Source organism: Ammospiza caudacuta, chromosome 2 (assembly GCF_027887145.1).
Source record: "Ammospiza caudacuta isolate bAmmCau1 chromosome 2, bAmmCau1.pri, whole genome shotgun sequence".
Taxonomy (NCBI): Eukaryota; Metazoa; Chordata; class Aves; order Passeriformes; family Passerellidae; genus Ammospiza; species Ammospiza caudacuta.
The window spans coordinates 107,368,361-107,429,308 of NC_080594.1; the positions used below are offsets into that span (position 1 = coordinate 107,368,361).

The 60,948-nt window shown below is 41.5% G+C and overlaps 2 protein-coding genes across 7 annotated transcripts; one reads left to right on the forward strand and one right to left on the reverse strand.

Annotated features, from left to right (window-relative positions):
- Positions 1-25,555: 25,555 nt before the first annotated feature.
- On the forward strand, positions 25,556-33,590 carry PRDX4 (peroxiredoxin 4). 2 transcript variants are annotated; one of them, XM_058825348.1, is made up of 7 exons: positions 25,556-25,862; positions 27,585-27,702; positions 28,660-28,776; positions 29,321-29,443; positions 30,056-30,186; positions 31,897-31,931; positions 33,467-33,590. In XM_058825348.1, exons 1-7 carry the CDS (start codon positions 25,571-25,573, stop codon positions 33,515-33,517), a joined length of 867 nt encoding a protein of 288 aa, XP_058681331.1. In that variant the 5' UTR covers positions 25,556-25,570; the 3' UTR covers positions 33,518-33,590. The 2 variants fall into 2 exon arrangements, with proteins under 2 accessions (XP_058681331.1, XP_058681332.1); XM_058825349.1 differs by lacking the exon at positions 33,467-33,590 and adding an exon at positions 33,107-33,172.
- A 3,623-nt stretch (positions 33,591-37,213) lies between these two features.
- On the reverse strand, positions 37,214-60,571 carry ACOT9 (acyl-CoA thioesterase 9). Of its 5 annotated transcripts, XM_058800614.1 has the most exons (16): positions 60,216-60,571; positions 58,625-58,716; positions 57,051-57,077; positions 54,140-54,185; positions 50,387-50,557; positions 50,257-50,294; positions 48,134-48,217; positions 47,455-47,558; positions 46,595-46,668; positions 44,514-44,581; positions 43,449-43,560; positions 42,323-42,413; positions 41,461-41,546; positions 40,599-40,686; positions 40,261-40,411; positions 37,214-40,002 (listed from the first exon to the last, which is right to left on the reverse strand). In XM_058800614.1, the coding sequence occupies exons 1-16, from the start codon at positions 60,227-60,229 to the stop codon at positions 39,944-39,946; spliced, it is 1,305 nt and encodes a 434-aa protein (XP_058656597.1). In that variant the 5' UTR covers positions 60,230-60,571; the 3' UTR covers positions 37,214-39,943. The 5 variants fall into 5 exon arrangements, with proteins under 5 accessions (XP_058656597.1, XP_058656598.1, XP_058656601.1 ...); XM_058800615.1 differs by lacking the exon at positions 57,051-57,077; XM_058800618.1 differs by lacking the exons at positions 54,140-54,185; positions 57,051-57,077.
- Positions 60,572-60,948: the final 377 nt, after the last annotated feature.

Below are 60,948 nucleotides of genomic sequence, written 5' to 3' on the forward strand. Positions count from 1 at the left end.
TTGGTCATTTTTACCTGCCAGTATAATTACAAAATATCACCACAATGCACAAGAGAATCCTGAGGTCTATAGTTATAAATGAGCTTTAGAGTTAATTTTATGCTTCTGTTTTCCCTCCAATATTTACAACATATTTGCATTTCTGATCCATCTTATGCTGCTATGTTTTACAGTGTTTTGCAGATGGTCTTGCAATTCTCAGCATGCAATCATAGGAATTAAATATTTATGGTTGTGCATAACTTCAGTTCTCTCTGCAGCCTTCAGAGCTCCCTGTAGAAGTCAGCATTTGTCAGCTTGGAGCCTGCACTGGCACCAGCAGTGATTGTGCTGGCACTGCCTCGTGCTACAGCAAAGACTCTCTCTAGCCCCAGCTCATCCATAATTTCAGTGCATTTCATCCCCTCCTCTTCACAGAAAAAAGTTATCAAAGTCAAAACTGTTGCCCTACTTTTCCAGCCTGAGGAAGGCATGGTGTGAGAGCTGAGATTTTCCTTTGGTTTCCGTGCCTCTCGTGCACACCTTGGAGTGGGAGGTTTGACTCCGTGTGGGACGTTTGTTACTCGTGTCTCCAATCAGACCAGGAGCTCAGACCTCCCTGCCCCTGGCAATAGCTCACGCAAAACACACAAGGAGGAGATGCACAAACTTTCTCCAGGGCCCTTGAGCCTGGCAGTGAGGGACTGCAGGAGCTCAGGGACAGCTGCTCTTCTTCCACCCAGAGCCACAACAGGACAGGACCAGGGGAGCATCCAAGCTCCCAGCAGAACCAAACCTGCAGCTCACACACACAATAGTTGACACAAGCCTTTGCCTCCTGCTGTCCTGTGTCCTACTCCTTCCTGGGTCTGGGGCTCCTCCTTAAAACCAGTTCTGGGGCTGTTCACAAACTTTAAAATTCTTTTCTAACTAGTAGACCTGCCCTGTTAGTGGCAGGTCATCCCATGCATTTATTCTAGAAATTTCAAAATTAAGTAAGAATCACAAATTAAAAGCACTGCTAGTGTCTGTTACAAATGTCTGGACTTTTTAGTTCTTTCTCTGTTCCCTTATCTGACCATCTGTGCTGCTTTGAGAACAGGAACTTGAGTTATTATCTCCACTGTACACAATGAAATGGACCCTGGTAAATCTGCAGGTCCCTCCCCACAACTTTTGCCCTCTGCTATAAATGAAATTATTTAATGGAGTTACTTTAATTATAATATGGTACTTTTACATTAGGCCTAATTTCCTTTCAATAGAGCCTCAAAAGAAGGAGCTCATTTAAAGTGTTCTAAAGCACCTGTCCTTCCTTATTGCCTGAACTTTTCTAATATGAATTCTTGTAAAATGGAGCACAACATGAATTATGTGCATCTGTATTCACTCATAAGCCTGTAAAAATTTGCATCCACTCCCTTCCTGCTTTTTCTCCTTGTTGTTTTCTTCTCAACACAATCTGTTAGAGAACTGGTAAATCTTTTACATCAGTACATGTTGCTATTTTCAACCTTGAATGTAACCACCTAAAGAAAAAAATAAAGTCCAGAAAGTAAAATATTCCTTTGCTATACCTACACTTTTTTACTGTTCCTAAATATAATTTCCATTTTTATCTGGCAGACGCTAGGAAGAGAGAGTAATGACTTCTCTTAAAAAATGAGAAAAGCTTAAAAACTTCTGAAACAAGATTTATGTCTGCAAAGGGGTACTCACTCAAAATGCCCTGTGTCTCAGTGTGAGCAGAGTTACATGCCTTCCATTTGAACATCATCTCTGAAGTGCCCTGACTGAAAGAACAGTCTGTAACTTGGACATTCATTAAATACAAGTGAGGAAATCCTTTTCACAATGCCGTATATAGACACAGAAAATTATCCCTTTTGCATAACTGCATATGAGAATTCAAATTTTTTACATGTGTTTGGATACATATGCGTGCATTTATATTGATATATAAATAATATAAATATGTTATTAATTACTCCCAATAATAATACTGCTGCATATTCTGCTGGTAAATGACTTCAGAAATCTCCCAAGGGATGTTCTCATTGCAACAACATTGCTCCAGCACTGTTAGGATATGACAAGTGGAGTGGACAATTGCTACTGTCAACTCACTCCTCATGTGGAGATTTACTGACAAGCTACTAGTCCAGCTACTACTACTTTACTACTTGCCTCTGGTAGCTTTGCATGACAGACCTCTACCTACAGCTGCACCAGCTCTCTACACAAAAATGTAACTAAAGTCTTCATGTGAAGGCTCACGGCACTAAAGCTAAGATCTGAAAGTATTTTATGCAAATATTAAATATTTTAATGAAATATAGCTGTGTAATAAATGGACTGGTTCAGTAAGTGCTTGATGTAATCATGTACATGTGGCAGTGTCTATCTGGAGAGCTCTGTCAGTCTAAAATTAACTTGAGTTTGAAAAAAAGATTGCAAAATGAAAACAGATAATTAAAGGCAAATGCAAAAAAGTAGTAACTTCTTAACTTTTAGTTTCTATCACTATGACCACAAACTAGCAGCACAATGCAATCACTGATCCTACTTTTGAAATCACTTAGATGTTACTCACAGCCTGCTGATGTAGTAGATGAAGGCAAAAGAAGGTGAAGAATAATTAAGCAACTCAAAATACATTGCTGCTATTCATACACACAACAAAAAGAACAAAAAGAAATCACATTAGCAAGAAGAACCCATGGAGGAGACCGAGTGCTTTTCCTGAAAAATTGTCCAAACTTCTTCCTTTAAGTAATACTTGGGAGCACGTTGGGTTTTAGGGCCAATTGTTCTCACATATTGAAATTGTGGGAACGTTGACTTTCTTCATTAAGTCAGAGCTATGATCCATAAGACTGACAATAAAAATATTCATGGTACTCTGTCCAATTTTCAGCTATTATCATCCTCTGCAAGCAAAGCTGCAGGAAGCAAAAAATTGAGTAACTCATTGAAAAACAGACCAAACTGCTTTTCTCTTACAAACTAAAATGTCCATCTTTGGGAACACACTGGCAAATTTAACTAAAAAATATTATCTGTCCATGATCTGCTCAGCATATTACCTACTTCATATATTATCATTTACTTGAAGTAAATTAACTTAAGCATTTCTAGTTATCTATTTATGCCAATTTTATTGCCAATTATGTATTTATTGAGCATCACTGGGCTTGTAACCAAAAAATCCTAATTTAGTTTGAGAGTCACAACTCTTTTTAAAAACTTTTCCAAGTCTGTCCTGTACTTATAGAAGAACAAGATTGTTCTTCTACAACTTTGCTACAATCATGTAGCATTGTTGATTTGACATAACTATTGGTGACCAGGCCAAGCGCTCATCTGCAGGTGGCTCATGACATTTCACCTCTGGCCTCCTCTGCCCTGCAGCTCCAATTGCTCCTCCAACTGGGCCAAGACCAGCATTTCTCACAAAACTGGAGCAAACCTCCCCGCTGTGGGCCACAGAGGTCTCCAGGATCACTGCAACACACTGAGTGCTCCTCTCAGTTTGGAATCACAGAACCAGTTAGACTGGAGAACACCTCTAAGGTCATCAGCCATCAGGGCTCCTTCTGCAACAAGTCCAGACTTTTGGCCTGGGGAAACAAAACTCACTCACAGATTTTGGTAGAGTTGCAGTGAGGGACACCCTAAACCACAAATCCTAAAAATTTGGGAGAATGTTAAGGAAGTATTTGGGAGAATATTAAGGAAGTATCACTCGTTCCTTAGTGTACTTCCTCTTATCTTCCTCTCTCACTTGAGTACCTGCAGCTCAACAAGAGGCAGAATAACTGGTTTGAAATGTATTTTTTTGCTTATGTTCATTAGGAATTACTGGCCAAAATCTGATCTCCAGAATTCAGAAAAAGAATGAGGTGACATAAGTTTCCCTCTTTCTTTTTTTCTTTTTGATATTCCAAGGAATGCAAACAACTCACTGGTTTTAGGAAATCAATGAAGACTGTCATGTCCCTGCAAGTAAATGAATGACATTTAGACTTTCCACTACACAAGTTTGAATATCTGATTGATTTTATGCTGGAGAATTTAGTTTAGGCAAGCAGTACTGCTAAAGTCTCATGCATCAAAACAAGACAGACTTTCATTTGACATCTCCTGAAAAACAGAGTGAAACTGTCCAAACTCCTCAAGTACCCTTGGATTGCTTGACCTTGTAGGGGAACTACTTGTTTCACCCAGGGAAGTGCAGCATGGAGTGAGACTGTGGCCTCCACTCTGCTATACCCTTCTATATGAAAGATAAAAATTATCTCAGGAATGAAAGCACAGATTAAAAAACAAGTCCAAGATGTTCTCACAACAAGGGTGTTGGTAGCACAGCACTAGTTAAAGCTTACAAATTGTGCCAGCAGAAAAAAAAGTAGTACAGAGACACTTCAGCTAGAAAACTTCCTCGGGAAATAAGGATGGCAGTGGCTGAAAAATTTGTTCAGACCTTGTGCACATTAGAGCAAAACCTTCCCCAGCCATGTCAGTGACTTCAGGTCATTGAGAAGTACAGCTTCCTTCCCAATAACAAACTGAAGGGCTCACTCAGCTGACCAGTCTACAGTCAAATATCACTATCTGATTTAATTCTGAATTTTAAGATTAATTCTTTTTTTCTGTCATTTGACTGGATTTTCTCACCTTCCTTATTAAGGAGAAAGTTGGACTTGAGTTTTATATTATGACAGCACCCTTCTTTGAGACTGTGTGCTGATAAACAAGGCTCTGCAACTTCCATAACCATTTTTTTCTTTTAGGCACTAACCAAGGCAATAACAATTTTATCTGAAGAGCATAAATACATTTGAGGTGACCAACAAAGAGAAAACAGCTTTTTATTACCTGAAATATTCTACAAAGTTGTCAACAAAAGAAGGGTGGATTGACTGAAATGCACATCAGTCAATAAAGCAACAATCATCATTTCAAATCACTCAGGGAAAAATACATTTATCTGTGGCTGCTTTTATGAGTGGAAATTAATTCAGACAAATTTCAGAGAGGAATAAATGGCTTTTTGTCAGAACGACCATGGCCAAATTGCTATTACTTTCTGATTTCTAGCACTATGTCAAATCCCAGAATCTCACATGACATGTGAGTGCAGAGTCCCCTCAAACAAAGACCAAGGAGAGGATGCAGCGACAGCCAGCCCCTTCCAGAGCTGGATGAGGGCTACTCTGATTTGGGTGAAAAAAGAAGATGCTGCAGGGTGAATGTGCCAGCTCAAGCCCAAGGCAAGGTGTGATGTTGCCTTTCAAAAGAATGGCAAGTGGCAGGTCAGTTTTAGCAAACAAGGGAGCCACAAGCATTACATCTCAGGAGAGCACAGGTTATGATGGCCAGATCAATACTAGATAAATAACAGTGCACCCCACACAGCCTGCTGCCTTAAATCAGTGCTGCCAAACTATGCCTTCTGAAGGAGAGCTAAAAATGACATTGAAGGTTTTCATGTGGCTTTTACTTCAGAGTGAATCCATTCAGCCTGGGGAGCCATAAAGATCCTCTCAGAGAATCTGCTCTTATCCAGCAGCAGCATTCCTGCTTCACCAGGGCTGAGGACACTTCTAATGCATCTGACCAGCAGGGTCACTCAGGCATCCCTTCCTACAGAACAAAACCCTAATTTGATGAGTATGCAGAGCATAACACAAAAGAAAATCATGACAGCTTTAGACTCTGTGCCCTGCTCATGTCCCCAGACAATTCCACTTCTGCTTTCAGTGACTAGTTCCCAAACTTTTCTGAAAAATGAGTCATTACCTATCCACCCATGATTCTTTTGGCAGAAGGGAAAAAGGCTTGTGCAATATCCATCACTCTGAGGGACAGCAGCAACAACTGAAAACAGCTATTACCAACAGGGTGCTGCTCACAGAGAGCAAGGGAGCAGTGCACAAATCCTTGTGCCAGGCTCTGCCAGGCCACAGCAGCTGCAGAGCACCACCCAGAAACCCCCTCCTCCAACAGAGGGCCAGGGCCGGCTCCCCAGGACCCCCCATGCCAGGTTTTTCCATGCTGAGAGAAGCTGGGCCACCCTGAGTGAGTGCCAGCCAGAGGCAGATCTGCCCAGAGCACTGCAGCCCCACTGCTGCACACAAAGGCTCCTGGAGAATGCCTGAGGCCTCCAGTTCCCCCAATGCCATTACTAACAACTGCCCCACACAGCAAAAAAATTATATTTATGCACTTTTCCTCAACATTTGAAGGAACAGTCTCCTAAACACCACCTTTCCTTTGGAACTCTGAGTTTACCCAGGTAGCCTCTCACTCTGTGCCTACCTCACCCTGCCTGACCCCACTTCTCACACCTCCATTCCCTCCCCCTTTTGTTTTCTCTATCATCAATGTGCTTCTGCTTAGAATCATTTTTAAATTAAGTTTTCATGTTAGCTCTTTATTAAGTATCTTGATCTAAGTTTGTTCTGTTTGTTGTTCTCATTGAAAAATAAGTGAATGGCATTTAGCAGGTCAATTCCAACCCAAGCCATTCTATGATTCTGTGGCTCTTTATTTGCAATTTCTTGTGCAGAGTATAATCTGTGCTGCATCTTCCTGTCATATCATGCTGATAGAGGCCCTAACAGCTAATTAAAATTTTTATATTTTTTCTTTTCTCTGTTTTCTCAGACACAAAGTTCTGGGTTTTTTAGTAGCACCTAATTTTTATGGAAGACATCTCTTCCAGATAGGCATTCTGGAAGCAGCAGTAATAATTTCTGACCTATTATGGGCAAATCAGCAGTATTAAGTGATCTTCAAAGCACTTCTGTAGTTGGTACAAAATGTATATAAGCTGCTCCGTTGGCAAAATTATCTACCTTCTGGTGCCATTACACAGAACAGCCTAATATGCATAATTACAGTAATTATGCAGAGTACAGCACAAACAAAAACAAAATTATATGCTGCTTCACACTGGCACTCTTTCAGACAGAAATTCATTTTCACATTTACAGTATTGCAAATATGGACAACATTATTACAGCAGAATTTGAACATAATTATGCATACCAACTCCACATTAAATTGGTGTTTCCCATGTTCAGTAAGTTGTAGGTAGCTGTTGTGATGTCTTTTTGATAGTACACTAAACCACCCAAACTTTAACAACATGTAAGTCCATCTCTGCTTTTCTTTCAACAGTATCACTGAAAGTATCTGTAACCACCTGCTGCCTCCAGGCTGACTGACTCTGCTTTACACAGCACACAGAACTAGTAGGAATTGCCAGCCATCAAAAATAGACCTAAAATCACATCTTCAGGTTATTCTAAAAAGAAAGATCCTTCCCTGTTTAGAATTTAAAATATACTTTTTAAGTTTCCCCACAAAAAAAAAAAAAAAAAAAAAAAAAAAAAAAAAAAGAGAGAGAGAGAGAGGGAGAGAGAGAGGGAAAATATTTTAAGCAGAATGGACTGTTTCATTTCAGTTATTCAGTTATTATGTTTCATTTCAATTATTTTTAAGCAAAATGAAAACTTGGAGCCCAAGGTCTGAGTCTTCCTACACTGCAGTAACAATGTGCATGAGCACAGCTCTTTCCAAAACACACATCCTCTATATCCTATGATAAAATTTCAAGCTGCTGTTATTTTATGCATTTGGTTACATAAAAGGAGAATCCCTGTTGGGACACAAGACTGCTGTGACATTGGTGGGAAGTGTCCCAGAGCTTTTCCTCTTGTCAGCCCCAGCAGCTGGGCAAGGCCCTGGGGTCAGAACAAGAGGGAGATGAGTGAGTATGTAAGTGTTGAGGGTACCTGGAAAGGACTCACCAGGCACCAGAGATAAGACCCTGCTGTGACTGAAAGAGCATCCAGAACCCATCTAGAGAGCAGAAAGTGCTTGCAGTGCTGGGGTGTGACTGCAGGCAGGGAATTGCTGCTGCCACAGAAAACCTGCACTTGGAAACTTAGTAGCTGGAAGAAGAATAATGAGTGGCCCAGTTTAAAGCTTCCAAGAGAAGAAGGTTGATGCCCGTGGCAGTTTTGGAAGTCTTTCTCACCTGTTTGGACACCAGCTTTTTCAAAATTGTTTCATCTATCCAGGCTTTTGATACTTGGGAGAGGGAAAATGGAGGAAGAAGGATCATGGCAAGCAAGCTGCTGAGGAAAGCAAAACTGAATAATTTGTTAAAGGACTGAATTAGTAGAACAGTTTTCCACATTGTCACATTATGATGACCTCCCTCAGCTCAGAGTGGATACACTGAGACCTTAAAACCAAAACCAAGGCCCGGAAATGCAAAGATTCATGTGAGAGGAAAGCCAAGAAGCCCTGCTGTGGGTCAGCGGGGACAGGGATGCTCAGACTGATAAAGCATGGGAGAGACAATCAGCCAGGCTCCTTCAGCCACTGCCCAGTCCTGAAAGCCCCAGGGCTGAAGAACCATCTGAGCAGAAAAGCACTGTTTCCTTCCAGATGTTCCTCTGAGTGAAAGCCAAAATGCTGTCATTTCTTAAGGAAACAAGGCTCTTCATGTCTGCATCCAGGACTGTTTGTCTTTTGTTGTGTCTCTTCCCTAACCTTTTGTGAACCCATTGGACAATTTAGATCTAATAAGACAAGCCAGAAGTCTTACAGTCATTAAGTTCCTACACATTTCCTGAAAATAGCATGTGGGTGGAAGAGAAAGAGCTCATTAATGCTGCCTGTGGGGGAAAGGCTGGTGAACAAACTCCCACCTTTTTAGAAACCAGATTGCACACAAGGGACAGAAAGCAAGTGGTTATGAAAATCCCAAGTTTGGGAAAAGCTTGAGGTCTGCAGAGGACCCAAACAAAAAGATCAAAACCACAGAACCACACAAACCTTCCTTCTTCATGTATTTTGACACTCAGTTTTACCACTGGGGATAGTCCAATCTATTTTAGTTTCAGGACCTGAAAAGAGAAGGGGACCAGATTTGTGTTTGGAGTCTAAGTGTGCACATCTGTGAGCCCATGTAAGCTTCATGCAGGAAGGAAACACTCCAGAAATAACCTGAAGCTGTCATGTATCTGTAACTGCCCTGGGACTGGGGAATTGCCATTTGTAATTGCTGATTGTAGGAACCAACTGATAAAACTGATGGAGCCCTGGTTGTCAAGTGGGCTGCCCTGCACAGCAGACAAGAAAGGAAAAGAAGGGATTTGGTTACCACAAAATAACTCAAAACTAGGGTGAAAGCTTTCTAATCAAAGCTGTGGTTCATGTATTAGCTGAATTTTCTGCTTCCATGTGAAGATGTATCCAGCTGAACAAATCAGTTTTGACTCTTTGATAAAATTATCTATTTAATCACATTTCAATCAATTAGCTGCCAGCTTCTTCACTGTTAATATGGGGGTACTTTTTGTATAGGTATTTTAGCACGCAACATTCTGTGTGGTCTCTGGATTTCCACCAAGTGCAAGGGCTCAGGCCTTCACTTTTCTTGGCAGAAAATATCCTACAATTTTCCTAAAGTTGAAGGCTTAATTCTCATTCCTACAGCACTCTGACTATATAATAATCTTCAATCTTCAAGTTGTCACTAAGGAGCTATGGCAATTACTTGAAGACAATGACCTAAAGCAGCTTCTCAAACATCTACTTTTTTATCTTATATTCTTTCAATCTTAATAATCACAGAAACAAGATATAAAAAGACTGAAATATTTTAAATAAGGCAGAAGATATTTTTATTTAATTTCTTTAATCAAAAGATTTTCCAAATGTGACAATTTAAAAGAAACATTACCACTGCAAATACTTGAAAAATAAAATGCATTACATGGAATTATTTCAGCTTCTGACATTTTATTTCCATATATGAAATAATTTATTTCATATTATATTATTCATATTTATTTCATTATATATTTTTCATATTTACTTCAATAAAACTCCCATTTATTTTATGGGAGTTTTCATTTTGCTTTATCCTATGATGCTTTTAGAATGAATTAACTTTATTCCCAGATCAAACCACCTCCCTAATAAGTTCATTTATCCTTTTGGATGCAGCACTGAAGCACACACACCCAAGCCAGTCACAAATGAAGACTGCTCTGAGTGGAACTCATGTCCAAAGCCCAACTTCTCACAGTTTGCAGGTTGATAAATCTGGAAACACAGACACCTCCCATGAGGTAAGTTGTCTGAAAATTGCATGGGACTTTGGTTTTGCAAAAGGACAAAAAGCAAAGCAACACAAGGAGCTGGGTTTGGTTCATGAGAGAGAAACCCTTTCAGGAGCCTTGTTCCCCTGCAGGGCCCCTGGGCTCTGCTCTCTGCACCAGGTGCACCAGCAGCCGCTCATTAAAAATGTATTCTAGGTTCACAAAGTCATAGATTGGGTGAGTTTGGAAGGCAGATCATCCAGTCCTGACCGGTGCTCAGAGCAGAGTCAAAAAAAGACAGTTTCTCAGGGCTGTGTCCAGTCAGGGTTTGCACATCTCCAAGGGGTTTTGCCTCGGGCACTTTTTCCTTGACGTTCAACAACAGAAGAATTGGTGCACTATACAACCTGTATCTGCAAATTGGATAAAAGCAACCATCTCTCCCTAAAACATCACAGCTCTTATTAGATCAGAATGGTCTTTTCTACTACTGCTGCTAGTGCTACCATAAAATTTCAATTTTCTTTTTTGGACTTTAAGAGTAGGTTTTACGGATTTTTCACAAGTAATTAAAATCTCCTGTCTCTTACCTATGCATATTTGAACAGATTGCCTCATATATTCTCTAAAACTATTATTAATCACATTTATTACCTGAAGATTTAAGCCTTCACTTGAGAGGTCCATATAGAGAGTAAGGAGGTACTTTTGGAGAAGAATATTTCTGAGCTGTGTACTTCTTCCATTAATCAAGGCACCAAAGGAAGGATCTCCACCAATACAGCTGCACCAGTTCTCAGCAGGCAACAATCTCCCTTTAGCGTCTGTAAAGCATTTGTTATTTAATAATACCAGCTAATTAAATAATCAGAGAAGCACATGTCTATGGAGAATCAGCGAAGTATATGCCTATGAAGACTGTTCAGTCCCAGGCACAAGTGTGAGAACGTGGTTTTTTTTCTTCTAATTAGCATTGAAGCTAAATTCTTTCTTAGCTCTTCACCTTACTGCTCATTTGAATTTCTCGGAAGCGTTCATTTTGACTCAAAGAAAAGCTGTGATTCAAATCCTTGCAGCTTTGCTGATGCTCAGATTAGATCTTCTCGTGGAGCAAAGTGTTCCCTAGGACAGCTCTGCTTAGCAGGATGCAGGGTTCAGTATTTGTGTGAATCAATCCAGACCATTTCAGGGTCACTTTTAGCAAAGGAAAGCCTGCCTGTTAAGACCAGATAAGAGTGAGGTCATTGATTTATTTTTCCCTCATTATCTGGCAAGGTTTCAGTTGAAGCCTAAACTCATTATCTCTGTGGAAATACAAACACAACTTGGTCCCTTGAAGCCAGTTAATTTAGTTTGAAAACAGTTAGGGAGTTACCTTCTGAATTCAATTAGCTAATAACTCCTGATAGGTAAAGGTCACAGAAGAGCAAGGCACTGTGCTGGTTCAAGTTAAATGCAATTCTGGGCAATATCAGAGCAGCACTTTTCCCCTTCTTACTGAGTCATGGCTGCAGCTTCTGGCCACCATCTCCAAATTCTCTGTCAATAAGAGAGACAAATTTATGCCAGAAGGGATCACCTTCAGGGATGAGAACAGCAGCAGTACCTTTGAGCCACAGCTCCTTCAGTGTCTTCCCTTTATATTGGAAATAAATCAGCAGGGGAAGACATTGCCCCTTTCAACCACACTGAATAAAACCCCTCTACTCACCCATGTTAATCAAAATAATCTGTACATTAAAATCCAAATCCCTCTCTGCAGCAAGATGCAGTCAAATGCAGGATTCACTTTCTATTCCCAGCTGTAGAGATGGCTCCTGCAAGGACTGATGCTGTAGGAGAGCCTGTGTTCCTGAAAGAGATGTGACACTTGAGGATCCCTCATAGACCGCCAGCTGCAGGAGGCTGCTTCAGGCTGGGCTGGGAAAACATTTCCAGCTTCACATCCAAGTTAGAAAATAATGCAATGATAGAAACCCTGACAGGCTTGATCACAGTATAATAACTGCTGGTGTTACTGCCATAATGGAGGGGAAGTGAATGGTGGAAGGGCGGCACAGTTTAATTGTTCTCGCAAGGAAACACCGGGCTCTGAACCACCGCAGGCAATCACCAGCTACAAGCAGTTCCCTCCTAGAGAAACAATTTTTCATTTTATAATGTGAAAGCAAATTTCTTGCCAGTATTACCTCAGGTCATTAGCTATATTGTAATTCTTGTGTTTTTCCAAACTGATTTCCCCCTTAATTTGATTTTGAGCAGCTGATTAAATTTACCCTCCTTGAAGAAACAGACATTCAATTTAACTCTAGTTCGACATTCTCCTGGTATCAAAATGCAGTTCTCATGGTCACACTTCTTGCTACAGAGTAATTTTGTCACTGATTTAAAGGGGCATTCTTTAATGTAACTAATGATGATATGTTGGCTTCTCCTGCACATTCATGTTATGTGCAAGCTCAGAAGGCAGAACAATAAACTGTACAATGCAAAAGGTACTCTTCAGACAACTAGAAATCATTGAATAACAGGATGAAGGAAAACCCAGTGCAGAACTGGTATTCATTTTATTTACTTATCCCACAAGGAACCAAATTCCATACCAGAGCACAGGTGCCTCTGGTTCATTACTGTAGTCCCCAGGGCTCTCACCTTCTCAGGTGGCTGCATCCATGAGACCTTCCAAACACATTTTCTTTCAAGACTCCAAGTGGACATCCAGGCTGGGTCTAAATTATTTAAGCAGGGATCAAACCTTGGGGTGATGTAGGTCTCTGAGCTGTTTTATGTGTAAAACATAAAAAAACCCCCATTAAACAGAAACATTATGCAGAAGAATTCTACTGGATCAGATCAAAGGTCCACTTAGCCCAGTATTCCACCTCTAACAGGAACCAGCAGCAGATACCAAGGCAAACCATTTTAAAAGGGGTAACCATGCAGTCATTTTCTCCACTCTTTCCTCCCCACATGCAGAGCCTGCCACACAGGCAGCTCCTCAGCCACAGACTTCATCTCCTTGCCTATTAGTCCCTGATTTTCTTTCCCTGTTAGTTTGCCTCATTTGTTTTTAGCCCATCTAACCTCCTGACACCCAGCAGATACTGTAAGACTGGGTCCAGTTTAATCACACACCACAAGGACCAAGTTTGCTGTTGTTTGCTTAAGCCACTACCCAGTAATTCCACCTGATGTCCCTTGTTCTTGTTCTGGGAAAAACGCAAACAATCATTTGCTGCTTATTTTCTCGGTGCCACTCATGATTTTAAACGCCGCTATCGCATGCCTTTCCACCTTCCCTTTCCCCAGCTAAAGAGTCTATCTAATCAATCTCAATTCAGGAGCTGCTCTTTCTTTGTGAAAACACTTGTCAGGTTTCTCTGTCCCCTTTCAACATGGGCATGCCTTTTCCTAGACGTGGAGACCAGAACAGCACACAGTAATCAAGAGGTGAATAGACAGCAAAATAATTATTTTGTTTGCTGTGTCTTCCCTAGCAATTTCTGACAATCCATTTGCTTTTGAGCCTTGCTCTGCCCTCAGCCAACGTTTCTTAGAATTACTGACAGCTAATTTGAGCTCTGTTCCCTGAGTCACAATAGGTAGTTTAAAGCCCATTTCAGCACTGTACAGTCAGGTTTATTTTTTCCCATGTGTGTTATCTTGTGGTTACTGGCACCAAATGCAGGCTGCCATTTTACTGCAATGCCACTCACCAGGTTTTTTAAAGTAGATTTTTATTTCTCCTACCCTGAATAACTCCATCAAAGAAGCATCCAGCACTATTTAGGACATTTTCCAGACCACTTATGAATATGCCAGACATCACAGAACTCAGTGCAGATCCCTGTGGTATTCCACTTGTTATCTCCCACTGAAATACCTGCCTGTTTATTCCTACTCCTCACATCATTTCCAGCAGGGAACTTTCCTTTCATCTTGCTACTGTTTTGCTTCTTTAGGATCTTTCAACTGAGGAGCTTATCAAAAGCTTTAGGAAAATCTGAACACGCTGTACCAAGCAAATCACCCTAATCCACACTCATGTCAGTGCTTCAGACAAAGAGCAGTGGATTTCTCTCAGACACGATTTCTCTTGACAAAAGCCACATTGACATGTTTCCAAAGTCCTTTTTAAACAGAGGTGACAAATTGCTATTTTCCCTTTCTGTGGTGCAGTAGATATGTGGGGCAGAGGTGCAGGGGTTCCTGCTCTGCTGCTGAAAGTTGGCTGAGTCTGAGTGTGCAGCGGTTGCAATGACTTCTGGTCATCTCCAGCCCTAACCATGCAAACAAGGCCCTGCCTGCCCTTCTGAAGGATGCCAAGCACTGCTTCTCCAGGGATTCCCCTTTAGTGCCCTCAGCACAGCCACTCGTGCTGCTTCACAGCAGCAGAACCCTCTCACTGTGACTCTTTCTGCACTCACATTCCTGCTTTTTCCTGCAGCTGCTCAGTTCTGTGAATTAACTCCATACCTTTAGTGCCCAGAACACCCCCGCAGAAGAACCCTTCCCTCAGCAGCCAGACCTCTCCTGCAGCCAGGCTGCACCTTCCTTGTGAACTCAGCCCTTTCTGGAGCTCACAGAATCTGGGATCTGGGATCTGCTGTCACAGGGAGAGGCCCCTGCCTTTCTCCCCACGTTCAGCCATCCCTGAAGAACATGACATGACAGAGCTATTTTTTAAGAAGGTTTAACCAAACTCCAAATTAAAATTCACGTGGGTTGCCCAGTGAGGAAAATTTTGAAGCCACAGAACTATGCTGGTGCTTCCTTTTACAATCAGAGATTAATCATCTTAATGTTATGGCTACTCATGTAAAGCCTAAGGCATTAATTAAATTAATGTAAGTGACAGAGTTTCCCTAATAGCATTCAGCTATTTGACAACATATCTGGTAGTTATTTCAAATTGTTGTGGTTATTCCAAATAAAATTTAACTATGCAAACACACTTGGTTTCTAATTTTACCTGGTTTTATGTTAATAGGCTTATTCTTATCCTATTCTTATCCCTTTTCACACTTTTCATTTAATGCCTTGGAAAATATAAGCGTGCACATTTCAGTGGCAACTTAGCTTTTCAGAACATATCACAAGTTCTTAGAGATGTATATGTAAAATCAGTAAAAAATCCACCAGGATCTTAAGCACTGCTTTGCATGTATGAGGTGCTATCTGTAAAAGAATTCAATCAGAAAATTCATTACAAAATGTGAGAAATGGCCCAGGACCTTCAGTAGTGTATGCTGAAATTTATGAAGTGGTGTTAAGGGAAAATTGTTTCCAGAAGGCATCAGCTAAGATAGCAAAGATAAAGATTTCCAAATAAGGAATTGGAAAACAGACACACACAGTGATGCCCAAAATATGCCTTTTTAATTCCAGGTACCGATGCTCTAGTTATCAGGTAGATCTGTATTCACTTACGTGAAGCGAGGCCAGGGATTAAAAATGTTCCTGTCCCTGAAAACAGATATTATGAAGTATGTTAATAGCAATGGAGTATTCTCAACTGAGGAGGTGAGGGTTTTCAGTGGAAAAAAAATACTTGAGTTTTTTCACTGACACACTTAGGTGTCTGTGTGCATACAGAGGCCATGTGAGCTCATGGAGCATTTTAAAAACACAGGCCCTGAGTTTCTCAGTCTTTTTAACACTGAAAGGTGAAACAGCTAAGGTGGCACTACTTTCCTGCTGTGAAACACCTTCAAATGTTTCCTTTCACATGAAATGTCTTTTGAACTGGACCACTTAAACCCTGGGGCTACAGTAAGCACCACTAGGCAGTAAATGGTATAATTTACTGCAACATTTGTGTACAAAATAGCTCTCTCCACAGCACCCCAGAAGCCAGAAGGACACATGCACAATGAATATTTCAGGACTCATAAAGAAAGGAAAATTCAGAAACCATAGGTCCCAAACCCAACCACATTGGGACATTCACTGCACAGAAACTGAGCTTGAATGAACAGTTTCCAACTAATTAAAACCTAACAACCATAGCAATGCTTCCAGCTCTGCTTGCTTCACTGAACGTTTAATTTTTTCCACTAACTTTCATTTCATATATTTTAGCAATATTTGTGTCTCTTGATGCATTGCTGATGCTCAGATTCAGTTCAGCTTTCCCAAGTCTTTATTCCACACTAATTTCCTCAGGTGCCTGAGTCAAACTTTCAGAGATTATGTTCCCCCAAATCCAAGCCTGGTCCAGCAGTTTTGGGATATTTAATGAGGGCAGCAGCATCCTCTGGGCTGAGTGGGAGCAGGGTAATGCCAGACTCCTCCCGGTGATGCCTGTAACTAACCAGGCTCTGAAAACAGCCCTGACCGTGCTGCCTCTCTCAGCAGGTTTTCTGCTGGGGAGGGCAGGCTGGAAGGAGCTACTGCCCTGTCCTTCAGCCAGGAGAAGCCTGCAGGAACAGCAGGGCAGCTGTTCAGACCCCACACTCTGCCGTTACACAAACCTCATGTAAGAACCACAACCAAACATGACCCATGGCAAAAGGCTCCTCCTCACTCTGCTTTCAGCCACCCAAAGGCTGGGCACAGTTGTTCAGGAACATCACAGTATTTGCTAGTTTCCCCAAAATCTTTTCTTTAAATGTCTCACAAGTACAGGCAAGCTCATCTTTCATTTAAAACAAGGCCTCCATGGAAACCCAGACATGTGAATCCTACATGCACACCAGGAACCAGACAGGTCCAAAGATCTCCAAGCCTCTTACTGCTACTGCTTTCCATCTTCCAACCTCTCAGCATCTGGGTTTAGCAACACTGCACAAAAGCTCAAGGCATAGGACTCCCCATTTCTTCCTTCCCGGCTTGAGGCTGCTATCTGGCTCACTGTGGGGAGTGAGGAAAGAGGGAACATTTTGGCTGGTGTGCTGGGGAGAATCACTGCTGCCCAGCAGAGCTCATGCTCTTCCATTGTGGAAGCACTGCTGCCACCAACAGCAGGCTTCACACCACAAATGTTCAGGCAAAAAGCAAAACCTTCACAGCTTCTGAAAAACAGACAGCCCCTGTAGCTCCAAAAAGACAGACTTCTGTTTTCTTTGAGTGGGTGCAGAAGGATTTAGTACATTTACTGACCAGGCCATACATTCTGTCAACTGGAGCCTTCTGCCTGCTCTTTATTTGCAATTTTTCAAAGAAAGCCCTCTGCGAGGCAGGACATACTGGTGACAGTCTGTCCCTCCCTCCACAACAACAGCCCTGCAGCAGCTCTCCTCCTTTATCAGGAGCACCCAGGAGAAGCGAGATGGGAATGCACCAAAGCACAAAGTGGCTTCAGTGGGATTATAATGAACTCCTGACCCTTAACAAACAATTGGGTAAATACAAACAGTGGATGCTGTGTGACTCAAGTACCTCCAGGCAGCAGGCACAGCAAGAGGTGACTCTCACGGTGTGCTGCTGCTGCCTGGGGAAGGGCAGAGCTCACAGCTCATGGCCCAGCCAAGCCCTCCAGTATCAATGCCAACTTGCCACAACAGCTTCTAGATGGCTTTCTAGTAAGTAAACTGAACAAATGGATAACAAAATTAAATTAACAAAGAGATTATGTCAGGTATTTTTAATGAGGCATTTTTTAAATGAATTATTTCTTGCTAAACACTAGGAGGCTTCAGTCTGTTGGTAATGTGGCTCCTCACCAGGACAAAAAGCATCATGTCAGGCCTCTAAGAAATGGCAGCAAATGTTGCAAACAACCTTGAAGAGTGCTTTCCTACAGGATGATCAGGAGATACAGAATCTGACTTCTTTGGTTGATTTTTTCTTTTAATGCTGCTTGTTTCATTTCCATTAAAAATACTATCTGGCAGAAAACTTATCTCAGAAATCAACACCCAGGTCCAAGAGAGGAACTCTGCTCCATGAACTATTCTGTGTTATCAGCTTTCTTAACTGGCAACTTTATTCACTCAATAGTTGCTCACAGCAACTATTTCAAAGCGTAGGCTTGAGGAATAATCCCTTGCAACAGCTATTTGTGCAGAAGGTCAACACATCATTTTATGTATCTCAGCAACATTTATCACTTCAAAATCTTAAAAAGTTTTTAAATCTTTTTTAAAATAGGGGGAATTATTCGGCAGCACCTCCCACACAGTGAATGACACAAATTTTGACAAGACAGCAGCAGTTGTAGAGTGGTTCAGATAAACCCATCCCTGTGTCCAGGGCCAAGCTTTGGGTCATGCCTGGAGTGGCACAGGGAGCATTAATTGTGCTCATGCAGAAGTGTTATTTTATTTTCAGATTACACCCATTCCCCTTTTCATCACTTTAGACTCCATACTGAGGAAAACAGTCAGAATGTACTGGTTCTCATTCTTGTCTTATGATTTAAGTGTGCAAGTTGCACACTGTGCTTTATTTTAGGCTTCAAGAGCATCTGAAAAAAGAAAAGCAGCTGCGCCCAAATGTAGCAAGTATCAGTATTTTCTAAATATTTTTGTCACAGACATCTTTTATGAAAAATCCTTTCCTTAGGATTTTTCCTCCTGAGAAGCTGAGAGGCCTCAGGAACAAAATGTAAACATCGATTATCTGCTGCTGTGGAATGCAACAGGTGCATCTGTGATTGGTCTCATGTGGTTGTTTCTAATTAATGGCCAATCACAGTCAGCTGGCTCGGACAGAGAGTCCGAGCCACAAGCCTCTGTTATAATTATTTCTTTTTCTATTCTTAGCTAGCCTTCTGATGAAATCCTTTCTTCTATTCTTTTAGTATAGTTTTAATGTAATATATATCATAAAATAATAAATCAAGCCTTCTGAAACATGGAGTCAGATCCTTGAGTCTTCCCTCATCCTGGGACCCCTGTAAACACAGTCACACATTTTTGTCTATATTTTGATTCTGTAATGGTGAATATGATTGTAGGATATAAACATACAAATATATAATATACTTCAAGTGTACTACCTATAGTACCTATAACATCTTGAAATCCCTATGCTTGCACTTAAGAATTTGTAAATTTACAAACTTCTCCAAGCTTCTAAGAATGATGCATTTCTTAAAAATAAGTAAACATGCAATAATAAATAAACCTCATATCTATGTACCACGGGCTTTTTTTCCTATAATCCTGGGAAAACAACAGCTCTACATTTCAAGTTTAGTTGTGGTTGATCAAATATTTACTCTTGAACAGAGGCATGGCTTCCCAAGGCTACTTGGAAAGTTGGCAAATCAAAGCAGAGAAAGAGCTTTGAGTCTAACAGGAGCTATTTTAGTATTGATGCAAGGTAATTTACAGTTTACTACACAGCTTATATGTTAAATTAGACTATTGGATTTATCTGAAGGAGACTTAAGTCATATACCTATGGTCCAAGGAACACAAATATTGGGTTCATTTCACTTCCAATTACCAAGACATTTTGCTTTGTAAGGAAGGTCCTTGCATTAGACCAAGCAGGCAAGCTGAAATAGCTGAACCTCTGAAATATTTGCAGAATTGAACTGTGATAGGTGAGGATGTTACTGTAAAAAAGGTAAAGCCTTCATTTATTTACAGCAATTCTAAATGGAGCACAGAGATTTCTGAAAGAGCAGAGAAGAACCAGGGCCTGTGCACTCCACTTCAATTAAAGTAGAGATGATAGTTTCTTGGACTGCTTCCCAATCTCCCATAAACTGTGCATAGCTAGCAAAAAAGAAAACAGAAACAAAAATCAAGTATTGATTTCAGTATTCCATAGTGAGCAGTTTAAAACTCACTTACTCTTACACATCTTCACCTCTTTCATCAGAACTTTTATGGGGTTTTTTTTATTTTTTCTACCTATTTAAGAGATTTCAGTAGCATCACCAGCATCTTCACTCTCAGAGTTTATTTCATAAACTTTTTACTGAAAAATTATATAAGGTTTTTATTGAAAAAAACATAAAACTTTTTACTGAAAAATTATGTAAGTTGTAAAAAGTTCACAGGAACTAGGCTTGTTTGTGAGGACTGAATATAGATTTCAATTTGCATTTCCTACACCTGTGGACCTTGTATCTTAAAGAAGAAAATACCAGATCCCAGATTTTAGGGATTTTCGGACTCTTGGAGAATAGATGACTTCAGTTCCTTCCATCGGTATAGCAAGCATTGTACTGCCATCTAGTGAGCAATGTAAAAGCAACTGACACACCAAAGTGCATAAACATCTCTCATTGCAAGCCATTTTTCTCTTTCATAAGTACAAATAGAAGAGAATAGCAAATTTAGGTATGGAACACTGCTGTAAAATAGCTAATGGAAAAAGCTTTGCAAGATAAAAGTGAAAAGGCACAGGCAGGCCAGCACAACAAGAGGAGTTGGGAGTTCTTTATGTCCATGTTATCCCACCATGCTGGGAACGCAGCCCTCTCTCCTACACAGATCAAGGGATCACCCGTGCTTCAGACAGTAGGGTCAACTTTTTGACAATAGCTAAATATTCAGTTTTCCTTCACTGCCCAAATGCAAGGCATGTAGCACACCTACCAGCTTGAACAAGGCTTCAGTGGCTACCCACAGAAGAGGCATCCCCCAGGTGCCACCAATAAACATCAGCAACATGTGTCCCCATTCTGGTTTAAAAGAATAGGAAATCAGGTTGCCACAGGGCTTCTCTCCATCCATGAGGCTGTGGTTCAGACACCTGTGAGGACAACACACAGCTTTGCTTTGTCTGAACAGAAAGGTGACAAATTTTCCACCTTTTCCCAAAGGCTGACTGAGCTCAAGGCTTGGAGCAGAGTGCTCTAGGCTCAGTTCAGATGTGAGAAGGCAGAACCAAGGCTGGGAGCCCGAGGGCAGGAGCCTGTGAATGTCTCTGGTGGAGATCACAGCCCTTGACACAGTGGGGCCACTGCTCTGAGGGTGAAGGCCTGTCTTGGTCAGCACCACAAACAAATCCAGCAAGGTGACTCTGGCTAGCAAGCTCCTGGCTGTGATGGCCTCAGGGCACAGCAGCAGCTCCAGACATCCAGCACTGGCTTTCCAGAGCAATTCCTCAAGTGTCCTTCACAGCTCACTGACTTGCAGAGCACAGCAGATGTCTAACAGGTGCTGTCAGCACTGACTTTCTCTGTCCTCATCAGTACAGCTGGCCAAAAATTGTGCTAGTGCACAGAGATGTTTTGGGCATTTCTTCGAATACAGACTTGTTAAAGGAAGAAGAAATGAGATAGAGCATAAACACACTTGCAGCCCACCCCCAGGTGACAGCCAAAGGAAAACTGACGAGGGTCCCACAGGGACTACATGATTTGTCAACTCAAGAAGGTGGTTTCACAATGTTTGTTTTTATTCACCAACTTGCAGATTCTGTCAGCACTTAGAGAGGCAGAAGGAAGCTTGGAACAGAGGTGCTTTAGGAACCATACTCCCCCCTCACCCAGGGACCAGCAGCACCAACCACCCTTTGTCACCAGGCTCAGTCAAACACATCAGTAACCTGCTCTGCCCTGCTACTATCCCACAGCCCTGCAGGATTTTGACACCAATGACACAGGAAGCAGAGCTGGCTGGAGGAGAAAGAAATGAAGAAGAACTTTTCTATGGCAGGTGTGTTTGCAGAGGAAAAAAACATATTCATCTCTAAACACTAATGCATTCCCCCAAGGTAGGCTGCAGGAATAAACACATCCATGATGCTTCTATAGTACAAAGAGGTAGATTTTACAAAGTATATGTTTATGTTTACTCAGTTATCCTGCTTCTAGTAGCTGACAACACAAGCAGCAGTCAGAAGCCAGCAGGATGCAGCTCCTGTTAAAGCAAATGGCATCACCCAACACTTCTCAGCTTGATACACATTTTCTTCAAGGCCCCTTTGCAGCCAGCACACACAGCTGACCCCAGCAGTCAGGCCTTAGCAAGAGCCAAAGAGAAGAAGTCATCTCTAATTGTTCATTTTAATTATGATCATTCTGTTCCAATACCTCTTACAAAACAGATGTTTTCTACCCTCCTCTCTCCAAAGTTTCCTATGCTGTAGATTTTTTGTCATGCATGATGAGCAATGCAATATATTTGTTAACATGTCCCTGTAAACCATGAGGAGGATAAAACCAACTGCTAGTTTCACCAGCACAATATTGAACATCTGCTCCATCTGTTCCAGGAAATGGTGACGGGTATCTTGCTACAATATATTACACTAATTTTTCCAAGATATTTTATGTTTGGTCATTTAAATTGCAGTGCGGTATTTTATTACCACACAAAACCTCCACAACCACTTCTAAACTGCTTCAGTACCCTAAATCACTCCCTGCTTACATAGCTTCAGTGCCACCATGGCAATGACATCCTGCCACCATCCTGCCCTTTGCCAAAGCTGAACCTTCCTCATGGGCCTGGACAGGGCATGACAGGAGGAACAGTGCCTGAGTGCAGTGGGGGAAAGGAAGGATTGAGGAGATTTCCCTTTACACCTGCTGAGCCCTCCCAGCTTCAGCAGAGCTGTGTAACAGGGCGAAGGTAGCAGTGTTTCTCTTATCACATTTTAACAGCATCACTTAATATCACCAATTCAAACACAACAATCAGCATTCAGTCAAGTATTTAATCACTGGGAAAAGAAAGAATGCTGCCCATCTTCTTCATTTAGACTCTGAAGAGTGATATGTATTTGGATTTCATAATGGATTCCATTTATGAATTTTTTCATTTTTTAATCACTTGCAGAAGTCTTGAGAGTACAGCATCAGCCGGAAAGTCTTTCTTATTGCTCTTTTGAACTCCATTCCATGCCTATATACACTTAATCACATATGAAACTCAAATTAGTGCTATTAAACTAACATCATATTCTGCAGATAAAACCCTTTTCTTTCCTTCAGCATTTTCTCAATTCATCAGAGGCCTGCTTTTTTTCTATTTTTACTGCATTGATTTTACTGATTTTCTCTCTCATTTACAGATACATGGGAATATCTTTCAACTGAAGGATGTTAACGCTATGCAAAGTGCATACCTTGCAAATGCTTTTTTTTTTCAACCTGAGTGTCTCTACCTTTCAAATCACTGCCATTTCCCACAGATCAAAACACCAGCAGAAAGAAAAGAGCAGGGCCAACCAAAATAACTTTCTCTGTGAACTCTTGATATTAAATTCAGTGCTACTAGAGTTAGACCATGTAAGACAGTAATCTATCAACACATTTTAGCAAGCTTAAATGTAAAGCTTGTGTGATTCTGAGATCAGTGGGAATACACAGATTATTTAAGTGCTTTTTTCCACCACAGCCAGAGTGCTTAACATGAGCAAACAGATTTTCTTCATGCTCTTTTTAATGACATGACCTTGATAGGGGAGGGTGTCAAACTCAAACAGCAGCACTGAAAATAACAGGTTTTATCCTGCTTTCAACACTTGGGGAGGTATAAACAGAGAATGGCCACCACCAACTCCCTGTGAAAGAAACAGGACAAGGGGATCTCGTGTGCCATCAAGTCCATTTCCCCTTTAGGCAGACATTTAATACAATTTTCTTATAATTCCATACATGCTGATCAAGCCTGGTAAATATGGAGGTGTTTTGCTCCTGTACTCATAAGAGGGCTGTCCCAGAGCCTTACACTGCTGACCCTCAGTAATCTTCAATCCCTTCATTCAGGTGGGCCCAAGGAAGATTATTACTCTGGCAGTAAGTATATGGTGGCATGACCCTAACTTGTAGAACCTAGACTGGAACTTAAAGGCAAATACCAGAAGAGATGGGAAGAAAAGGAGACCTTTCTGGAGAGAAGTCCAAGCTTTGGGAGAAAGGAACACTAACATCATAGGTTAAGAAGTCCAAGCATGCCTGCAAGATCTTGTTTCTACCACCCTGTGAATTTAATTTTGTGAAGATTCTTTCTAAAGAGTGAAATCTGTTACAGGAAACCAGAAAAATATTAGGATATTTTCAAGACACAATGTATAATCACAGGTGCCTTGCTAATTCTTTTCTTCTTTTAAGAGCCTCTATTCTTTGAAAATGGCCCTCAGCATATTCTTTTGCCTCTGCTCTTTACAAGCCTGTTCTGTATCATTTGAGGGGAAAAAACAAGTAAAGAGAAATTGTACTGTCCATTGTGGCACAGGTACCACAGCATCCTGAACCATTTATCACAAATGCAGAGACAGGCTGCAATGCAGACATTCCTGACATTGTCAGTCTGGAGAGCTGTTACTGGACCACCAGTTGTCCCAGAGGATGGATGGCATCCACACTGCTCCAAGCACAAAAGGTCAACACTTTCAATAAGGGACAACTCCAGCTCTAAGTCTTACCAACTGCTTGTCAAAGACTACTTACTGTCTTCAAAACCTTGTTATTAAATGCACTGTGGAATTACAGTCTATCTATGCTTATCTGTGACATATGTAATTGTTTTGTGATATGAACCACAATTCACTCAGCACTGGGGAAAATGACCTCTCACAAGGCAAACTTTAACCAAGGCATCTGGGTCACAGAGATGATCACAGTGCTGGAGCATCTCTTCTGCAAACCTTGAGGTTGCTCAGCCTGGAGAAGACTCCAGGGAGACCTCAGAGCAGCCTTCCAGTACCTAAAGCAGGCTTATAAGAAAGATGGGGACAGACTTTTTGGCAGGGCCTGTTGTGATAGGATAAGGAATAATGGTTTCGAATTAAAAAACACTGTCACAGGTTGACCAGAGGTGGATGTCCCAACCCTGGAAACATTCAAGGTCAGGCTGGACAGGACTCTGAGCAACCTGATCTAGCTGAAAATGACCCTGCCATTGGAGGGGCATTAGAATAGATTATCTTTAAAGGTCTCTTCCGTGAAATAAGGCACTTATTATTTCATTTCTGCCTAGCCACACTCTTACACAGTCACCACGTGCACTACACGGTGCCCATTCACGAGTTGCTGCCCAGCTGGCACCAATTCAAGGTTTTGGGCCTGAGGCAGTACCCTTTTCTGCATTTCCTGAATTCATGCGGCCAGAATGCACAATCTGCATTCGGCACAGCTGGCTATGACCGCGAGTGGTGCCTTGCCCACAGAACCCGCGCTGCCACAGATAAGCGATGATAGCAGATGGGGAACCTCTCACAATCAGTTTCCTTCTGCAATCACTCGGATACGTGCCCGTTCTCTCAGCACACACACGCGTTCTTTCCCGTTTCTCTACACACGTACATCGTTCCCCGTTTCCCCCGAGGCGGGAGGATGAGCCCGCAGCCCCGCCGGATCTGTCCGCGCTCAGCGCCCGCCCCAGGGCTGGGCAGGGCCCGGGGCGGCTCTGCTGGGATGGGGCTCCCGTGGCAGGATGGGGTTCCTGTGCCGGGATGGAGTTCCCGTGCCGAACCCGGGGTGGCCGTGAACTGCCCCGGGGTGGCCGTGCTGTGCCCCGGGTAGCTGTGCAGAGCTCCGGGCCGGCACAGCCCCAGCCCCGCGGGCCCCCTCCCTGAGCCCCGGCCCGGCCCGGCCATGCGGCGGGAGTGTGGCCATGTGCGGGCCAAGCTCCTCCCCGCCGCCGCCGCCCCTCGCCGCGCCGCGGGGACGTGCAGTGGCTCGGCGGGCCATGGAGGCGGGCGGCGGGGCCGGGGCCCGGTGCCCCGCGCTGCTGCTGCTCCTGCTGGCGGCGGCGCTGGGAGGCGAGGCGGAGGCGGAGGAGCCGCGGCCGGCGCGGCAGCGCGGGGACGAGCAGTGCCATTACTACGCGGGCGGGCAGGTGTACCCGGGGGAGGCGGCCCGGCTGCCCGTCTCCGACCACTCGCTGCACCTCAGCCAGGCCAAGAGTAGGTGCCGGGCGCGGCGGGGCTGCGGGGAGCGCCGGGGCTGGGGCGGGGATGTGCCCGCAGTGCGCTCGGGGCGGCGGCGGCAGCGCCACGTCAGGCGGAGCGCGGGGGCTCCCGGGCCCTTCCCGTCCCCAGCCCGCTCTAGCTGCGGCCTCCGGGCGGCCTCGGAGGGCAGGGGAGAGGGGAGAATGGAGAACGGGGAGCGCGGAGCGGCTCCTTCCAGAGCTGCATCCCCATCGTGGTCACCGCCGCCGTCTCAGGGGCGTCCAGCGAAGTCCGCGGTTCCAGAAATGGCGAACGAGTTGAGGGGAGCGCTTCGGGGGATCCACAGGAATGTTCTGTGCTCACACTGCGATCTGAAACAATGAACGAGCGCCCCTCGTAACGCGCTGCCTTCGGCACTGCCTTTGTGCCTGTGCTCTGATGCGTTTTCCGTGCTTTAGGTGACAGGCGTGGGGACAAACACCGCAAATGACATCGCTGGGAGATGTTCAGGGACACTGCTCAAAGTCCCGTCCTGCAGGACACAGAGTACAGAGAGACCACACAGATATTATCTGCAATTTGAAATCCTTTCCCATTACTGAACTAGGGCATATGTTCTGTTTTAAACATTTGCAAGCAGATGCTCCCCAAAAAAAGGGAAAAGCAGCCAAGATATTTGTAACCGATAATGTTTGGGTTGTTCTCCCTTTGCAATGTAAGTTATTACAGACTGATGTTTATAACTGCAAAAACAGCTACCTTAATTTAGAAAGGGGTCAAGATATGCAGTATTTTGTTTAATATCTTTTCCTTCTCCCTCCTAAGCTGAAGGTCGTTGTTATACATCCTTGCTAACCATATTCTGCAGCGGGGGGTCAGCCTAAGAAAGGAGAACCACCAAACAATTCAGGCACCATCTAGATAATATTTAGGATTCCATATATTTTTCTCTGAAGCTTTTCCCTAATTTGCTGGAGCTGTATGTCAGTGTCCTTGACATGGCAAGTGTATTCAGACCACCTTGAAATCCAGCATACCCTATCCTTTGCCTCAGAATTTACAGTGGTATGAAAATAGAACCTGGCAGATTAATTTTTAATATTTTAAATTCAAGGTTAATCCTGTCTGATAGGAATAGTAAATCTATTTCATGCTTTTCAGCTGGATTTTTTTTAAAACACAGCTATCTTCAAGTTAAAATTTGCTTAGGAGTTGTAATTTAAGAAACATATGCTACATTTTTAGGCATTTGTCTTTAACCATGTTATAGCATGTATTTTTTGTGGGCCAGAATTCCAGACAGGTTTCCATGGTTAAAAAGTAGCAAAGTGGTGAGTTTGAACTATCTTGTGCTTGTGGTTCCCAACAGCTATTTTTAACAGAACAGTGAGAGTACCTGCAGTATTAAAGAGCTTTCTCCTTCAGTCTAGCAGGTGCCCTGAGCTGGCAGTGCACACAGGGTTTGTTCAGTCAGCCCAGATAAGGTTTGTGTGGCCTTGATTATCAGTGATCAACAGGGCTCATGTGTGAGCACAAGTTAGTCAAATTATTTACTTTGTGTACTAAAGCCTTCATTTCTTCATCATTCTGTACCCCCCTGTTTAGAAAGCAGTTTCATCTTGGAACTGTGCTGCAGGTTGTTTTTTAAGCAAAAGGAAGAACAGCTGTCCTTGGGCAGCTTGGTTTGAACACAGGTGTTATATTCTGACTTCTAATTCAACATTCTTTGCATTTCAGTCTCCAAGCCAGCACCTTACTGGGAGGGAACAGCAGTCATTAATGGAGAGTTTAAAGAGCTGAAGCTAACAGATTATGAAGGAAAATATCTTGTCTTCTTCTTCTATCCTCTTGACTTGTAAGTAAGAGCACTGCAAGCATACCACTGAGTGCAGCTACACTAGATTCATAATTCATTCATTCTTCTCTTTTTTTGAGGTCTTGTATTTTTTGTTTGGTAAGAATTTAGGAGAGAAGAAACGAGTGACAGAAGAAGATATATCTTTGCATTTGTTTTCTCATTTCGTTGGTAAAAATGCAACAGTCTTTGTCCTAGTAACTGTGTCCACTAATTTGTGTCTCCACATAAAACAAACAACTTTGTAGTTACCCAGTTAGGCAGAGTCTGTGTTCTGTTTCATGCTGTAAATCAGTGCTGCAAGTAGAAGAGAGCATCCTTTCTAGAGTGTATATGATATATCCAAGAGGTGGCATTTTCCCTTTAAGCTCATCCCATAACATCCTATGAACACTTGGCGTTAACCTCCTTTATTTAGAATGCAGTAACTTCACTGATTGAGTGAAAACATCTCTGCTTTTTAAAGGACAATCCCATTCTTTTCCACAAAATTAAGATAAAAGGACAGAGATGCATGACTACTTTTAATAGTATATCATCATTAGCTTTACTACTTTAGTTCTTCTGTAATAGAAAAAATTGAAGACAAATTGGTTAAAAGTTGTAGATTTGCACAGTAACAACAAATTACAGAATGATCCTCTGAAAAAAATTGGCTTATAGTGCTTAAATTCAGCCACATTTATAAAAGTCTAAAAGAAAGTAACTGTACAAGCTCTGAATCCAGATTGTAAAACAACCATAGATTTATAGTCTTCAGAAATAATCCATTTGTAACAAAGCTGGAGTCTGAGGGTAGAGGATTTGTCAGGCAGCAATTTGGTTAAATACTTGAAAGAGCAATAAACGTAAGCAAAAGCTGAAATAATTTATGATAAATACACAATTTTAAGTTATGCAGAGAATTTACTGGCTTTCTCATAAAATTCTAACTTTATCTTGTCTTCAATCTTCTAGTACATTTGTCTGTCCAACTGAGATAATTGCCTTCAGTGACCGAATTGAAGAATTCAGAGCAATAAATACTGAAGTAGTAGCATGTTCTGTGGACTCAAAATTCACTCACTTAGCCTGGTATGTATCTTTCTCTTGTCTTTCACTAAACATTATTCATAGTTCCAACTTAGCAAAAGAACAGTACTCCTCAGATTTTTAGCCTGTGGAGGTAAATCATAATGTGTGAAAGTGAGATGCTGTTGACACAAATATTTAAAGTAAATTTTAATCCTAGTGTGTGAAAGTACCTTTATTTTTTAAGCTTGTTTAATGTGTATTGCAATATGTTGTGTCTCAGTCAAAAAAATACTATTAATACAAAAAAAAGTATTAGGGAAACTGTCAGTAAAGGCTTCACTTGTCCCAGTTCATGAGCAGGTTGGCAGAAAGCAAATGCAACTAATAAGAAAAAGGTCATCATTAACAGATGTGGCCAAAACTGCAAAAGATCTACTGAGCATTTTGTTCAGGCCACAAATACTGTTCTTCCCCTTTGTGTGCAGAACAGAAAAAATGTCACTTGCACTAAATCCTTCTGTCCATACTGATGTAGTTTGTGATTTCTGACTTGTGTAGGGAATATAAATATGAGAAATACATCTCTATTTCCTTTCCTTCAAAGGATTAATACTCCTCGTAAACAAGGAGGACTTGGACCAATGAAGATTCCCCTTCTTTCTGACCTGACACACCAGATTTCAAAGGATTATGGAGTGTATCTGGAAGATCAAGGACATACACTCAGGTATTTCACTGGGTTGCAGTTTGGTTGGGTTTTTGCTGGGGTAATACTTCCTGCTTTATATTTAAAGAAGCATTTGAAATTTTTCGTTAAGAGCAGCTTTTACTTGGGGATTCGTGGAGAGTAGCAAATATTGAAGAACACAAAAAATGTAGTCATAATGAGTCAGAAGAGGGATCAAGGTTAATATCCTGTTTAAAAGCAGGCATCAGTAGATACCTGGGGCAGGGCAAATGTGCAGGATTCCTCAGAACTGCAGTTGCTCAGGGACCTCCCAAGTGCACGTGGAGTCAAGACTAAGGTTACCTGAAGAGATACATTTGCCTAAAACTGAATAGTTTTTTTGAGATGCCCTAGCGTCTGCAGCATGCCCTGGCAGGGCCTGTCAGAGCTTAGTTCTATGTCAGTTCTGCAAAGAAGTTTGGGGGTTTTTTTGTTTTAACTGGAGCTCAGCTCAAGTCCTTCTTTACCCAGGTAAAGAATATTAAGTTACTGGTGGTGAGTGTTACATGGTGTTTGCAAAGATCAAATTCTTCCCATCCAGCAGACATAAAATAATGCATGAAAACACCACTATTATTAATTCTGTTTCCTAACACAATTTTTTACCCACAGGGGCCTTTTCATTATTGACAATAAGAGAATCCTTCGACAGATCACAATGAATGACCTTCCTGTTGGGAGATCAGTGGATGAAACACTTCGTTTAGTGCAAGCATTCCAGTACACAGACAAACATGGAGAAGGTGCTCTTTTAACTACTGCCATATTGAAGATTGCTTTACTTAGCCTGGAAGCTGTATTAGCTTTTTGGAGGAAAGAGGCTCAGTAGCATTAAGGACTGGCCTCATACAGGCACTGAAGTGGTTTGATTGCCCTGCTGGATTCTGTGGTCCCAAGTCCTTAGGTTGTTTCTAGAATAGTAATTTACATTTTGCTTCACATCCATGAGAATGAGAGCATAAAGCATTCTTCTAGTCTGAATTTTGGCATGATGCACCATGTGTCACAAGCATAAATTTGTACAAAATATGAGGCTGTGAAGAATGAGGCCAAATATTTCAGTACATTTTTGCATACTAAAATAATGGAGATGCAGGCCATCCTTTTCCTGTGACGTTCAGTGAGGATACCAATAACTAATTGACAAGTAATTGAGAATGTGATAACTAATTGAGAGTGTTTCATGTCAAGATACATGGTGATACTGTGGAAATTATAGCACCATTACTTTGTGTGTAAGTGCTGTGTGATCATCTTTCCCCAACAAAGAAATTTTACTATCTCCAGATCATCATGAGGCACTTGGTGCCATGATCTAGTTGAGGTGTTAGAACATGGGTTGGACTCGATGATCTTAAAGGTCTCTTCCAACCTAGAAATTCTGTGATTCTGTGATTACTTTGTATCAAGAATTCTTATTCCTCCAGTTCAAGCACAGGGTGAACTTTTTGACATTTCTTGACATAACTTATTTGAAGATTTGTTTAGATATGAATACACATTTAGCAACTTAACTTCCAGTTCAACTCAATGTCTCCAAGCATTTGAAAGTACTTTTTTATGAAAGTACAAGTCATTATTCTGCTGTGCTGTACAGACTTGAAAAAATAGATGTTGATACTTAGGCTATGCAGATCTGACTAAGGAAATTCCCCCACATTTAGTGCAAAGCCAGCTTACAGAATGTTGATTTGCAGTGTTTCCAAAATACCACTTTTTTTCCCAGCTTTTACATGTATTGAGGAGTTGAGGACAGCCTCTGTAGACACCTCATTGATTTCTTTGCACAGCATAACAGTTCTCCACAATTCCTACTAGCATGTGGGGCATTTTGTCTGCCAGCCTGTCTTAAAGCAGTGTAATATGACATAACTGCTTGGGCTGAAGCCTCAGAGGGAGAGCTCTGAATAGATGAGAGCTTTACTCCAGAATATGCAGCTGTTCAGGTGATCCCAGGGCTCCCAGCCACACTGGTAAGCACATGCTCAATCCCTTTGCTCCTAAGCAAGGTTACAAATAAAATTGTGTCTTGTGAAATCTTTGAACTCATCTCTTTGCTAAAAAATGCTCCTAGTTTTGATTTTAAAGAAAGAAATGTAGGTCTCTATGTAGTCACCTGAATTTTGTTGCAAAACTTCTGTTTTACTAGAATAGGTGTTCATTCTCAGATACTGCATTGCCTGTACTTGTGTAGAAGGACACAAAAATTAAACTAAGGCACAGGCATCCATCCAGAGATCTGCAGTTTTCAGGTAACTGAGTGGTGGGTGGTGTCAGGTGTAAACTGCTCAGTCACCATCCCATGTGTAAAGAAAACTGCACATTTAATAGTTTCAGATATTGACATGTGACACTTCATGGTGTTTTACTTGAAGGTCAGAAAGAGAATATTAAGGACACAAAAGTCTGTGTGTGTAAAAATTCTTGAGCTAACTTTGTCTTTTTTTTTTCAGTTTGCCCTGCTGGTTGGAAACCTGGCAGTGAAACAGTAAGTCACTGTTTATATTAACATGCATGTAGTACTAACAAGCACTCAGTTACCATTTCTACTAGAGCCAAATCCAAAATCTCAGCAACTTCCAGTGAGAAGGTATGAGTAATGTCACATTATTAAACTTACACCATTTGGATTACTATTGATTTCATTAGGGGATTGTTTCCCTCACACTAGACATCTCCCAGTTGTTTCAAACTCCTGGTGTGTGAGCAAAATTCACTGGACCAGCAGTGAGTTTGAGATCAAGAACTTTTCCTCTTAACACCTGATGAGGGAAAGTTCAAAACTCTTGAGTTTGTTGTATCTTCTTAGTTATTTGTCCATATAAATTCTTGGTGGTTCTTACTGCACATCCTGGACACTACCTAAAAAAAGAAGTTCCCAGGCTGCTGTGGTGTGTGCCAGAGCCAGTGCCACTGTCAGCACTCCAGCAGGGAGCAGTGCTTTGCTGTGCAATTCCCCTCCCTTCTTTGCTACTCCTGGGCTCCATGGGACTGGAGGCAGAGGAGCCAGAGTTCACATAAACACTCACTGAACTTGTTTGTGTTCCCTGGCCCAGAGCAAGCCTCAGCAGAATAATGAAACTTTCATCAGAGGTCTGAGCTGCCTCACTCAGATGAGATCACTGGCACTTACTTGAGCATGTGGCTTCCTTCTGAACCATCTGGTGATGACAGAGCACTGTTGTTAAAGAGCTGGCTCAACAAAAACCAGATCCCAGCAGCCTCTAAGCAGAGTTAGTGAGCGTTGTACTTGATTACTTGATGTTAAACCATGTTTCTTTGCTGGATAGGAAAGTTTCCTAGGATGACTTGAGGCTGGGTGTCAATTTTTTCAAGCTAGCAGAGGAGTATCATAATGGGGGAAGCTGGATATTTAAGACTGTAAAATGAAAGAGGGTGGGCTGGCCCAACATTTGTATTTTGGCACTGAAAAGTTCTACCCTCTATAACTAGGATCACCCACATAACATGACATGGATATATTTTCTAACAGTCTGACAATGCTGATGCTAACAGCTCCAACACTGCCAATTTATTAATGTAAAACAGTGCTGAAGCATTCTCCATCTCCTGTATGCAAAAGATGCAGACAATAGCAGAGTAGTTGAAAAAGCCTTTCTCAAAGATGTAGTCATGCCTTCTAAATGTGTTTGATTTAATTAGATCAAACCAGAGGAAGCCATGAGAGTGTGGTGGCCAAGGGAAGAACTGTAAGTAAATTCTGAGCCTCTAGATTACAGATACTAATTTACCAAAATATCTTGCTTTTGGGGCAAGCTGTCAAAATTCTTCCTTTAGTAGGCTGCACTCTCTCATGCCTCAGTTGGTTGAATCTCTCTGCTACTGCTGTTAGACATGAACAGTAATCTAGCACCAAATCAACTGATAAATTACTCTTCAGTGTTGCAAGTGAGTTGGCAGTAGCATCTTACTGTGAAATACTGTGCTTTTCTGGCTTTACAGTTTGCTATGTTTTCATGGCTTTGGTTTTTGACTAACATTTTCATTTTCTTTCTTGCACAGATAATTCCAGATCCAGCTGGAAAACTGAAGTATTTTGATAAACTAAACTGAGGCTCACTTCTGTTGAATTCAATAGGTCATATTCAACTTGATTTTTGCCAATAAAATTTCATTAATTTTGGTACTTTTGTGAGTTTGATGAATATGTAACAGCAGTAAAACATTAAAGGGCTCATTGTTTAAACAGAAGTCTAACCTGTGTGAAGCACAGGTATCTCATTAGTTATCAGAGAATATTCTTATGAAATACATGTTTTCTCTTTAGGTTTTATTTAAATTCTCGGTCTTGCCCAAATCCACTTTGCATCTTGGGCTTAGATTTATTACTTTTGCTATTAATGGATTATTTAATATCTGTAAAAATCTTGTGTGTTTGGTCACATTCTAGAAACTACAGCTAGAAAAGAGCCACTTGGTTATGGTACATTAGTCTGTAGTCCAGTGGCAATAGCTCCTAACTTAAAAGCCAGGAATAAGTTACAGTTGCTGAATTAAATTTCCAGTCTGTGTAAAGCTTGAAAACATTTTTCAGCTACTAAGAACATACCCTACACTATATAAATCAGTACATCTGCACTGAACAAAACACACCTCTACCAGTTCATGTGATTCAAGGGCTGAACCAGTAAATTTTTCTATGCTTAAATTTTGTAGTGTATTTGCTGATGAGATTGATTCTGTTTCACATTTTCTGAGTTTTGGCCCTGTCCCTGTACTTTTAACAGGATGTGGGGGACAGTGTCCTGTGCCAATCTACTCCTTAACTGTGGCTCCTAGTTTTAAGGGAGTAGTTGTAGTCTTCCCTGAGATAAGTACTGATGTGTGATCATCAGAAACTCTTGTGGCTGATGAACAAGAATTTCTTCTTTCAAGTGAAAAGAACATATCCATGTAAGACATACTTGTGTGCACTTGAGAACCCTTTCCTGAGAATGTCATCTAGCTCCTTCCCACCTCTTCCTGTTTTTGACACATTATTCTAAATTCTGTGCAACTGGAAAAACAGCAACAGAAATGTGTGACCCTTTGCACCAGGGTCATCCTTGAAAAGTCAACAGGCACCTTCCATCTCCAATCTGCACCACTACTTTATTACTCTTGGTTGGATCCCACCTGCCTGAGAACTCACTTCCCTTCCCTCACCAGACCATACAATTCCCTGCCCTATACACAGACTCTTCACTGCAGTTCTGCAGAACCAGGCCAGGTTTGCATTTGCCCTGTGAAGTTACAGGATTTTGTGGACTTGGGTGAGTACTGAGCAGCTCTCCCAGTTGGTCACTGCAGACACAGCAGGAACAGCTGCTTCCATCACTTCAGTTCTGATACAAATAACACCCATGCAATGCCATGGGCAGAGGGAACCACAGCAGGGCAAGCAGAGCTTCCCTGAGCCTCAGCCTCCCTGTTCCTGTGAGGTCTGGGGAAGGGAGTCCCTCATCCCATCCAGAGGGTAACAGAGGCAGAACAGGATCAATACCAAACCCCAAAGGCTCCTGGCTGTGCTGCTCCAGCCTGTGATAGCAAAGACCAGAGGGCAGCATGTAGAGAGAGGTGCTTTCTCACATGACTAGGATGTAAATCACATTGAATTTTACTCTGGATTCTGTTTACATCAACCCTGAAGCACCAAGAACACCATACAGAATGTTCAAATAACTCCAAGCCACTGCAGCATGAGAAATGCAGGCCTAGCTATCCCATGAATATTCAGCAGCAGCCCAAGGCACAAAATGAACACAGTGCTTGTGCCCCCTTTAGAGCTGGTGCCCTGGTGCTGAGAGGCCTTGCCCCTCTCCAGCCAGGTGGCTCAGTCACACCTAATGCTGTCCCAGCTGCAGGAACCTCTGGCACTGAGCCAGCCAGTGACACTGATAAAGACAGAGATGAGTTATCAGCCACGTGTTGAACATGCTCCACCCAGCTCATGGCTCCTTGCAGAGCCCAGTGAGCAGAGTTACAGCAACACAGCCACAGGGTGTATCTCTGTAGCAGTCACCACCAGCACATGTCAAAAGCTGTACATAGCCTGAGTCAAGAACAGAAAATTGTGCTGAGAACACTTAGTGACTGAAGAAAACTGGGGCCATCTGCAATGCTTTGACCATTGCAAGTTTAGGTCACAGCAGTGTAGCTGAGTAAACTTTCAAGGTTTTTATAAATGCACATTTACAGTTTAAACATGTGGTAAGGGATGGCATAGGGTTGTTTTTTGGTTTTTTTAATGCAGTTCATTGGGGATAAAAAGTATTAGGGAACTAGGGAAGTAGTCCTTAAGCAAAGATTTGAGTTGCCATATGACTGTACATATTTGAAATTAACAAATGACAGAGCACTCTGTCATTTGTACTTCCAGTACTCCAAGTGATGTTTCAAATAGTGCAAAACTTAAATTTCATACATCTCTGCTTTCCCAAACCCCAGGATATATTCAGGGGCCTCTCTTGGAAGTGCATAAAATGCAGATGCCATTGTGAGCTTGTCTTCTACAGAAAAAGCAAAAATGCTCCTGCAAGGCAAGTAATGACTAATAATGAGAGACAGTCTTCAACTTCTTCTGCCTATTTTGGGCAAACATCCCACACCTTTCTACTGCCCCCTCAGCTGTTAAGCTATGTATGGTGGTGAGGTCTGCAGATGAAAGCCACCTCTCCAAGCAGGGTGGATCTAGCTGAGACCTGGAAGTATTCCAGAAGTATTGAAGAAGCATCAATTCAGATAATAATAATGCTACAGATTTTTGATGTTATTTGCTGATGTAGCACTCTGCAACTTTCCTGGGTTATGCCCATCCCTTGCCCACAGAAACCTCTCCCTCTGCAAACTCAAGTATATCCAAAAAATAACCACCACATTGCTGGGAGCCTGTACTGGTATTAGGTTACAGTGGGACTCAATGTTTATCTTACAGGTATTTTCCAACCTGTCAATGCCCAGCAGTGCCTCCAGCCTCCTGGACAGGAGCCCTGCAGGGCTGAGGATCTCTGCTGGCAGAGAAGTGCTCCAGTGTATTTTCTGAGCAGCTCTGGTCATCCAACTACATCTTCCACAAAAGGAATCCCCAGTTTCTCCTTCATGAAAGCTGAGTATTTGCCCTTTTACTTTCCTGTTGGCTTGTGCCTAGCCCGTGCGGAAATGATCTCTCCCATGCCTAGTTAGGAATGTATTCAGAGCAGGATCAGCAACCAAACCACTGTCACCAAAGGCTGGACTGGACATGAAGTAAAACTAATTGAGCATGCAGTGAGTTTAGAGCAGGTTTCTGAACTAAAACTGTTGCTCTGTGGCCCACATTGCACCAGCTCCTGCAAACTTTTTCCAGAGTGCTGTACAATGGCTACAAAATCTGACAGGAATGGTCCCTATTTGAAAAAGGGCTACCAGCAGCTGTTACATGAAGTTTGAGTGATTTTAGTACTTTTTTAACCACAGAAAAATAAAAACATTTGAAACAAGGCATTCCTTTGGGCCCTGAGTTCAGCCAATCCCACAGAAATCTCCTTTTATATCACTACTAAGTGAAAGGGTAAGGGGAGGCAATCCTGCTCCTCCTCACTGTATTCCAAGAAACAATGGGCACAGACATTTGCTTCCTGCTACAGAGCCATAGTCAATTAATTATATAGTTAAGCTTACTATAAATAAAAATATTTTCTAGCAATTCCTTTAGGATTCTGTGGTAATGGTTAGTCACCTACAGGCTGGATAAAAGTTGCAACATAAACCCAACATGAATTACTATGTTGAAATATTTTAATTCCAAACGTGAGATCAGAGAACATATTTCTCCCATACACACGAAGGCACAAAGCAGCAAGCATACCCTTGAACAAAGATACCAGAGAGGGTGACAGCTTGGAGTCACCATCTCAAGGTAAAAAATACATGAGTACATATATATAGCAATAAACAGAAAGCATTTATCTTTTACATATGTGCATATACACACACACACACATTTTCTGCATGGCTTCATATACATTCTGAAACTACTGTCATTGTGGTATGTGATTAAGTTATCATGAAATTTGAGAACACATCAACTCTTCTACACATCTTCATTTGTGGCATTCATTTTCTTCACTGCATCCAGAGGTTCTGATGTCACACCTTCCTCCATACTCTATTACCTCTCCTTCTCTCCAACCCCTTCCCAAAGGCTGAATTTAGAAATTATGATAAATTTATCTTTAAATGCAGCTGAAAAGTCAGTTGAGGATGAATTTGGTATCCCCTTAACTTATGTGTGTTATAAAAAAGTGATCCAGGTAGGATCACTGGGTCAGTGATAAAAACCTGCAGGTACTCAGGAGTAGAACATAGTTCTGAAATAAATAGGAAGGCAGGAAATGAAAGGATCTATTTTTTAACAGTAGACATTGATCCCTGCAACAAGGGGGAAGAAGGTGAGATACAATTTCAGTTCTTTATTTATGTGGTCAGTCTAACAGAGTCAGTTTTAAAAAGGAAAAACCCAGCAAATACAATTTATCTGACAGCATCATAACCATGAAAGATTTTAATGTCATAGAGCTGAGTCAGCACTGGAGTGTGGCTGAAGAGAGAAACTCTATGGAAGGAAGCAAGAGTTTACCATCAGAGCAATGCAGGAATCTGTTTTGGATCAGGCCACACCCCTGTACCTACTCTGGAAAACAATCTAACTCACCCAATGCAGCAGCTGAATCTTAAGAAGGAAAGGCTGATGTGTAGCATGCTGATTATTACAATGTTCAATTACAATTCCTCACAGGAATAGCAAAGAGCTGCTAGGGGTCATGAACTTCATGCCATCCTAGCACCAAAGGAAATGCTCCTAATTGTGACTGTCTCAGGCTTTCTTACTCAGAAAGAAAAGCTCAACATGATAGTTAATTTTATCAATGTGGTTCATGCATGTGGGCTGATTGACATAATTACTATTTGCTGCATCCTCTTCAAAAGATTTTAAACCTCACAGGGAAGCCAGAATCCATTCTTGTGTACTGTAAGACATCACATTTCTGTTTAACCCCTGAGCCCAACTCCTCTTTGGGTGTCCTGATCAGTTAGGATATCAATCTTGATGAGAAAGTACAGAAAACCAGTTTCATGCTTGTGACATACTCATTGCTAAAAGCTGACATCTCCCATCCACTCAGCTTCCTTATTTCAAGAACTTGGGCTTTATTTGCCAGAAATTATTAAATGTTATTAAAACTTTCTCCATTACATCAGAAACACTTCAGTACCAAGTGCTCTGTTCCTGTTATGTATTTGCCATAGTTATGACCACCATGGTGTCCCCTCTGTATTGGGGAAGTTCTCTGTCCTTCACAGGTAAACTGGAAAACTTTTAGAGCTGTGCAATATTCATACTGCACTTCAGTCCAAGGGAACAGATAAATAATCCATCTGAGGAGGAGACTGTCCTCTAGCTGTACCACCCTTCAGTGGGATAAAGATCTCATCATTCAGCAGCTGACCTGGGAGCTGCTCAACACAGGCTCTCAGGAGCCCTAACTGCAGCACCAAACATCACCATTACCATTTGGGCAGCATTTTATCTTTTTTGTTCCCAGTCCTTAACAAACAAAAATGTTCTGTTCTACAATGCCATTTCCCAGTCCCACCAGTCAGACCTCTAGTCTCCAAGCCATGAGAAATAATTCACTAAGGAAGTCACAGTTCCTTAGAAACTTACCAGACATTATAGACATTATAATGTCTATAATAGACATTATAATGCCTAACTGTGACATTAGAACAAACAAACAAACAAAAAATTAGAAGAGGCTGGCAAGAACACAGAGTGCCAAAAATACCATCTAGCCACCTCATTTCATTGCAAAAATCAGTTTCCTCCCAAGGGAACATGAAAACCATCCAAACAGAAACTGCAATAACTTGTAAAATCCCCAGTGATGGGAAACACCTGCCTTCCATTGTGCACACACTACTGATTTCTGCCCCTCTGTTGCTGCTTAGATGCATGTGTCCTTGCTCAAAAAGGAATTATGACCCTTAACCTAATTTACACAAGAATGGAGGTCAAATTGCTTCACCTGTATGTATCTACTTATTGCACACCTTTTTCTGACAGAACTCCTATTCTTAATCAGGGAAACACAAAGGAGAGCTACTAAGGGAAAGGCAGCAGATGGTGACAAGACAGCCAAGATTGCAATGAGATCTCTCAAAGTAGACAAAGAGAGCCTATCCAAAGCCTAAGACTGCATCTTTTCAGCCTCTTTTCCTAGCATTTGCATGTAACATATTTCAACAAATTCTAGTAGTAAAGAATAAAAAATCCAAATATATGCAAATACATGAAGACTACTGAAAAGGCAGGTTTTGGTGTGGAGTTGGGGTTTGGTTGGTTTGGTTTTGGGTGGTTGTTGGTTTTTTCTTTGAGTATTACAAGCACCTGTCCATTAGGCACCTCTAGTGTCAGCTCTTGCCAAGGCAGCAGGCTGCTGCTGCAGCACCCAGTGCCTGTCAGATGTCTTTCATGACTGCAGTAAAATGGCGCTTCCCATCTAAATACAACATGGACTCTGAAATAAAGGGGAGAACAGAGAGAAGCACATTAGTACATTAGTATCAATACTGGGCAACTACAACTAAACAGACTGGCAAAAGGAAGAAGTAATCCACACTGTCATCAAAGCATAAAACCTATGTGGTTTGCCATGAAATCCTGTTGAATTATTTAAATGCCACTAGTTCATCTATTAAAATAACCAGTGTTCCAAGAGAAACAAAGTCATCTTTTCCACAACATTATGATGACAATATATTAATGGGATACTTGCCTCCATATGTCTTAGGTACAACTTGTGGGACCTCATTTTCTGATATAAATGTAAAATGGAAAATATTGGTAGTATGGTGCTCCTTGGTATTTGCATTGTAAACTTCACTGTGTACTCGAATTTGGATGTAGTTTTTTTCTGTGTAACAGACCTACACAGTTAAAACAAGGGTTAGAGATTGTAATTTATCACCAGTGCTGAAAACTGTAACAGATTTCATTACATCATTTAACAAGAAAAGTCACACACTCTCATAACACATTGTGTATTATCAGTGAATAACACTGGTGACAGCAAAGACAAGATCTGCTCCTTTTCAAAAAGAAATAAACTCCTACCTGTCCAGAAAGCAGTAATAAGGATCCAACTTCTACTGGCTTCTGAAACATGATATCATCAACAGATACAATAAAGGGTCTGGAACCCCTGAGGAAACAAAAGAGAGATTTCTTCTCTAAAATAAAAGGCATGTTTGCAAAAATTTAAAGTATCTACTTGTCAACATTTTAATGAAGGTTACTGGAGAATAAATCTCTTCTTAGGAGAGGTTACAGGAAGTGTAAGGAGTTATGTCATCACTGGAGGAAATCTCTCACACCAATGAAGTCCGCACTTTCTAAAGATACATTATTGCACCATTATTGTATCTTATGACTTACACTTGCTGGATAATCTTCAAGCCATCATTGCTCAGGCGTAAGTTTTTCAAGCACTGACACAAACCACTTAAATTGATATCAGGCTTTGCATACCCCATTAAACTTATATAGACCTTTGCTGGGTGATGACTTCAGTCACACTTCCTAAGCTCAAGCAGTTAACAGAAGAAGTTTAGAACCCACTCCTGTTGTCTACTGAATGCAAAGATGTAATATTTATTTAATAGAATAAATATGTTATATGGTTATAAAGTCTATCTCAATAGCTTGGTAAGATAAAAGAAAACAGAAAATTGATGTATTTTTTATCTTGATAAGTAATGCTTAAAACCCAAGCTCCAAGAAGAAAGATGCCAATCTCTTTGTAAATATGATAGATGCTCCAAGTAAAGCAGCACTGCACACTAATAGTGCACAATTCCACCAGACACCTAAGTTTTTCCAGCTCAGACTGTCATTAGGTTGGTTAGCTTGGGTTCCCAACCCCTGTGTATGAGCAAAATGCTCTGGATTATATAAATGCTGCAGGTCCACAACTCACCCATAGCTGCAAGCAGTTGCCCATCCCAGTTCAAATGCCTTTCTCATGAGAAAACCCCCAAAGATCCTATTGAAGATGTTCCGTTCCTGCACAAAGAAACAAAGACCAAATGCTTTTCAAAGCCTTGTGTTGAGGTCTGCACTTCAGTTCACAGTATTTAACAGAAGTCCCAACACCTGAATATATAAAAAGCACTGCTGAAATATGTATGTAAAATTCAAAATGCCCAAGGAAACTTTACTTATTAGGAGCTCATCTGACTAATGTGGCAGCATAGGATAACAATTCAAAATTGTATCAGCAACCAAAGGCCAAACTTTTTGCAAACACTTTGCAAAGGAACTTCTTGACACAGAATGAACAGTCTGGTAAGAAAACAATGTCATTAAAAAATCGTCCATTTTGCAGTGGTAATCCAAACAAACAACAAAAAACTGGCAAAAGAAACTAGGCTCTAAATTCCAAGGACCACAGAAACCAAACAAAATAATGGTTTGATTAATTTTAGGCAAAAATTCATAGTCGTAGAATGGTTTGGGTTGGAAGGGACCTTAAAGACATCTAGTTCCAACCTCCTTGCCATAAGCAGGGACACCTTGCACTAGACCAGGTTGCTCAGAGCCTCACCCAGTCTGGCTCTGAACGTTTCCAGAGGTGGGGCATCCACAAATTCTCCAGGCAACCTGTTCCAGAGCCTTACCACAATCACAGTAAAAATTTCTTCCTAATACCTGTTCTGAACCTCTCCTCTTTCAGTTTAAAGCCATTACTCCTTGTTCTTTCACTGTGTCCCTGTACAAATTCTCTCTCAAAGTTACTTCTTAAGTAACTTTCTGTAATGCATTAATACTTTCCAAAATACCTCAGGATGGCAAATCTCCAGGCCTTTTAGCTTTGCATCTTCCATCCACACTGAACTGGGTGGTAGTTTACGACTCCGGAAACTCACTGTCCTTTGGAAGAGACAATAAACTTTACAGTCCACAGAATTAGCAGAATTCAGCATGCCAAAAAAGCAGAAACAGCAAATGCAGACACATACTAAAAAAAGCCACAAAAATATAGAACACCTAAATAAACCCAAAACGGAAATGGTATCACTAAACACTGCTCCAGCCGACCTTGAAGCCTTATCTAAAGCTGTCCTTTGATTTGTTACTGCAACAAACTTATGCTCCTGATCTTTCAAAAACTTCTGCTACTGTGCAAGTTTATGTGAATGAAGAGGCTTGAGAAAGGTACATGAAAGAAAAGATGAATCACAACCACAAAGTGCACTATTTGTCAGAAAAGCCTTGCTCTGTTTTTTAAGTCATAATAGGAAATAAAAGCACACAGTGAGCTAATGGAATAATTCAACATCAAACACACAGTTTTTGAAGTTTTCAAACCCAGACAGAAGTACAACCACTAATTTTAAGAGAAAGCAGGTCTGCCTTTGGTAAACAGCTCTAAAATAACCATTCTATAGACTAGTAAGTTAAAGAAATGATAAATTATTGTAAATACAACACTGCACTAATGTAATAAACATTGTTCTCTCACTGTTGGCATGAGATGACTTCATACCAATCTCAAGTATAAGAAAAGCATGCTAACAGCTCCCTCAAATAATGTTGTCAGGCACTGTTAAAACACATTACAAGGTTATTTGGTTAAAAGGTGACCAGTTCCTGCCCTCACAGTTTTTTTAATTAGATATCATGGCAGATTGTGCAAATCATGAGTGCAAAACCATTCAATTCTCTTATCTGCTTAAACATTATTAACATTTTTCCTCAAAATTATTCCTAACAGCTTGTTTAGAACAACAGAAGACTGGTCTTAGAGCTGTAGATGTCATATTAAAGTTTGTACCTGCATTTCAAATAAACTGCCACAGAATTTAAATGTGCATTTATCCCACTCTACTCTGTTATGAATGCCCACTCAAAAGGCAATTTTGTCTTTCACAAGATGTCAGTTCTCTTTCACCCTCCCCTTCTTGCCTTGTGTCCAGTGTGTTAAGGAATATGTCATGCACAATGTTTCTTTCTTCTGCAGTGGGAGCCATTTTCAGTAAGGAAGCAGTGCTGAATTCAATCCTCTTCAACTTGTTCACTGAATATTTAAAAACAAAAACCATAGTATTAAAGGTCAAAGAGAAAAACAAATAATGGCTCTGAAGATTTTAACCTGAAATCAACCATCTTTCCATTTATTTTTCCTTTTCCCCCATAAGTTAAAAGCTGTAACTTCATGGTGCCATAGATCCAAAGAGAAATTTGGCTCCAAAGAGAATTTTGACTGCAGTGAAATAAAAATAAAGCAGAAGTTCACTAGTACCCACCAATGTGATGAAGAACTTCTACACATATTTTATGACACCCACACACTGTTCCAACAGATAACTTGAGTACTGCCCTCAAAGTACAGAACATATTTCTCAAGAAACCCTACAGAACAATCAGCTTCAGGTTTTGCCAATGGTACAAAATGAAAGTTTATGACAGAACTCATTACCATAGGCTGCAGTGATTGAAATTTCAGCTTAAAAGATTTTCTGTCCAGTTTATTCAGTCTTCAGTGTTTTTCTAATTCTCCACTTAAAACCCCACCTTGAAACAAATGAGGATGGAGCTACATGCTCCTTCCCCTGCTCTCCCTTTTTTTTTTTCCTTGAGTTTCTTTCCAAAAGGAACATGAGGACTCAGACAGGTGAGGAGCTGTGATGTCCTGCAGTCCCACCATGGGATAATCAGCTGGCCAGAGTATTAGGAGCCCCTGTGCTGCACTCAGATCCAAAGCAGGGGGAGCATCTTGCCAAGGGAGAAGTACAAGAGGGTGTGCAGAGCACATCAGGAGTGTCTGTCAGTTTAGCCAAAGAGTTTCCAAGCATGTGGTAGCAGGCTTTTCAACTCTCTTACTCTACTGACAAAATGAGACAGAACCAAAATCTGATTTTAAACAAATTGGGAATATTTCTAAGTAGCAGAACTCCTGAACTTTGCTTCCTCCCAGCTATTAAGTTGAAACTGAGGCAGATGTGCATACTACCAGGAAATATGACATACATTCCCCTTGCTTGAAGATTTCTTCCTCCTCAGGGCTCTCAGGAATGAGTGGATTAACAAATGCTGGCCTATGGACAGGAAGTTTTTTTTAAGTTACAAATTTTACAAGAATTTGTCCCATAAATACATTGTAACAGTCTTCCATTTCTGCTTACATACACAGTACAAGATGTAATTACATACTTCAGGTTATATGACAAAAATAAATATGGCTGCCAACACAATATGCCATTAGCTTTAACTCTGAAGAGGCAGTTAAATGATCCAACCACTACCTAGTGCAATCAGGAAAGAGAAAGTGACACATCTATGCTTCTTAAGAAGCTAACATTGTACTCATAAATTATAATGAAAATTGTTCAAGAATAAAGCTGTTCAGAAACTCAGCAAATGAAACCTGATGATTTAGCATAGTCTAAACCAATGACTGGTACCATTCCTCCCGGAATAGAAGAAGCACAGTGCTGTAGCCAGCAAATGTTTTTATAATCTACATGCTCCCTTGACAGCCTTATCAACAGCCAAAAGCTGTTTACCACGTGGACCACTTATCAAAGGTTATGTCATACCTTGAGCACAACATTTCTATGTTCATTCTACTGCAAAAATAAGTTCACTTTAACCTAATTATATAACATTTAATTTTTTGCACAAGTAGAGACAAACACTTATTTTCAAGAACTGTTCTTCCCCACAGTTTCTAATTGTTATATTTTAACATTCAACATTTATACAAATGCACACACACACAGAGACCTGCTGAACAATTCACCTCTACCCCCAGCCTTTACTTGGGCTGGCAACAAGAGGCAGAGAGGTGCTTTTTTCTTAAAACAAACTGATCCTTCCTGGTTTGCTAAACCTCTGGATTTTGGACATCCACCAGCTCCTTCTCCATCACAGAGCTCATTTCCCCTCAGCTCAGCACACATCTACATCAGCTCTCCTGGCCAAGCCCCAAGCTGCTGAGATAAAGTTTCCCAAAGCCACACAACACAGTTTCTCTGGGGCTACAGCCAAACTGACATATCCTGTACCTCTCTGAAGGGTTTTGACCTCACATAAACACCCTCCTTATATGGACAGAATGCTTCCACAACACAGCTGGCCTGTGGCCAGCCAGCTTGTACAACTGCCAAGGAACTTTGCATCTATCTGCACAAGTCCATGTAGGCTTGTCCTCAGTCAATCTGCTACTGTGTAATTACATCAGGTTTGATGTCATTATTTTGAAAAATTAGCCTTTAAAATGGGAACCACAATATCATTTGTTTTCTTAATGTATAGTATATTCACTATATATATATTTTCTTCAAATCTGAAGAAAAAACCCCTAGAAACTACTTCTAATGTTATCAGGACCACACAATTATATCAAGTAAAACCCCTTCATTAAACACATCTTTGTTAAATACAAGCAATTATTTAAGCTAATTAGAAAAAGAGAAATGTTTATTATACTTGGGTATGCTATATAAGAAAGAGGTAAGAATTACAGCCAATTTTTCTGATACTGGAGTCATAAACCTAAAGGGCAACTGAGAAGCCTTTTATTCTAATAGCTAAGGAATTATAAAGTAAAACCAGAAAAAAAAACCAAAATAAATGTCTGGGGTTTTTTAATGTTCTGTAGGAATACTTACCAGTTTCATTTTAGTTACACAAGCAAGTTTTAAACTGAATTGTTCTGATGTCACCTATTAAGTATCTATTGGGGAATTAATGGTATTAATCACTCAAAGACTATTTAACCACTGAAACTCAATCATTAATTCAAACAACTACTAGAATGCAGGTGGGTTTCTAGCATTCACCCCTGTGTTCATTCAGACCAGTCACTTAAACACAGAAAAATCTGGTTTAAAAAAAAGGGTCAGATCCCAAGACTACCAGCAATTCCAGGTATCATGACTGCTAAAGTCTGAAGTTTGTCACAGGAAAGTTAACACCTGCCAGCAGAAAGCATCAACTGTGTGGTTTATTTACCACCTACATTATAAGGCTTCTACACATACAGAGCAAGCAGCCATGTTTGCCATTTTCAGCACAAGTCAGGAAAGTTTTCCCATCCTACAAGTTACCGTTTGTTCTCTGGGTCCCGGGCCACCATGACAAAGGTTGCATCTAACACAGGGCTGTAATCCCCATCATGTTGCTAAAAGAGACAGGGAAAATACATTACTGAACTGTACAATTGGAAATGTGCTTAGCAAGCAATTTAGTTGACATAAACTATTCAATCATACTGTTAATTCTGCTTGCTTTCACATTCTGTCATTCCTTCCAACACCTCTCACAATAGCTCAAAGAAAAGGAAAAATTAAAACTTGAATTTCAAGAATTCTGCAATGTAAACATTTACCAGGGAATGCTTATTAAAAACTTTGAGCAGGGAGGGGAGGAAATCAACTCAGCCATTGTAAAAGGACCCATTTAACCTTTACTCTGAGAAATGCCATAGCTTTTTTTTATATATACCACTAATTGCCACTAATGCCAGCACTGTAAGGAGCTCAGAACAAAAAGGTGTAACATTAGCTTCTACATCAGAGACTTAAGGACAACAACTGAATTTTAAAAATGTACCTGTTTACCAGAATTATCATAGAATCACAGAATTATTTGGGTTTGAAGGAACCTTAAAGACATCCTGTTCCAATCCCCCTGCCATGGGCAGGGACACCTTCCAAGATCAGGTGGCTCAAAGTCCCATGCAACCCAGCCTTGAACACTTCCAGTGTGGGGCATCTCTACTTCTCTGGGCAACCTGTTCCAGTACCTCACTGTCCTCACAGTAAATAATTTCTTCCCACTATCTCATCTAAACCCACTCTCTCAGCCTGAAGCCATCCCCCCTTGTCCCGTCACTTTATGCTCCTGTAAATTCCCCCTGGAGCACCTCATGCCCATTGTAAGATGGAGAGAAGTGACAGGAACCAACCTGCAGCATGTGCATCCTCACTTCCATGGAGGTCTTCCCAACCCAAGAAACATTGCCTGTGAATTTGATGTCACAGTCTGGACGTATAATCTTCTGGCACAAATCTACAAGACAAACATTAGGGGTTACTGGAGACAGATCACTCACAATTAATACTAGACAGGCCAGATTTCCTAGGACCTTTATGTGATCTGAAAGTGGCAACACACACAAAGACAGCCCAGAAAAGACAGTTGTTGCAAGGGTCCACACTGCTTGTCTGCAGTTTCTGGCTCTGCAGACTTTAGAAGCCAGAACAGGAGTAGGCAGAGGTGGACAGCAGACCCAAGGGAGTGTTCAGCAGAACAGGCAACACAAGCAAGGTCCAGCTCACCAGAACAAACACCGTTCAATAATGAAGCTAAGAATCTGCACACCAAAATAAAACTAAAGACAAAACCTCAGGAACCATGTAAGTTGCATTTTGAAGGGAAATGACATGAAATGCTGAAAAGCATCTACAGAAGCCTCTTCTCACCTCTTGTCAACAAAAGCCAGAAAACTTCAAAGCTAAAACAAGATGAAGTAAACTAAACAGGAGTGAAAAAGGTATTCTCAATAGCAACCATGAGAAGGCAGTAGCTGATGAAAGAGTAAGACACGCAGATGAAACTATTGTATTTACTAAATTGCCACTTACTGATTTTATCCACCAGAGCTGTAACTATGGACAAAGGAGACCTTTGCTGCATTTCCTGCTTGGTGTGAGTGTAGCAGATAAGAACTGTGAAGAGATCAAAAATGGAGCCAGCTCTTTAGCAAAAACTTAAGTGGAGCAGACCAAAGTCATCTTTGCAAAGCAGAAGAGGTACCTGGAAAACACAAACTAAAGTATCCTACTATAGGTGAGCAGAGCTTCCACATCTTCATATATGTAACAGATGGGATTGCTATAAAGAAAACAGCAGCAGCTATCTCAGTTTTATGCATATTTACTTACTACAAAGATAAATTTAACTAAGCATTTTAAACCAGCTCATCACTTGACTTCCAATCCCACACAATCTCTTTGCTCTACCTCTGCAGCTCCCTGTCTCAGACTCCCTTAGCTTCTATTTTGATTTCATGAAGGCTGTCCAAGGATACATGCTATCTGAGGACTTTTTAAATACTGATTCCTTCAAAGAGGTGGAGATTAAATAAACTGTGCCTTACAGGCACAAAACCATAGTCAGAGGTATTTATCACACTGCAATTACTACTAGCCAAACCACTATTTAAACTAATTAGCTTTGGTCATAAGAGCACATCCAAGTAAACAGACTCCTTGGAGTAATTCAAGGCTGCAAATATGGTTTTTTCCTAGTGTTTATGTCATTTTCACTCAATACAGATCTTCATTATCAAAAGTATCTGTTGTGTACTTAGTGAGATAAGAGAGAAGGAATCCCCATATGGACCATACACTTCAGGGTTGGACTTAATGATCCCTGTGGGGCCCTTCCAACCAGAATATTCTGTGATCTGTGATCTGGAAGGTCTCCATCCTTCCCAGTAATCTAAGATTTTTTTCCCTGTGTTTACTGAAGTCACAATTCTAAAACCCGTTAAGCCTATCAACTTATTGTATCAATATGACCACCCTGAATACTGTTTAATTGGGACAGAATCTTGATGAACCCAAAACAATACATCCCCAGTGGAACTGACTGAAGCCCAGTATTACTGTAAACAAAGTAAAGACACTCTGTGCTGTCCCAGGGAAAAAATTAGATCTTCACAGATTTCTGGGGAAATTAAACAAGGCACAGAATGAAAAACAGGCTCATCTCATCTAACAATGCAAGGTAACCAACAGTTTGAACTCTCCTTTTCTAACTCAGGACAGATATTAAAACAGTATCTTCCACCTCCTCCCAGAAAGAAATATCAGTCATGCATCTATTTTGTCTGTCTTCAATATACATGCATTTATTCATTCATTTCTTTCTCTGCCTTCCTAAATTTTGTCCATCTGGACTCTCAGAAGGAACAGAAAAAAAGATGTTCTATTCAAAACTTCCCCTTAATAAGTACTTAATTATTTGTCAAAAACCTCCATCAAAAAGCTCCCAAACAGCTATGGAACTAGGATGAAGGAGGAAGTCACATGGTGATGTTTTAAGAAAAAGTATCTCCCAGTTCTATTAACAACCCCACACTTACTACACAAAAGAAAAAGATGGTGAACTTTTCAAGACCACAAATAAATAAAAAGCATTCTTTTTTTTTCTCCTAACTCATTAAATAACTGAGTTGGTTTTGCCCTTAACAACAATTTGCAGAACCCCAGAACATACACCAATTGTTTTTTAATTTGTTCTCAATGGATACATTACATGCTTTCCAGATTATACTCTCTTCTTCTAAAAAGGAATATAAAGATATTTGCATCTCATTAATTGTTGGTGTTTGTGGCAATTTTGGTGGAGATTTTTTTACAATTAAAAAAAATCATAAGTTTTCATTTTCAATATGCACTCTGCAGATTTTCTCTGAGTTCACACTGAAAATGCAAATTCATCATTTAGGACCACTTTTCAGTAAATTATTTTTGTAGCTGGTCCTTTAAAAATCTGACAGAGGCAGGAAGCCAAACAATTTTGGATCCATCTATTTTTTATCATCCTTCCTACTCTTTCAGTACCAGTGTCTTCTTTTTTTCCTTCCTTCTGAGATGGTAGAACTATGGGTTTCCCTCCAAGGCCCTACTGTGTCACACCAACGTGCTCAGCAGTAATCAAACTCACTTTGTGCAGCCTTTTCCAGGGCATAGGTACATACCTCCTAAACTGTCAAGATCTTCAAGTATCCTTCCAAATCTGCAATACAGGAGGTTGACAATTAAATAATTACACACATGGCAAACAGAAGTTAACAGTTTCCTGTAGGTGTAACATAGTTGCTTTGTTACCTTACACTGTTGTATACATTCAGGTATTTTTCTCTTATTTCAGGCTGACTTCCTAGAGGCAGAATAACTTCCAGGTAGCTATCCTTCATTCTCCTAGGAGGGAGATCTTCCTGCCGTTTTGCCAGTAAAGTATGGAGAGCTTTTCTTTCTTGCATGGCTTGCACATGATCCCTGGTAAGAAAAAAACCTTTACTCTGAATTACAACAAGAGAACTGAAACCTTAACTAAAAGATGTCACATCAATGATGATCAAAGTTAAACCCCAATAGTAGATATAGCAAGACACAGTGAGCGTGCCTTGAAAAGAAAGTGAAATGCACAAAATGAGAGATGTTAAGCAAGACTACCACAGAAATCTTTTAAATAGTTTGTGTACAAGTGGCAAGTGCACACTTCACACTAATGAGATGAACAAAATGCATCTAATTCTGAATGCTACCAAAATCATTCCCCTTGAAAAGAACAGATCACATATTATTTAAACTATGAGGTTTTGTGAATATTCATGTGTTCCAGAGCTACAGTACCCCACATCTTCCACACTGCCAATTTTAAAGGACTGATCATCAATTTACAATCTCTCCCAAGAAGTAAGGTAGATGCACAGTGCTGGCTAGCACTAATGACAAGTGAACTAATCGGCTAAGACTTGCCATCATTCATAGGTGAATTCAGTTCTAAAAACTGATCCTTTGCAGCATCAGTTCTAAGAGCAAGCTACAAGACAAAGAAAACTAACGTACTTTTCTTTCTCTCTTGCTACACAAATATTTAAAATTACAGAAAGTTACAGAAAGAAACAACACAGAAAAGGTGAACAATTCCTTCAGAGTTGCTTTTCCAGCACCACCAAGTCAGAGGGGCTGCAACTCTCCCAGTGGAGAAGGGGCCAGCTTACTGTCACTTCTTTCCACCACACTGATTCCTTGCACAGGTATCCACAAGATGTAACAGTCTTGCCCAACATGCTCTCTTACCTGTTCCAAAGCTCCCTTCCCTTCCCTTAAAAGTGCAACCTGATTGAATAAAGCAAGTATTTCACAACATCCCTAGAATCAATACCCATCTATTAAAAACCTAAGGGTTAAACATGCAACAGTTCTGGTTGCATAAAGCCAAGCAGTAAGCAAAAATATGGATCCATTTCATAGAGCAAGAGAATGCATAAAATACTAAGCAACCAAACTTAATAGTAAATTTCTGGATGCGTGCCATTCCTTCAAGTTGTGCTTGCTGCATTGCTGAGATTTCAGTGACACTGTGTTTAATAAAACCAATTAAAAAAAAAAAAAAGAAGAAGAAGAAATAAAGAAAACAACAGAAAACCTTTTCACCAAAAAGAAATTTTGTCTTATGTTTTGACTTTGGATGAATTCTGGGTATTAGCCACTTAATGTGAAGGCTTACTTGACTGAGTATTACTTCAGAAAGTCAAGCTTCAACATATTCATATTACCTCTTTTCTGATTAATAAGCTTCAGGGAAATGCAAATAATCCATGATCAAAGAGAGTAAAAGTCAAGCAGAAAACTTCAGTTAGTTTCATTTGTTTGTTTGTTTTAAACATGAGATGTGGTTTACTTCATCTGGGAAACATGATTACCATGTAGTTTACAGGAAACAGAAAGATAACAGCCTCCTGCAGAGGGTTAATGTTTAAAGTCATGCCACTAAACAGAAATGGAATATTAGTGGGTGACTAAAGAAAGATGCAAGGTCCAAGATGATGCATCTTAATGCTTTTTCAGAAAGCTTTTTCCAAGTTCTTTCAGTGAAAGGCTTAAAAAATTAATCAGAAAGTAAATCAGAAATTTGTCTACAAACATAAAGAAACCTAACAATTAAAATTTAACTATATTCTGTTTTCACCAGCTCCATCCTGGGTCCTCTGAGGTCAGCAGCAGAATTCTTGATTTCCACCTGAGAATGTGTTCTTCAATATGCAGAAGTATTAGGCTCAAAGCAGTAACATTTTTCAACAAATACTGTTACACACTGCAGTACTACTCGTACAGTAACAATAATTCATCTAAATATTAACTAGCACCTCCCCTAAACATTCTGAGGAATGTTTATATATTTCTGAAATAGCCACAATTCCATCTAGACTACATTTAACAATGAACAGACTAATAGTTTTAACTACAAGTACAAAAACAGAATAAACACATAAGCAAGATGCTTCTTTTTCATAATAACTAGATAATGCCACTGGCGTTTACAAGAAAAATCACAAACCAAAGTCTCCTTTTAGCAAAATCGATGGTTAAATATGTTCCTTCAACATCCTCTCTCCCAGCATTCCAGATATGTGTACATCAGTCCTTCCCCAGCTCCCTTTTCAGAACCCCTCTCAGGCTGTTCCTCAGACTTGTCCCCTTTAGTCATTCGGTGGCCTAACTCAGTTAAATTCTCAGCTGTTCAGTCCCCACATGTATCAACTCTTTGTCACTCTATTTTTAAAGTGGGCTCTCTCAGGCTACACAATCCATGTCCACCAAACCTCTCTGTATTTAACATGTCACTCTCAAGCACTCCCATCTGTGCTCTCCCTGGCTTTACTTCTTCATGGCAGCTAAAGGATTCATTAATCTGCAAACCATTTCTGCTGTATTTTGTACAGTATGAGAGAAGTACCTGTCTAAAAAAAACACTGCTGTGGTGATCCTGGCCTCAGTCTGCTCTCCCTCCAGGATGGGAGCAGTGGGGAAAAAAACAGAGGGAAGATCAGACTTGACCAGAACCCTCTAAAATCTTGATTTTCAAATGGCATTTCCATATGGCATCATTCCTCCTCAGCCATTCAGGGATGTGGGAAAGGCTTTTTCATAAACAATTTCTAGGGTCCTTTCTAGCTGACTTGATGAAAAGTTCAAGCCCCCTCATGCTTAGATACTACTTTTACTAAGCAAAAATCAGGTTCCCAGATTCGGGCATTTTTATTAGAATGACTGAAGCTGTGTTTAGATAAACTGAGTCAGAAGGCCTGGACACATCAGACACTTCACCCAGGCACACCTTTCTTCATTTCCCTATCACTGCACAAAGTGGGAAAAAAGAGCTCAGCAAACACAGCCAAAATTAACATAACACATGAGACCAACCAAACTGCAATGTGTAATTCCTCCAGACTGCTAAACTGACCTTTCCAGACTGTAACAGCAGAGGGTTTCAGTCAATTCTGGCTTTTTCAATGTAATGGAGGAGGAGAAAAGTAACTTGAATATAGCCAAACCAGCAATTATTTAAAGTATATGAAAATTAATCAAAAATTAAATTAGAGCAGACAAAGGAAATGCTCAAGATGCTCCTGATTAAAGAGACCCAGATCCCAAGCTGACAATTTTCCAAAGAGACACAGGTGCCATTCAGAATGCAGCCTTGTACACAGTGAACAAGCTCAGCTACCTCTGAATCCAGTGCAGGAGAAATTCACCAGGCAGGCAATCCACCTAGAGATAACTCAGGAGGTACCAGCAACACAGCATTGACAGCCAGACTCTACAGCTCTTAACTCCCACTGGACTCAAAGCTAGTAGGACAATCTTGTAAGCACCAAGATCAGATATTTTGTTTCTACCAGAGAAATCTTAGAAATTTGTGATCCACAAAGTATCAATTCAGAAGCTTTGTTTCAATTACATTTTACTTCCCCTGACAACAAGCTAACTATGGCTAACTTCCACTACCACAACCCTGAGCTCCACCTTGGTACCACAAATGAAGTAAAATACATGGAATGGACACTGTACCTCCAGTTGGTAGATGCTCCCACTATATCCCTCAATTTGCTCCGCACTGGAAAAAAAAGAAATCAAAGCAAATCAAGCTTAGTGCTGCAAGTGATAAACATGAGGTTGCCTGGTGTTAAAGGCACAATCCTCATCCCAGAAGAGGAAAATTAAGCAAATTCATGCAAATAGCAGCCCAGAAATGAAAGTTTGGCCAAATTCACTGCTGCTGTTAGTAGGCGTATCACAGGAGTGGGCTGAGTAACATGATGCCATAGCTTATTGCATATAGGCAACAAAGAGTGTTTGTTAGTGCAATCAGTCACCTCCAGTGCTAATTAACAGCTGAAAGACAGCATGGATCAAGATTAGATTGGGGAATTTTGATGTGAAAATATTAAGCCTAAACACAAACTGTGGAGATAACACAAATCAGAAAGTCATAAAAGAACATAAAAGGGAACAGTGCAGCTGGGAAATGGAATAAGGAGAATACCAATTAAATAATCCCACCCACGAAGGCAGGCAGTAGCAGCAGACTGGTTCTTGCCAGCAAGGTTTCATAGCCCAAATTTTTAGCAGTCTGAAAGAACACAGTGTTAAAACACTGAAGACAGGCCTGTACAACTTATCTGGCCCTGTTTGCACTCTCAGAGTTAACAGTACTTCTGCACAAGTTTTTCCTAAATGTCAAGAATAATGTACATAAACATCTTCTCTACTCTTTCTCAGATGAGATTAAGTGTGCTAAGGTCCCATCAAATTTACCAAACTACTCCATGGCTGGTGAATGTTGGCTATTTGAAAACATCTGGAAACAAGCAGCAACAATTCCCAAGCTCAGAAGAGAAGATGAGAATTGTATAGAAGAGATCCCTTGCTTATATGCAAAGATCTTTTATACCAGGAGGTTCAAATATTAGGGACACACCAAGGAAGAGCAACCAAAAAATATCCAGAATTTCATGGTGAAATTGAAAGAGGCTGCTGGTGAGTCACAAGCTGATTCTTTATCAGGCTTGGCATTTTTCAAACTAAATGCCTGATCAGAGTATTCACAGTGATCAGCCAGCTGGCCTACAAACCCTGGAGGAGCCCAGCTGAATTCCTAGGATTTAAATCACATTCCACTCTCTCAGCCAGATCCACTCAGCTCTGCTCCCCTCCTGCTCAGTCACTTCAGCTTCTGCCCAAGTCCCCCCACACCACCACTACTGCTGTACCCCCAAGCTCCCTTCCCTGCAGCACCCTCAGCCCCAGGCCCTGCACTCCCAGCCTGTTTCTGCTCTGCCAGCCTGCCACAGAAGCACCAGCCTGAGCCAGAGGCAGGCAAGGCAATGCCTGCAGCCAGCACATGGATGCAGTGACTCACCAACAGCCAGCAAACACCAGCATCCATGCCTGACCCCAGCACCAGCTCTGGCACCCTAACAAATCTCTCATTTGAAAGCTAATTTTCACAAAATTTGTGGAAATATGTTTCTCTTTGAGACTGCTGGCTCATCTATTTTGGCTGACATCAACAAAAGGTTCTGGAAGATGAGGAAGACAAGAAGATAGGCAGACAAAGACAAAAAAATAGATAGCTTAGACCTCATTTCGTTAGAAAATTAGGCTAAAAACATATTTTGAAATCAGAAGACTTCTACTACTAATTCTAAGAACAAAAGAAAATTTCAAGGAAAGAACCTGATTGAAAATCTTGAGAGTTGATTTCTTTTGGAAACAGGGAAGGTCTGATTCCTTTTTCCTTAAGCAGCAGCAGGCTTGCTTACAGAATAGGTATTACTTTCTTGTTACTCATACTCCACCTGTGAAGCTGCCATAGCATGCATTTGATCAATACAGTGTTAGCAGAAACACTGCTACAGCTTCTAGAACACAAAACCTCAATTTTTCAACAGTGTGCCGGGATGGACAGGGAATAAACAGCACTTTCTCTTTGTTTAAACTAGATTCATCTTCTTTTTCATCTCTAAAGAGGTAAAAACCTCTGAAAAAAAATTTTGGGTCCAAACCTGCAAAAATTAATATAAGCTGTTAGTCCCATTTAATACATCTGATTTCAGGTTTAGGTATAAAAATAAATATTTTCCAAGCTGAGAACACATTAAAATTTTTATCTTAGCATAAAATGTAAAGCATTTCTAAATGTTGTCAAGCCAAATGTAGTCCATTTTATGGTTCATAAGTACACGGGTTTCAACTTTTTCCTTTTTTCCCTCCTGGGAAGACTATCCTGCTCTTCCAGATATTAGAAATTTAAGTAAAAAAAATAAGTACAAAAATGTATAAGCTATTTCTTTTTTTATCTGGCAAATGTCTCAAGTGTGTAAAACAGTCACAGCACATGGGACCTCTCCATCATGCTCACATAGCATATTGCACAGTACCTCCTAAACTGGCATCACTGGATCACCAATGCCACAGCAGCAGGGCCTGGGTTTATTTGCACTGTGCTGTGGAAAAGGACATGAGGAGGGCAGCTGGACAAGACACTGCATTCATCTCTAGCAGTGAGATCCATGCCCCTCGTGCTGATGCCTCCCCAGCTGCATCCAGGTTCAGGAAGGACACCAGCTTTGGTACAGAGCTTGCTCTGCACTGAGGTTCAATCTGGATGTAGATTCCAATGTCTGAAATGAAGCCAAGTACTGCAGGAGCTGCTGCCGTGAGAGATTTTGTATCCCACAAGCCTCTTAGAAATGTTTTATCCAGCACTGCAGACAGAGTGTGCTGACAGAGATTTAGTGTAACACTGCCACAATTAAGACCAGGACCATTCACCAAAGGCAAAGGGGCTTTAAGCAAGGCAACAGAGAAGAATAACAGCACCTCATTTTTCATCAATGCTAAAGTAAGGAAAGACAGTAGCTGAGTAAGTTTAGTGTTATAGTAAATAGTTTAATTTGTACAAATTACCACAACACACCATTATTCACATGAATGGGTGACTGTCCTGTGGAGCACAAAACACAGGTTAGGTTATCAATGAAAATAAACAATGCAATTTACATCTACTAAGGAGTTACCTGATTATTCTACCTGCTTCTGTTCTGTTTAGGCAGATGTTCCTTAACTTTAGTAACTGCAGGCAATCTATCCTTGCCTGATTTACAGTCAGTTTGTCCTTTCCTCTCAAGCCAGCCTTGCAGTTCCCTGTCCACTGACTCTGTGTGACATCTGCTTGCAGTGTAACCCCAAAGAGTTCTTCAAACTCAGGGCTACCATGTACTGCTGACAAACAGTGTTAACTTTGGAAAGACTATCTGTAGCATTTTTCAGGACATGGGATGAGACTTTTTTCAGAGGAAAATTCCAAAGTCTTGCTTTGTGTAGCCTTTGGGAGAGCCATGGAAGAAGTGAGGGCATTCACAATGGGAACCCAAAATTATGAAAAGGAAGCATGTGAAAAACTAGTAAGAAAAAGTATTTGGTGTTTTGTGAAAGCATGGATACCAAATTGAAGGTATAGTTTACATAACAGTAGAATAGCTTACAGATCAGCAAAACTTTGAATCTGAACAATTTTGTAACAGAATCTCAAATGTTTAGTTATTGTAGTCCACAGAATATTAGCACCCCTTGGAGTACCAGATAAAAACCACTGTTTCACTGTTTTTACTGGCCTTCTAGATGGCATCATTTCCAAATCTTCAAATAAAGACTCAGGACAAGCTGCAAGTATGCAACATCATGTACCCTTGCTTCACTCCTTTAACCTCCTAAATTGCCATTTATTACCAACAATGAAAATAAGTTCTCTAACAACAAATAACCCTCATTTTCTCTTTTATTGGATAACCAGTAACTGTTGGTGTCTTCTGTTTAGAAAACAAAGGAAAAAATATCTCAGAAAGAAGCAGAACTCCATGAAGGAATTACTTGTAAGTGGCTCCAGCCTTTTTCCTCCAGCCCTTTTCAAAGCACAAGGGATTGGAATGCAAGAAAACCTTTTTAAAAGCTTCTGAAATGGGAGCATTATGGTTTATCACTATTAGAGCACTGAAACAACCTTTCAACACAAAGCTCTATTGACAAGAGCAATTTCACGAGGCAATGCTGCTGATCCGATTAAAAGATTTCTACAAGTTTGTGAAATTGACAGCATTGACAGATTAAAAGTTCTGTAAGGCATTATTTCCACTCAATTCCCCATTTTTTGGCCATTCTCTCCAGTGTCATTGTACCTATCTGCACTATCAGGCTCTCTACAAGACCCAAGCTGAGCTGCAGTTATGCTGCCAGAAAAGAACCAAGCTCTGCCAAGGCTGAAGAACCAGAGGAGCCTGTAAATCTGAAGTTTCAATGATTATGGATATTTGTGCCATCCACCTCCAAACACCCAGTGATTGTCTGCTGCTTCCTGAACACCTCTACCATGAGCTAACAGACAAGGGCACATTCATTAACCAAACCATACTAACACATGCAGGAACACCACCTGGAAAAATAAACTCCTCAGTAACATCATTAAATCTTCCAGAGCACAGCCATCTGCCTTACCTTCAGACATGTCAGGAAGCCCTGGGGAGGCACTGGTCCCAGAAGTGAGCATCCTAGCCAGAACAGAAGGAAGCTTCCTCATGATGCACAGCCTATAGGCAGAGCAGAAGAATTTAGTGTCATTAAAAATAATCCCATGAAAATAATTTGGGATTTAATTTTGGAATTATTCTGGTGACTTCAGAAGCAGCAGTCCTTATTTTCAGCTTGATTTTCAAAACTAGATACTATTGGTGCAACAGTTCCAAGACAGTTGAAATTCCAACTGACATATTTTGTTATCTAAAAACAAGAAAGAAGAATGCTTCCCTGGCAGTAATTGTTCTCTTCACTGACTATTCAGATGCCCAAGACAACCAGCTTAGACTCAACACCAGCTTCTACCCTGTAGCATCTTAATGCAGATGAGGTCCATGTGCCTCTAGGAAATCATCCACAATCCAAGCATACACTTCTCCTGCACTTGGCTGGTGTGCATAGCAGTGGAAGGAGGAACATACCAAAAAGGATTTCACAAGGTCTCACAAGCCGTCCCATTCAGCCAAGCCTGGTTTTCTCCTCCATGGCTTAGTGCTGCAGCAACTCAAAAAAGCCTAAAGCGCTGGATATAAACCTCTTAGCCATTAAGGAAGAAGAAACAACCGTGAAACCCTTCAGAGAATGTAATCCACCCACAATTCACCAAGTGTTCTACAAGCTAACTAGCCAGCACTACTCCTCTAGGCAAGCATAACTGTGCTAACAAAAACACACAGAGGGTGTGTGCAAACCCCGTTGTGATAGTTCACAGCAGCGTCCTAACAAGGAATATGGATTGCTGGTCCTTTAACTTTCTTCCTTTGGGACTGAGGTTCCACCTCAAAAAAGGAAAAGTAACAGGTCCTCAGCAGCAACAGAAAAGCAAGGCCATTTACACACACCTCTCTCTCTCTCTCTCTCCCCTTCATGCATATCTACACTATCTACACATGTGCATCATGTACACACAACCTTCACTGTCTGCAGATACTCATGGAGGACTTAAAAGAGTAAACAGGAACACAAATACACACACACCAAAAAAAGAAAAGAAAACAAAAAAACTCTGAAGGCAGCGGAGTCCCGTATGCACAGGAATGACGTGGATGGCGATGTGAAACGCCTCTGTGGTGGTGCAGCCCCTGGGCTCGGTGTGTCACGCCAAACGCGGGCCAGCAAACGCCTCCCGGCACAGCGGCAGCCCCTGGGCTCGGTGTGTCACGGCAGGGCCAGCAAACGCCTCCCGGCACAGCGGCAGCCCTTGGGCTCGGTGTGTCACGGCAGGGCCAGCAAACGCCTCCCGGCACAGCCGCAGCCCGCAGGGCCCCTCACGGCCGCTGCCCCAGCTGCCCCAGGCGCCGTACCCGAGCCCGCGCTGCCCGCGGCGCTGTTCAAGTTTCGGGGTGCCCCGCCCTGGCCGCGCCCCGAGCCCCTCATGGCGGAGCGTGGCCCGGCCGCGGAGCGAGGGTCGGGCACGGCCTCCCTGCCCAGGCCCCGGCCCCTGCCCGGGCCCTCCGGGAGCACCATCTCTCCCGGCCGCCATTCCCCACCCGCGCCGCAGGACGCGCCTTACCGGGTGGGCAGCATGGTGCTCCACGGGGCTGTCACCGCGGGGCCGCGCCTTCCGCAGCCACACGGTCCTGCCGCACCGGCCGCTCGCGGCTCGCCGCGCACGGAACGGGCTGAGGGCCGCCCGCAGCTGGAAGCCCTCGCTCCGCCGGGATCCCCGGGTGGCACCGCCCGGCCCCGGCCTGCCCCGTGTCCCCGTGGCAGCGCGGCCGCTCCCCGGGGCGGAGGTTGGGGCAGGACGCCGTTAGTCGTCGGGCGGGCCCGGCAGAGCGGGCGGGCCCTGCCGGGACTCGCTCTTAATAAACATCGTTATTTTTTCTTTTTAATGCTCCGTTTTTCCACTGTGCCGTGAGGAAGGCGGGCTGGCGGCGCTCAGCTGGGCGCTGTGCCCGGAGCCTGAGGCGCGCCCCGAGCCGTCACACAGCCGTGGGGAACACGGCCTCCTGCCCCGGCCCGTCACTTGGTGGCACTGCTAGGGAGGGTAACTGAGAACCTCGGAATTTCCTAACGGGGAGAGGTTTAAAATCTTGAAGAGTGACGTTATCACCCTGTACAATTCCTGAAAGGAGGGAGTAGCCAGGTGGGGGTCAGCCTCTTTTCCCAGGCAACCAGCGACAGGACGAGAGGACACAGTCTTACTATGACTATGACTTACAGTCTCCCAGCTGCGCCAGGGGAAATTTAGGTTGGACATTAGGCAGAGCAATTTCTTCACGGAAAGGGTGTTTAGACTTTGG

Coding starts and splice junctions, on each gene's coding strand:
- PRDX4 (XM_058825348.1), top strand. CDS start 25,571: ATGTGCGGGCCAAGCTCCTCCCCGCCGCCGCCGCCCCTCGCCGCGCCG. Junction 28,777..29,320: donor AAATTCACTCACTTAGCCTG/GTATGTATCTTT, acceptor TTTCCTTCAAAG/GATTAATACTCCTCGTAAAC. Junction 30,187..31,896: donor CACAGACAAACATGGAGAAG/GTGCTCTTTTAA, acceptor TTTTTTTTTCAG/TTTGCCCTGCTGGTTGGAAA.
- ACOT9 (XM_058800614.1), bottom strand. Junction 50,295..50,386: donor AATGTATACAACAGTGTAAG/GTAACAAAGCAA, acceptor CCTGTATTGCAG/ATTTGGAAGGATACTTGAAG. Junction 40,003..40,260: donor TGTACCTAAGACATATGGAG/GCAAGTATCCCA, acceptor CCTTTATTTCAG/AGTCCATGTTGTATTTAGAT.